Source organism: Melitaea cinxia, chromosome 4 (genome assembly GCF_905220565.1).
Source record: "Melitaea cinxia chromosome 4, ilMelCinx1.1, whole genome shotgun sequence".
Taxonomy (NCBI): domain Eukaryota; kingdom Metazoa; phylum Arthropoda; class Insecta; order Lepidoptera; family Nymphalidae; genus Melitaea; species Melitaea cinxia.
The window spans coordinates 11,137,139-11,209,227 of record NC_059397.1 but is presented as its reverse complement, the minus strand read 5'-3'; the positions used below and the strand labels follow the sequence as shown (position 1 = coordinate 11,209,227).

At 31.1% G+C, this 72,089-nt stretch overlaps 1 protein-coding gene and 1 long non-coding RNA gene across 2 annotated transcripts; one reads left to right on the top strand and one right to left on the bottom strand.

Annotated features, from left to right (window-relative positions):
• Positions 1–19,567: 19,567 nt before the first annotated feature.
• LOC123669885 lies at positions 19,568–30,963 on the bottom strand. The gene is made up of 3 exons (XR_006745819.1): positions 30,868–30,963; positions 19,752–19,757; positions 19,568–19,578 (listed from the first exon to the last, which is right to left on the bottom strand). It is a non-coding gene; the product is annotated as an uncharacterized LOC123669885 (long non-coding RNA).
• Positions 30,964–52,478: 21,515 nt separating this feature from the next.
• On the top strand, positions 52,479–67,796 carry LOC123669884 (carbonic anhydrase-related protein 10). The gene is made up of 9 exons (XM_045603405.1): positions 52,479–52,587; positions 58,995–59,131; positions 59,761–59,952; positions 62,078–62,173; positions 64,433–64,499; positions 64,704–64,858; positions 66,941–67,072; positions 67,147–67,195; positions 67,774–67,796. Exons 1-9 carry the CDS (start codon positions 52,479–52,481, stop codon positions 67,794–67,796), a joined length of 960 nt encoding a protein of 319 aa, XP_045459361.1.
• Positions 67,797–72,089: the final 4,293 nt, after the last annotated feature.

Here is a 72,089-nt window from a genome sequence, read left to right as displayed (position 1 = left end):
CGGGACAAATAGAAAGACAGGCAGAAAAAATAAGGAATGCACAACAATTGTATAAAAGTAGTTCTTCATGAGATTGTGAAATATCACAATGAAACTAGAATAGGTAAAAGAATAACGAAATAGCTAAGCCCACATATTGGCCACCAAGCGTTGTCGGGGGCGCTCCCTATATCCAGTGAAACCAGAACGACGATCTTTTTCCTTTTCAGGTTATATCTTGTGTGCTTCACTAGGTTATGGAAGGCGTCCTCGGTGCTTCGCTGGGGCATTAAAAACAGTAAATAAACCAAAAATAACTTTGTTTTCTTTATCCTGCGTTAATAGAGAAATAGTTAAGCCCACATATTGTATAAAAGCAGAATATAAACTAGTAATGGTTTTGTTTTCTTTACCCTGTTAAATAAAGACATATATATAAGAAAGATAGAGTAGCTTAGGAAGCAAACAGTTTGGGAACTCACCCTGAGTACGAAAGATGATGGATGTGAGAAAGAAATTAGTATGAGGCATGAAAGTACGAGAGGCATAATTGATAGAACTGGAATGAAAGAGTACAACGCAAAACCAGGCTCCAACCATATATATCGGAGGTTTAGTATAATAATAATAAAAAAAACGTGTCTTAGAGAGCACGTTAAACCGTCAGTCCTGGATGTTATCATGTACACCTGATAGCGATCGTTACTCATAGTAGAGAATATACCGCCAACCCGCATTGAATCAGGGTGGTGGATTAAGCTCTTATTCTTCTCCTACATGGGGAAAGAGAGGCCTATGCCCGGAAGTGGGATATTAAGCTGGTTGTCTGGAAGAGATCGCTGTTTAGCGATAAGACCGCCTGTTGTACATTTCTTTTCTTGAATAGTTTAATAAATTGTAAACTTCTTTTAATGTGTACAATAAAGAGTAAATTATTATTATTATTATTAAAGACTGAAGCGTATAAGCTTATTTAAAAAAATTTGCAATCCAGAAGTGGAAATAATGCAAATACTATAAAATTGACACTTTATTGATTTTTTAAATTTTTACTATCCACATAACAGTATTTAACTATATAAACACTCAAATATTATGCAAATTACCACAAATTTATATTCTAAGAATTTAGAAATTTACTGTGTATATCAAACTATATTGGAAATCCCAGACCCTAATAGACCAATACAACGGGAGTGTCGTATAAAGTGATTAAAGTAACATTATACAGGATTTGTTGGTGTTTGAGAGAATTATAACACTATTATCAGTCACCGCAAAACTAACGAAATATATTACTATAAGTTATAGCTTACTTACAAAAGCTTAGTCGCTCCTATTATGTGAATAACGTTTAATAGGTATATAGATAGATATAAGACTTGTAACTTTTAACTAGAATAAAAAATTTATTACAATATAATTTTTACAAATCAGGTAGCGTATCAGTAGGTCAGGTAGGTTGGTCATGTCAGGTAGGTTGTATGAATGAAGAAGAGAACATTTCAGTTGTTTTCTAGAAGAAAACGATGCAGAAATCGTAAAAATTACTCGTGCGTCAATACCTTTTGAAATACGGTAATGGAAATACGAAATAAAACAGAAAGCAAAGTATGATTAGTGTATGCCATACATTCCATTGTCAGGTTTTACGGCCGCCCGCCTCTGCAATATCCATTTCAACTCGAAATATATTTAAATGTTTCGCAGTATTTTTTGTTATTATCTTAACGTAACAACTTATGTTTTGGAAGATTATAAATATGAAGAGTATCCTGAAATATGCTTGTTATCTTAAATGTAACGTTGAGTAATCGTTGCTAAATTACGTCCGAAATTGCTCTAAAGTGGTGATCATAAAAACACTAGTACCACAGTACCAGTAGTTGTAAAATACACCCGCAAATTCAATATAATGTAAATCATAACACACCTATTTGCAAAGAGAGCGTAATTAATTTAATCACTGCAGAATCTAGCATTCTCATCATAAGCCACTAGTACTTTGAAATATTATACATTTTAAAAATATGCTTTCGCAGAATTCATACTTCACATATTCATTCTTCCACACGACTTTTTAAAATAATAATTTGTTTCATATAGCCACACCTACTAACTGATAAATTTAAAAAATCAGTTCCTAAAATCACTTTATTTTATTGATTGTACGTATTGTACGCAATTTTTTCAGACGTAGTCAAAATACTTATAAAATATCTTTTATTCTCATTGTCATTGCAAAAATTTACTATCTCGGTTTATCTCGCTTTTGATTTGCGAGTCTTATTTATCACAAAAGTACCTTTCATTTGATAATAGAACTCTGAAATAAAACATTTCATTTTGTGGCAACTTTTAATTAGCGTGGTAGTAGTTGAAACAAGATGCAGAGTTCTGTAGATAGCATAATGGCCACAAATGCAATCAGACGGGTAATAGGAGATGTCTGGTAGCCTATTCACATTTTATTTTCACCGCGACATGATAACCATGTTAGATTTACAATGTTTCTATTTTTGTATAAAAAATATTTCAACGATTTTAATGCAATAACTGATTAATTATTACCGACTAATTTAACACATACCTTTCGAGGAAAAAATAACTTGAAGAAAAATTGAATATTTTTAAGCCTTAGATAGGCTATATAAATAATAGACTATAATAATAATAATAATGTAATCTTAATTCAGCAGACTCGTACACAGATTTTTAACATATTGATTAATCTACTAAATTTTAGATTAACTAGTTCAATTTAAAATATACACAAGGTACGCGTAAAGCCATTACCGAATACAAACGCACGCTCAAAATAAATCACTCTGGCCAATATTTCAACGAAAAATGAATCTAACGCATCGTAACGGCGCGGCGGGTTTAATAGAAGCCATAAAAAGTATCAGCACAGGTATTACAAGCGAGTGATCAGTTGATGTTATGTGGCTACGAAGTGCCCGGGAGATTAAAAGACCAGCGCAGGCTGCAGTTGTTTGCGGTTGGGCATGGGCTCGTCGTGTCTGAGTGCACATGCACAGCTACAGTAACGCTGCTTCCCTTCGCTATGATTAATGTGGGCCGCATTTACCTACAAAAAAAATGTATCGCGCTGGGGATGGATTGCGCCGTAATTTCAGTTTTCATATCCATTTGTCTATTTTGTATGAGATCAAAGCGCGGAAAGGCTTTTATGGCTATCGTGCGTTGCGTCGGTTATTTACAATGTTTTGTTTTAAAGTGAAATTATTTTTATTGAATTATAGCACTTATTGTTTTTCTTATATCATACGAAACATATATTTACGATATCGAATTAAATTTTACTGTGGATGGATCAAGTTTGGATACTGTTATTAGGTACTGCTTATGATTTTTAAAGTTTCAAGATCCAATGAATTTCAATCATAATTGATTTTAAGGAACTACAAATATTTAATTAGCTGTGAATATTAATGAGCGCGTAAATATTTTAGAGCACAGCCGATCAGGGATTGTTTTATAGCCTCTGTCCTCAAGGCGGCCTGAAGATTTATCGTAGTCGGCGCCAACCACTAACGACGGCCGGCTGCCCAACGGCCGGGTCTGACTGATGCTCCACATTTGTTTCAACTGATTTACTTTCCCATTCGCACACATTTCCCCTTCTTACACAAATATATTGATTTTTTTAATGTATAACAATTGTTTTGTCTAATTTGTATCAATATTGTTTTTAGAGCTCCGTTATTATAAGATACAACTTGTTTTTGGGACCGTTTGTCTGTCATTTTCTTTGGATCTTTTATATTATGGCACTTGATTAATTTAATCTTAATTAATCAATTTCGAAATAAGAAAATATAATTAAATTAAATTAAATTAAATTTTAATGGAATATGTGTTGGGTACACATAAAACATCATCATACATCTTAAAAGTTACGTTAAATTATTCAGGGTGTTATTGTTTGCTAGCGTCGTACGTTGTAACGTTCGATATTGAGGAATTCATTTCAAAAGTCCCTCAACTCACTTAAAGTAATAACCTTATAAAGTTAGCAACTGCAGTCAAACATTCGATACTTTATCTGTTTTGAAACATACCCGTTTATTTATATGTTATTATTAGATTGAAATCCAAAAGTCTGGCTTGTTTACCTCGAAAAGTTTTCATTAGAAACGAGTAAGTTTGCGGCGAATGTGCGAGCGGGAACGTTTGGCACAACGCTGATAACAGAACAAACAACTTGTTACAAACGTGTTTAGTTTTAGTTATTGCTTCGAGTTCGACGCTTTAACTCATTGGTCTAATAGTAAAGTGGGTACAACCGCAGTAATTAAGCATTTGTCCATTTGTCTTCGCCAAACGAATATTATTTACGTGTACATATGTTTACATGAAATCGGATTCGAATACAAAATATTTATTTTCAGTTAGAATAGATTTTCATATCGAACAATGAAAGAGTCAGTTAGAGAGCTATATGAAACCGAAGCTAGCGTAAATGCTCGTTTACATTGTAAATATCCGATAGCCGATAGTAATTGTACTGTCAATTTTTTTTTGGTTCTACGAAACTAATACGACATGATCTACGCAACAGGAATAGACTATTTTTTTTTTCTATTCAAAAAAGCACTCGTCCATAAAGTATTTTAATTAAATTTTAAAATTGCATCGTTTATATTTTACTACATAATAAAAAAACAGTTTTATGGACGACATTTTTATATTGGGGTTAGTCAAAGTGATGCAAGATTAAATTACGTGCGGGCGCGCGGACATCGTCCTGGCCCGAGTAACCATTTTTTTTTTGTTTTTTCCTACATTCGTTTGCTGGATGTCAAACAAATCTGTAAACCGAACGTAAATTGGGAATTTGCGTGGATCGGAATTTGCGTTGACTAAAAGGTATTGGTGTTGTACACATGCTTTACAACTATTAGTCAAAGATCCGACCTAGACGTGATCTTCACCCATCTGTTTAATTGATAAAAATTAAATAATTATCTTCTTTAGTATTTTAAAGGTAAATTCCAAAAAAGTTGGCTGGGAAATTCCTGGCCAGGCTATATTATATTCGGCAACTGCCATTCAAACCAGAGTTTTCGCAGAAAACCCTATGATGTCATTGTATTCGTAACGAAATAGCGCTCATTTTCATAAAAGATTTATTTATTAAACATGTAGGTCTACGTAAGTAGAACAATATATATTAATATAGCTGTTTATACCAGCCAATCCAGTATTTATGCCAGGAAAATAATAGACAACCCAACTTTTGCATTTTCTACAGGCTTCATACTTATCGGTAGGTATTTAATTTAGTCCTTAAACTAGTAGATGCATTTTTAAGCATATATAATGCGATTTTTTTTTCTTATGTACCAAAATATATATTCTTTAAAATTATAATTTTCATCCATTAAGCAGATGGGTAAAGTTCGACTCTAGTTCGGATCTCCTACTATATAATTTAACTTTTACGGCGCGCGTTGTTTCACTGATGGACGATTCAATTTCGTTTTCAGTTTTAAAATTTATTTATAAAATTTTAATAACCAATGAAGTTGTTGTTGTCATTTTTGATTGCTCTGTGCAGTGAAGAAACTTACTCTCAATTACTATTTTTTAGTTAGAGAAAATTTATAGCTGCAAAAATTCTGTTTCTTGTGTGTGAAATACAGTTTTATTTTCTTTCATTGCGTGTAGGTTGAAAAGTGGCACATCAGGCATACTTATATTTTGTCTTTTGTTCGTTACACGGTGTTGGGCAAGGGGCAGGAAGGGGAAGCGGTTTATCTGCGCTCCGGAACACAGGAAGACGTACGCTCCGTCCTGAGCCGCTGAATTCCTTTAGGCTTCACATTCATTCAGAATTCCAATTATAATATGTGTATTCTCGTTTTTGGAAAGTGCACAACAATGCTAGTAATTTCTTGTTTTATAATCAGTTCTGTTTCATTTATTCAAATAATTTAGGTAGTATTCTGTTAGAATAACTAACAAGAGTGATTCGTTGAAAAGGCTAAAACTATACAAAATTGAATTATAATAATATTTGATTAGGACTTTTTACTAATGTACATACCTATTGAATATATCTAATGTTCAAGTTGTCGATAACGATTAGGACATGTTAAGCTTCTACGATTAGGACGAACATAATGAATGAGATGTCGTTGTATACACCTTATTTCCTTATTACTTTATTTCAGTGACAAGTTAAGTAAGAATGTCTAACGGCCATTGAAGTTTTAAACAAAACGAGGGTGCTTTAGACAACACGACTAGTAAATCTTACGAAACGCAACTCTCTCTCTCTCTCTTTCTATTTTCACTAACACATATCTAACTCAACTTCCGTTCGCCTTGCCCTATCACACTTTTTGTAACGCTCTCACCGGCTTACTCACCAAGTCAAGCGTGCGTAAAGACGTTTTACTTCAAAAATATGTGTTCTTTTAGTTATAAGAATTTTCTTCACATATAAATTTCAATATTATTTAGTATCCAGCTCGAGCTCTCTGGCGCCTTCCAAGAATATTACGTTGATAAAATTATTTGTCTCTTGGAACGTTTTATTTTCTTATCAAGGAGCGTACGGTCGGTTCTTCCTGCTTTGCACTACAAAGCGTCTTGTACTGGTCGATTTCAAGAGACCGCTTAGTACGAAATTCGAACGTTACTTTCTTAGACATATTTTGCAAAACCTATTCCGTAAGTAGATAAATATAAAGTATATTTACATAGACATATTTTATTTAAGACGTTTAAATTACTTGCTTTTATTTTTATTGTTAAAAACAATTAAAACACGACTAAACTGCCCTACCATTGTGTTTATAGCTAACGTTCTAAATAAATAAAAAAGCGATTCATATCAAAGAGAATTCTCAGTAAAGCGCATAAACTTGAGCATTCAAAGCTAAATGGCCTTAGTGTTGCATAAAACGGTGTCCTGTTACTACCATGAACTCAAGGTAACTTGCTAATATGCAAAATAAAAATAGACGCCATTATGTATTTATACTGACAAGTGAGCATTAAATGTATTAAAATTGTAAAAGAAACTCTTTTGGGCGAAGTCCAGGGTCAGAGTAAATAAAAGACTTGAAAAATGGCTGAAGCAAACACATCAAGCGCAAGAATTTCATTAAATATAAGATTTATTTAGTATAATTCTACATTCATGGCGGTGTTACGAGTTTGTAAATATGAAAATGTTTATTCTCTTATGCATATCATTCGTTTTATATTCGTGTATGAAAATGTAAAAGTAAATTGTATAAATTAAGTTAACTCTTTTTTTTATTAACGTATATTTACGTGTCTGACAGAGGTTATTATAATAAATTACTTCAAACACATCGTATTTGTGATGTTTAGAAAGAGACAAATAAAGATAGACCAAGTCGTATCACTTCATTAAAAAATGTACAAAAAATGGGTTTCGTATTTCTTTCGCTGATCGCTGAAAAAGTAAAATAGTATATTGCAGCAACTCTTTAAAGGTGCGCGTAAATGTCTACTCGCAAGAAATACGAGAAAAGCTAATGACGCCATTTCCTTTAACCCAACTAACCTAACCGCACTGCAGCTACTCCAAATATAATTTTCAAAGGTGTTCACTAACGATAGGTAACACATAAATTTAAACTGCGATAGTAATAGGCTACTGGTTCTCGAGTTTGATTTAGGGTGCGACCGAGCTGAAAATGTAGACGATAATAATTTAAACCTTCAAAACTTTTTATTAATAATACAGTGCACAGTAAAATAAGATTCAGTGTCGCTTACAAGCTTATACAATATTTTATTTCGCTTTAGTGTTGGATTAAAACAATTCGTTATTTTTTCACTGCTATTAAATTATATTAAAACGTGATAGTAAATAGACATAATATACAAAAACGTAAAGTAAATTTTAATGTTTATATTTATTGGTTAACGTTTTTGTTTCGAAGTTAAATGAGGATATTCAAATTTCGAACAGTCCGACGGAAACCTTTTTGTTTCCGGGACTAAAATATTTTTTAAAATTACATTGAACTTAGTTGTTACTTTTTTTTGTATTTTGCAATGTAAAAAAAAGTTCATAAATTAACAATAATTATCAGTTTCAATAGTAGAGATATAGTAGGATTGTAATTATTCGTAACGATAATTTGAATTAAAAATACCATTGACAAATTTTAGCGAGTTCCAAATAATTTAAAAATTAATGCTTTTAATCAAATGGCTAAAATTAGTTAACGATTCCTGTCTAAACATAATAAAGATACGCGTTTTTCTTAAAAGTATTTTACTTACATTTTTAAAACTGTTTTTTTTTAATAACGACAATTTGATTAAAAATACCAATGACAAATTTTAGCGAGTTCAAAGTAATTTAAAAAATTTCTTTTTATAGTGAATTCTAAGATTAGTTTACAATGCCTGTCTAACATAATTCGCGTTTTTCTCAAAAGTGTTTAACTTAAAAAATTTAAAACCGAAAAAAATTTAACTGACGACCTACGCGATGCTACCTACTTATGCTAACGTTTTTAGTTATTACTCCACATTAGTCAGTCACAACGTACTTTTAATAGTGTATTGCAATCTATACTAATGTTATAAAGCTGAAGAATTTGTTGATTTGTTTGTTTGCTTGAATGCGCTAATCTCAGGAACTACTGAAGTTTCCCACACATACACGATACAAGTCAGGGTTTACTTAGTGTGAAACTATTTAGTAATCTACATCTACAAAACGATATGTATATTTAGATACTACGTGTATCTAAATATACATATAACTATTAAGACATTTTAGAATTAATTGTGTTTGCTAGCAAACGAAAAAACTGACTTCTATTATTTTATTTTCTTAATTATATTCTTCTATAAGTGGACGAAAAAATAACAAACGCACTATGATTTTCGAGGGTTCTCTTGGTATATTTCCTGTCGAACAAAAAAAAATATATCAATATCGGTTCATAAACTACGAAGTTATCCCCAAACATAACATTAAAATATATATATATATATATATATATATATATATATATTAATATAATTTTTATAATCTGAAACTGATTTTTGCCAAAGGGACCGGTTGACGTTGTGATGACCCTCTAAATAACATAGTATGTACAGAAACTTTTTATATGTAAACAAATGTTGAAGGACGTAAGTGATGTGTTAAAAGTAGACAAGTACTCTGTGAAATAAACTCCGCCTCTCAGTTCGGACCAGTACGAATGCTCTCGTCTCAATTGATATAAATAACCTAGAATGGGCATAGTATTAAAAATATATTAAAAAATTATGAACAAAACCTTAAAATAATAATTTATGTTAAGTAAAAACGTAAATGTTTTAGTCTTAGTGAGTAAAGCTGATATTATATTATTCTATTTCGAAAACGGTAAAATAAAAAATAATCTTCGTAAATATATTATTTTATTTATTGAAAAACTAGCGACCCATCCCGGCTTCGCGTGGGTGCAATGCTGATACTAAATATACTACAGAATGTCTTTATTTATAGTGTGGAGCTAGTTTATAGCATGGTTATTAACATAATAACAACAACATTCAAATATGCGTCGTTAGATTACACGTTTTTACAGAATGCGTTGAAGAAATAAAGGTTCACTGCTGTTCCCCGTAGGTAATAGCGTGATAATATGTAGCCTATATGTTGACCCAACTTCTTAATAGTATTCGTGCCAAATTTGAAGTAAATCCATGCAGTACTTTTGAGTTTATCCCGGACATACATACAGACAAACAGACAAAAATTCTAAAAACTATATTTTTGGCTTCGGTATTGATTGAACATCACACCCCAAGTATCCTTTAAAAAAATATTCAATGTACAGTTTTGACTTTCCTACCATTTTATTATATGTATAATAGATGCACAATAGGTAAGGCTATAATAATACAAAAATTTAGTTATTAATCTTGTTATTTATTTTAATGCAGAAATAAACTTTAACGAAACAAAAAAAAAAAAAAAATTAATTGCATTAATTTGATTTTATTACGAACTTTGTAGTGTAAAGCTTTTTTTTTTGTAAGGCACAGAATACTAAATCGATCATGAACAACTCTTAGCATCCCACTTCTGGGCAAAGGACCTTTTTCTGTGCTGGAGAAACAGCTTTATTTGTCACGAGTTTTCTCTTGTGGCTAATACCGACAGCTTTTCTTGCTATACAAATGACTAAAGAGATGATATATCACACAAAAGTAAGTAATTCATAGTCACATCTATAACATACATATATCTATGCAAATTTGGGAAAATTATGTATAGAACGAGTTGGTAGTGTGTGTAAAGTCAAGTAGGAACAAAGGAAACTAACGGGCTTAGAGCCGGACTGCTTAAGAATAGTTTGCTAACATGCTACTTACTTTTGTTTGTAATTTTAACTATCGCTTAAAGACCTAATATATTGGCTGCAGTTAACATGCTCTTTGTAACTGATCGTAACAAATTTTTAATTAAAAAATTATTTTAAATAAAATTTAGACAAATCAGTTCCGTAGTTTTATTATTAATTATATCTGTGTAATTTGGGAAGCCATGTATTGTTGATGGATTAATAAAAACTTATTTATATTAATGTACAACTTTATTAATTAATCCTTATGAGCTAATTACATGTCTCTTGTATAATGCGATATAGGTAATGAATATGTCGGACAACACTTACGCTGCGTTCAGGACAGCGTAAGGCTGCGTTCGCTACATCTTTCCCCTTTTTAAAAAATTTTTTTTTTTATAAACTTATTAACTGTATCCAACTTTTCTTCCCCTTTTACAAAAGAAAATATATATGTATACTTTTTTATTACATAAATGACAAATCTAATTATTTTTTACTACAATACAAGAGAGAAAAAAAAAATATATAAAAAAAAATAAAACAATATTATTATAGCTCCCAATTTCTATTGATCACCATTAATATGTCAATCAATAATGTGATTATTGATTGACATGTTGATTGTATGTGTATTTACACTCAACAAAGATCTAATTAGGTACTTACTTATTACTAATTACAGAAAAGAAAAAACAAAAACTGATTATAATTGACACTGCCCCAAATGTTTTTTTTTTTTTTTTTTTTTTTACTTAATTAAAGTTTTATATGATACATTTCTTTCATGTTACATTTTTTATTATACACAACACAATATGTACTTATATCTAAATTTTTATATGAGGAAACCTTGTAACCATTCACTCGACTTATTCTGAAGCATCACCAAATCATTTTATGCTCTTATATGATATGAAGTTCTACAATAAGTAACACCATTTGTGTCACTTACATTGTAAGACCTAAAATTATTTTTACTCACTATTTTTCCTTGTTGCCATTTTTTTCCATTAACATCTTTTTTGAACCAAACATTTTGTCCTATTAAAAATTCTGATCTATTCCTACTACGTAAATTATAATTTTTAATATTTCTGTTTTGCGTTTTACTCATTTCCAACTCTACATTAGTATTTATTTTAGGTTTTAAATACTGCATTGTCACAGGTAATTTAGTTTTTAAGTTTCTATTCATTAATAATTGTGCTGGAGAAAAATGTGTACCAGATACTGGGCTGCTTCTATATTGTAACAATGCTACTCTATAGTCAATGTTATCATCATAACATTTAAATAATATTTTCTTTGCTATTTGTACAGCACGTTCTGCCATTCCGTTCGACTGGGGATACTGTGGGCTAGAATAAGTGAACTTAAAACCCCATTCCGATGCAAATAGTTTACATTCTCTTGAGTCAAAGGGTATATGGTCCGATACTATTTCTGATGGTACACCAAAATTTGAAAATGAATCTATTAAACTATTAATAATACTACCAGCAGACTTATTCGATAACAATTTTATATCCAACCACTTTGAGTAGTAATCATACAAAACAAAGTAGTTTTTTCTCCTGAAGTCTAATATATCTACTCCTAGTTTAGAAAATGGTAATTTTGGTATGCTATGTGGTAACAATGGCTCTTTTATATTATTATTTTGATATGTTTGGCATATAAAACATTCTCTAACAAAATTTTCCAAGTGACAGTCTATTTTTGGCCAATAATATAATTCTCTTGCTAATTGTTTCATTTTTGTCATACCTATATGACCTTCATGTAACTTTTTGATATATTCTAGTCTTAAGTTTTTGGGTACTATTATTCTGTGATTTAAAAATACTATCCCTTCATCTACCGAGATATCAGTCTTGAATTTATAATAATAATTTAAATAATCTGGTATATTTTTAATTTTTTCTGGCCAACCATTGCTATTGTACTCTATAATTTTTAATAATTCCTCATCCTTACTAGTTTCAGATATCAACTGTTGCTTTTGCTGTTCAGAACATTGTAGATATTGTGAAAGCCCTATGCAATGAATAACTTCATATAAGTATGACTCATCTATATCAGTACTTGGTAAATGTGATCTAGATAAAAGATCTGCTATAAACATCTGCTTTCCTTTTAAATATTTAAATTCGAGATCGTATTTTAATAATTTTAGTTTTAGTCTTTGCAACCTAGGTGAAGGAATATCATGGATGCTTTTTTTTAACAGTGATTCAAGTGGCTTGTGATCATTTAATATAGTAAATTTTTGACCATAAATATAATAATGAAATTTCTTTATTGACCATACGACACTAAGAAGTTCTTTTTCTATTTGTGAAAAATTTTGTTCTGCTGATGTTAAACTTCTAGATATGAAACTAATTGGTTTACCATTTTGTAGTAAACAGCCTCCTAAGCCATCTTTAGAAGCATCACATTGAATAACTATGGGTAATTTACTGTTAAAGCTTTGTAAAACAGGCGCTTTAGTGATAAAATTTTTTATATCTATAAATGATTTTTCATGAATCTCGGTCCATAACCACTCTACTTCTTTTTTTAATAATTCTCTTAACGGGGATATAATATTAGCTAAATTTGGTACAAATTTGCGCAAATAATTGACCATTCCTAAGAAAATTTGTAGCATTTTTTTATTTTCCGGACTTTTAATACTTACTATCGACTTGATTCTGTCTGGGTCTATTTTAATGCCTTCTTCAGAGAACACATGTCCAAAATATTTTACTTCTTTAAGTTTATATTGAAATTTATTTTTATTAAACTTTACATTACATTTTCTAGCACGTTCAAAAACCTGAGCCAAAATGACATCATTTTCTGCTTCTGACTTAGAGGCAATTAACAAATCATCACAATAAACTATCACACCTGGTATGTCGCCAAATGCTTTCTCGCTATAGCGTTGAAAAACTTCCGGTGCTACTGATACTCCGAATGGTAATCTTAAAAACTTATATGTTCCAAAAGGTGTACTAAAAGTGCATAAATCCGATGAGGAATCAGTTAACTTTATATTATAAAAACCATCAGACAAGTCTAAAACTGAGAACACTGACTTATTTGTTAATTTTGTAATAATTTCCTCATATGTGGGTATCAAATAATGTTCTCTTACAAGTACTTTATTAAGGTCTTTAGGATCCAAACATATTCGTAATGACTTATCTTTTTTTTCTATTATTACCAAATTGCTAACAAAGCTTTTAGGATGAGCTACCTTTTTAATGATTTGGTGATCCTCCAGAGTTTTTAGCTTGTCTTCTAAACGAGATCTTAGAGCCTGAGGGACTCGTCGAGGTGGCTTCACCACTGGCACTGTGCCAGTTTGTATATGCAGCTCCAAGGCTTCCTCAAATTGACCCACTCCCTGAAATAAGTCAATATTGTTGCTTATTAATATGTTTTTATGTTTTTCATCAGGTGAAATGATGCTCTTAATATTATTAATATCTTGTAACGTGGTGCAGACAGACATGTTTTTATTTGAGCTTATATTTATTTCCTCATTGGAACAGCTACTATTAATATTATTAAGCATTAGCATTTCTATTAACGAACTTAGGCCCAAAATAGGTTTTACATTTTCTTTTAATATTACAAACTCTGTTTTATATATTTTGTTTTTATTATACACATTTAATACTGTTTTACCTAATGGGTTTAACTGGCTGCCCCCAAAAACTTCTAATTTTATTTTAGTCTCAGACCAATAAGGATTTTCATCATCGACTATGTTTTTCAGATCACACAAGGACAATACATTACACTGAGCCCCTGTGTCACACTTAAACCTAATTTTTTTATTTTCTACGGGTAATATCACTGACCACTCTTTAATTTTATTAATATTTAATGAATGCACTTTAGCTAGTCATAGATCATTCTCATTGTTACCGTTTGACTTATTGTCAACGTCAATAGACTGGACTAATTTCTTTTTAAATTTACACCCCACACTGAAGTGGTTAGGTTTTTTACAGAACGAACATGTTTTGCCATAGGCTGGGCATGACCTAAGGCCATGTTGAGTATTACATTTTAAACATTTATAAACGTTATTTTTATACTTATCTTGGTTAACTGTATTTAACTTGTTGAAATGCATCTTTCGACCACCTGCACCGCCTGGCTTGCTCTGCACCGCATCAACCGCCACGGATGACCTCGACATCAGCTTTACATGTTGCTCCGATAGTTCAGACGACCTGCAGATGTCTACCGCTTTTTCCAGCGTTAAATCTTTTACTTCTAGTAGCCTTTGCTGCAATTTTTTCTCGTGTAATCCAATCACAATTTTATCCCGCAGAATTCTACTTTCCAATTTTTCGTAATTACATTTCCTTATTAACTTGGTAACATCTGAATAAAAACAATCAAATGGCTCGCCAGCTTCTTGAACCCGCATGTTGAATCGAAATGTATCTAAGACCTCATTTTGCTTCGGAATGAAATAGTCATCAAAAGCCACAATAATATCTTCATATTTAGAGGTTTCTGACTTTTTTAAAATATTGAAGTAGAGGTCTTGAGCTTGATATCCGACGCAATTCAATAAAATGGCCGCCTTTCGTGTTTCCGCGAGTCTGTCATAACCTGCCGCTGTTAAAAATATTTTAAAACTCTGCTTGAATCTAATCCATTGTGGACAGAGATTTTCAATCACATCCATCTTTAGTGGTGGCGGTGGTCTATATTCAATGCCCGACATATTAATTTTTTCATGTTCCGCTTCGGCCATTTGTCACCCGATTCCTCGTGTTGCTTATAAAGTATGTCTGTTGCTTATAAATTTTGTTGAACTTTTCTTGCTTCGTGGTTCTTGTACGACTGCGCCATGTATTGTTGATGGATTAATAAAAACTTATTTATATTAATGTACAACTTTATTAATTAATCCTTATGAGCTAATTACATGTCTCTTGTATAATGCGATATAGGTAATGAATATGTCGGACAACACTTACGCTGCGTTCAGGACAGCGTAAGGCTGCGTTCGCTACAGAAACTTATCATATAAGTTTATTAACCGACTTCCAAAAAAGGAGGAGGTTCTCAATTCGACTGTATTTTTTTATGTATGTTACATCAGAACTTTTGACCGGGAGGACCGATTTCAACAAATATTTTTTTAATCGAAAGGTGGTGTGTGTCAATTGGTCCCATTTAAATTTATTTGAGATCTAACAACTACTTTTCGAGTTATATCTAATAATGCGTTTTTACTTGACGCTTTTTTCGTCGACCTACGTTGTATTATACCGCATTACTTTCTACTGGATGTACCGATTTTGATAATTCTTTTTTTGTTGGAAAGGGGATATCCCTAGTTTGGTACCATGATAAAGAAACCACGATCTGATGATGGGATTTTTTTAATGTATGTTCAGGGATAGCTTCGTCGTTGATGAACCGGTTTTGATAATTCTTTTTTTTAAAAGCAGATATCCTTGGTGTGGTACCATGATAAGAAAACCAGGATCTGATGATGGGATCCCAGATAAATCGAGGGAAACTCAAAAATCCGCATAACTTTTTACTGGGTGTACCGATTTTGATAATTTTTAATTCATTCGAAAGCTGATGTTTATCATGTGGTTATACATAAATTTTATCGAAATCTGATAACCACTTTTTGAGTAATCTTTGATAATGCGTAGTTACTTGACTATTTTTTCGTCGATCTACGTTGTATTACTCTTCGATGTAATTGAAGTCGGTTTTTTTTCGTTTGCGAGCAAACATAATTATTATCTATACATATAATAAAATGGTAGGAAAGTCAAAACTGTACATTGAATATTTTTTAAAAGAATACTTGAGGTGTGATCTACAATCGAAACCGAAGCCAAAAATATAGTTTTTAGAATTTTTGTCTGTTTGTCTGTATGTATGTCCGGGATAAACTCAAAAAGTACCGCATGGATTTACTCAAATTTGGCACGAATATTATTAAGAAGTCGGGTCAACATATAGGCTACATATTATCATGCTATCACCTACCGGGAACGAGCAGTGAACCTTTATTTCCTCAACGCATTCTGTAACAACGTGTATTCTAATGACGCATATTTGAATGATGTTGTTTTTATTATGTTAATAACCATGCTATATAAGCTAGCTTCACACTATAAAAATCACTCAATATAAGTAACTAAGCCGATAAACATAATTAAATGAATATAAGTAGACAAGACAATTTTAAAGCAGCGCCATCTATGAGATTTTTCTGCAGATATGAAATGTAAAGAAGAAACGGGTAAAGGAATGTTATTTTAAAAGGTATAATCGTAGGTATTTTTGGTGCTGTATAGCGATCACGCAGACGACGTCGCGGGCAGCAGCTAGTATTTAATAAATTGCTTATATATAGTTGGTTAGACTTCCAAAAAAGGGCGAGGTTCTCTATTCGATTATATTTTTTTATGTATATTACCTCAGAACTTTTGACTCGATGGCTTGATCGATTTCGATGTTGTTTTTTTCAATCGAAAGGAAGTGTGTGTCAAATGGTCCCATTTAAATTTAATTGAGATTTGACAAGCACTTTTTGAGCTATATCTAATAATGCGTATTTACTTGACTAATTTTTTTTGGTCGACCTACGTTGTATGATATCGCATAACTTTTCACCGAGTGTACCGATTTAAATGATTATTACTTTAATCGAAAGCTGATACTTGTCTTTTGGTTACATATAAATTTGATTGAGAGTTGATGACAACTTTTTGACTAATCTTTGATAACACGAATTCACTTGACAATTTCTTCGTCTACATACATTATAATAGTAGTCTACAACAATTATTTTGCGTAGCTAATAAAGCAGAAGTTTAAATGTCACTACAAATTAATTATATTAGTGAATCAAGGAATAATAAGAATGATGAAGCAATACTATTAAAACGTTTGTATTGATCTTGTGCATCTCTTGTTCCTTCTAATTATGCCATTGATTGTCATAAATTAATAATACAAACTCAAATTAAGTTACTAATTATAATTATTGAATAGTAATTGATTATAGCAATAGTAATGTTAATTTCAATTTATTAAGAAATAAAATTAATTATTTACTATAATTGCGAGTTTTTATTCTAGACAAAAACAAAAATGAGCACGAAAATAAATTAAACCACTATGGGATTAAACCGTCTACAATTTTAATTAACTTTTTAGTCAGTGTACGCGATGCTAAGTGGACTGTACTGAAAAGAGGAAGAAAACGATACCTTGGTAAATCGGCGTTTTGCCTGGGAAAATCCCAACCTATTCTTCTAGGAAGTGCTCTCTTTTCCTTCGGAGGTAAAGTGTATAGGTGACGATATTCGACAAAAGTGAAAAAAAAATGTATAATGCGATTTTAGCTCGTAGTACTCAAGACTCGATCATCGCCAGACATAGAAAGAAGAAGAAAAACATTCAAATGTCAAACTCGTTTAAATGCAGAATTACGATATTCCGATATCATGTACATATTACATGTATTGCGATTTAGATATTTTTAGCTATTTTCAAATAGCAAAATAAAATTTATGGTTTCGCTAAAAAACCCATGTAATTTATTAAAACTAATTGCTTATTAGTATAGTCACGTGATCTACATAAATTATCGGATCCATTTGAGATGCTGAAGGGAAAAGTTGAGTTATATGAAAAAAATGTTGGTAATATTGCACCTGCCCGTTAAAGTTGACATGGGACGACTAGTATGTATCATCTTGACAGTATGAGTAAATTTCTGTCGCTTGAATAAATAATCTCGACTCTTTGTCACAAATTTGAATACTAAGGGCGTCTACAATCATTAGACAAACTGCTTTAATTCACACTAGGACATATACCAGGAGGATAAAAAGAGTTCCTGATATTTTAGGTCAAAGCTTGCGTTTCGTCAGAGATCCAAGGAAAAGGTGTTTTTACGGTATGACTAGACAAATATATTTCATAAAGGAAATGTTGTTATTTCTTAAACTTCTATTTCCAATTAAGGATATAAAGAGCTTCTTGACATAGTAAAAATTGTGTTATGGTTAATTTTATATCTCTCAAATGCGGTAAAAATGAGATTGCCTCAAGGCTTACCATAATAGGTACTATAACGCAAATGTGTGAAGACTACTTTACATATTTTTAGATATCATCTTAAACTTCGCGGTATAATAGTAAAGGTTGCGACCCTTCGTGTATAAGTCTCCTTAAGTAGAGCGTTACTAACGTGTAAAAATGTATGGATCACGGTCAAAAAAAATCTTATATTACTTGTTGTATTAGGTTTTAAATTTATATAATGTAAATAATATAAATTTAGGTATGTATAACCGACGTATAAAATATAATGTATAATATTTTATCATCTTATATTGTTTGTTTTTAGGACATCAAGCAACTATCAATGTATTTGAGGTTTGTTGTTGTATTTTAGGTTTGTTTTACATATGATATTACATATCATATGTAAATTATATATCATATCATATATATATCATATGTAAATATTACAACATATTAAAGATTAACTTAAAAAATATACAGGTTGTTATAATTATGTTTACTCTATAATTTTATAAAACGAAAGTATAATTATAATTTATATATAAATATTCTCATCTTTAATCAATATTGTATATTTAGTTTTTTGTCTATGATATTATATATATTTTTTGTAATGTTTACGCGAATGTCACCACCATGGTAACTAGAGTCCTCCCGTGACCATAGTTGCTGTAAAGTATTCGAAACATCGGGCATCTAAAAATTTGTATAAATCACGATAAAGTCCGAAAAGTTGTTTCATATTAAATTTATTTAAATTAAAGTTAGTCTAGACATTTCTAATAATGTTTTGCCTTTCTTCCCTCTCATTTCCCCCCTCTCTCTCTTTACCTAATTTAAGAAATCAAATGTTTGGATCTTTACATACTTGCTATCCTTATTTCATCTGCAATATAACAGTGATTTAAAAATAGAGCTATACAGTATTTTCGAGTTAGGGTACGTATGCTAGTCTGCAACCCTCACATATTAAAAAAATATATTTAAAAATCCATCTTGAGTAACGAATATCTGTTGGTAAACAAAGCATCGTAGCGGTAGATGGAGACGTTTAGGCCTAGACGTCGTAATATATGAGATGGTATCACGCAACTCCGTAATAAGTTTGCCCCACCTTACCTTGATAATAATAATTATAAATCTTACAGACTTACTTTTAACTGTCTACACATTGAGCTATTTATTACTGCAATTATTTAATTTAAAGGTCATATATTTAATCCCTGGTTTTGTTTATTCTTGAAAAAAAAATATATTATTTCATTTTTGCTTTAAAAGTACTTTAGAACCGTTATTACAAACTAAGTACACTTATGCTAGTCTAACGTGAACCTTTCACTGATTCGGAATGAAGATTGAAGACGGTAATAAACTGTAACTAACTGTGGTAATGCTGTTATTCTTTTAAAAAAAGTGTCAATTATTATTAATTTACTACCAGATTACATTATTAGCTACAAATAGAAGAGAGTTTAAAACAAATGTAACGTTTTCATTCACTTTTTTACAGTTTAAGTGATGTTCTTTAGTTAGAAGAAAACCAAAAACCGTCTGTCAGTTCCCGTATGCAACGGAAGTATGTTGCGATGACTCTGCCTCCCTCGGGACTCGCTTTTCCACCGTTTCTCGCTACGATGTTTATATCAGTTTAAGAGGCGACTTCACCGATCGGAACATTTCCGTTGCGACAGCATAAAAGAATTTCGAGGAAACAACGACTGTTTTGAATTCAAGTATCACATATTTGAAAACGCTTTCTGTGCTTAAAGCGGCGGCATGATGTCGTGTCTTTTTATACTATACTTATTTAGTGATATTTTTAAGTAATATAATTAATTAATTAATTACTATATATATATACATTTTACGTTTGTAAAAAATAAAATGTTGTGTAACTCTTGATAATTTGAGTTTTTTTCTGTGTTATCTTATTTTAACTATATTCATTGTTGTCTTATAGCTTTACTCGTTTAACAAATGTACACACATGTGTAACTTTCAGTAAATGTTTATAAAGTCATCAAATTGGATATAATTCGTAAACATTACAAACAACAAGGCTTTGGAATACACAGGCCGAAGACGGGCAGCAGCGTCTTCGGTGCGACAAAGCCAGCCCTGTGGTCACCAACCCGCCTGCCCGGCGTGGTGACTATGGCCAACACACATGAGTTCACATCATTTTTGGCGCAAACTTGTGGAGGCCTATGTCGAGCTGATGACTAAATAAATAAATAGACTATAACAAATAATTGTTGAAACACTGTTAATTGAAATAATTTCTTATTAAAACAATGATAAATTAAAAGAACTTGAGATCCAACTTAAAGTATTAAATAAACAGAAGAAGAAGAAATATACTTTATTGTACATACAAGTTTACATACATAGGCATCTTGAAATAAATAAAACTTACAAAATAATATTATGCACAAAAGCGGTCTTATCACTAGGTAAGCGATTTCTTCCAACAACAGATAATTAAGAAAGCTGAAACTGAGTTAACAATAAAACTTTTTAATGAAACCAGTTCCTTTTTGAGTTTTTACGAGTTGATTTTACGACAAAATTAAGATCTCGGAAAATGTGTCATTGTCTATATAATTTATTAAATATATTTAGTGGGAGTCACAAGTAAAAATATAAGAAAAAAAAATGAAGATTCAAGCACTTAACATTATTATTAATGGGCATGTTACTTACCTACATTCGTTTATACTTACGTGTAGACGTTATTCTGGATTCGTGCGTTCCTTTAGAATGTAGAGAAATGAAATATTGAAAGAAACGCCCTAACAAAGTTCTGGACGCTTACAATAGATACTTTCCGTGTAAAAGAAACACCCATTCACTAAGAACCTTTTTGCAGAGTTGTAAATCTTATAAGAAAAATTGGCGCTTTTGTTTGCTGCGCTTGGATTATTGGAGTTTTTAGTTGAAGTAACGACCCGCTAGAATATATATATATATATAAATAAAATGTTACATATACATAATTTCAATGAAAATGTAATATATTTACCACATTGTTAAAATCCATCTCCGATTAAAACATAAAGAGTACTTGAAATAATATTTGAAGTGTTTGCTTATTAATTTTTAATGATATAACCGAAATACTGCTGAGCACGCCTCTTATCATAAGTGGTCTTCTTAAAAAGGTCTAGGGTGTACAAAGTTCACCTCTTACGATTATACCTCAGTGGACCCCACTTCAAAACCGACGCAAGATAAACGGGATTGCTCTTATTTTAATAGAGGCATTTAGAATACCTCTATTATTATTATTATACTCAACGTAGTTTGATTTAAATATAAGTACGCGCATACGACAGCGCCAAATTGGATATAAAGAAAAAGAAAAAAAAATGGTATAACAGGTACAAAGCTCCTCAGGCCAGATAGTAAATATTGACTACTAAAGATGTCAATTGGAAATTTAACAGTTTACCATTAAAAACAATAACATATTTTTATGCAAACTATCACTCATTTTGTTTTAATGAAACAGATACAGTAAAAATCTTCGCTATATCGTAAGAATATCAGCAATGTAAAGAATTTGAAATTGAATTATTTATGATCGGAGCGCTGAGAACCATTATTGAATCATAAGCAGACGTATTCAATAGAATAAGAACTGTTTTGACACCAGCTATTGACTGCACACCGCGACTTCTGAGCGATGGTTCCGTATTGTGATCTTTTGTTATTTTTCTTTTCTCGTCATTTCATCTTTCAACTTTGAAAGTAAATAAATATATTTTGTTGTTCCCATGCTTACTCTTGTAATTTTTTAATTTATTTAACGTTTTAAAATGTAGCAATATATTCATTATTTATATATTGTAAAGTTTGAAAAAATTAAATTAAAAAATGATCAAACTTGCGAAACGAATCAACGAAAGAATAATTGCATTTGCACGCAAACGAAAAAAGAAAGACTTCAATAACATCCACCAGTAATACAACGTAGGTAGACGAAAAAATAGTGAAGTAAATACGCGTTATCAAAGATTACTCAAAAAGTTGTAATCAGATCTCGATGAAATTTAAAAGTAACCACATGATAAACATCAGCTTTTGATGAAATTAAAAATCATCAAAATCAGTACTCCCAGTAAAAAGTTATGTAGTATAATGCAACGTAGGTCGACGAAAAAATAGTCTAGTTATAACGCATTATTAGATATAACTCAAAAGAACTAGTTAGATCTCAAAAAAATTTAAATGGGACCAACTGACACGTGCCACCTTTCGAATATTTTTTTTTTATCGAAATCGTTCCAGTCAAAAGGTCTGAAGTAACAGACATAAAAAAAAAAAAAACAAAATACAATCGAATTGAGAACCTCTTCCTTTTTTGGAAGTCGGTTTACAAAAACAAAATATAATGAGCAAAAACATATATCGGAACAATCATTTCAATACCAGGATTTTGAGACTAAAGAATCAATCCTGGAGTCACGAGACTTGTAACAAGTACCTCATGGATAGTTGAGGTTCAACAACGCACTTGTAATGTTTCTGATGTTGCAAGCTTCCATAGGATACAGTAACCGCTTACAATTAGGTATACCGTTCACTTGTTTATCACCAAGATATACACTCGCATACCTAGTGAGTCGTACATTAAAAAAAAACCTACGCTAATCCGCAATGGAGCAATGTGTTGAGCAGTAATAGGTTCAGGGAGTGAATCCTTTTAATTTAACCCCATAATATCATTATTGTTTATTACTTTGAGTCAACAAATTTAGTTCCATGATGCGAGATGCATCAACAATGACAGCACGATAATTTAGTAAAATATAATATAAATAATAAAATATAATATTTTAACAAATGTCGGCGATGAATAGTATTAGTGATTAAGTTTTATTAAAACCTTATGTTGTATCTTAAAATGATATATGTATGTACCAACATTGTAATTGTTAAATAAATAAATCAACAATGTATTTTTTTTATATCACTAGTTCGGCAAACAAGCGTACGGCTCACCTGATGGTAAGAGATTACCGTAACTTATAGACACCTGCAACACCAGAAGCATCGCAAGCGCGTTGCCGACCCAATCCCCAATCCCCCCCAGGAGCTCTGGTCACCTCAGCCTACTCATCAACAGGAACACAATACTGCTTGAAAGCAGTATTATTTAGCTGTGATCTTCTGTAAGGTCGAGGTACTTCCCCAGTCGGGCTGATCCAGATTTTGAGCAAGAAATTCCTGCTGTGCCCTACCTCAGTTCAGTTGTATATGAAATTTGTTCTAATGGGTGACCTTCTCACAACAACGGAATCAAGGAATCGGAAAACAAGTTAAGCCGTGGTCCCGGTTGTTATCATAAATACCTGATAACGATTGTTACTCATAGTAGAGAACATACCAGCAAACCCGAAGTGGAGCAGCGTGGTGGATTAAGCTCCAATCCTTCTTCTACACGAAGAAATAGGCCTATGCCGTGGGATATTACAGAGAATGCGTATATGGGTGACCTTCATTTGGTCTATAAAATTAATAGCCAATTTTTAAATTTTCGGGTTTGAAAATTTATAAAAAACTAAATAAATACTTACAGATCATAAAACGCAATTTATTTTATTAACTGAAACAGTTATTCGCATTGGATTTAGTTTATTGTTATAATACTTTTTACCAAAAAAATATTGTCAATACTCACTTTTTATTTATATTGTTATGTAAAAAGTTTTTAGTTTTTAACGGACAAATGAAACGTCATGGTAAAAAGTTATGCCAATACCCGAACTCTTTTCGTTAATCTAATTCGTACCAAGATAAGATCGAAAAGTGAAATATAAAATGCTTTTTTGAACCGAAAACGAGTGGATTAGAATACGAAAGATCAGGCAACCCGTGCGAACTGGCAGGTGTGAACCTCGCATTTTTTATTGCCCGCGGGCTATACTTATACTGCTAGTGAGCTTAACTTTGGATCAGACCTTTAAATAGTAAGATTTTAGATATCGCGTAAGTTTTCAAGACTAATTTTAATAGAGATATAATATTTATACTTTACGATCATGAAATATTATATTTTAATACAGAATAATATAAATATATAAAAAGAAAATATAAAATATATATAAAAGTATACATAAAAAAGTAAAGTAAGCCTTATCTCAGCACGTACACCTTTGCATTAGAAAAACATGTTAATTGTATAATTAAAAAAATTAAAAAAATAAAAAAGATCATAGAGATTATTCTAGATACGCCGATAAGTATTATAAAATAACCCGAAAGTACGAATGAGGTGTAACACTGCACTTTATTTAAACAATAACCGTAACTGTCCAACGAATAGTATTGTATTTACTAACGCAATAAATGAAGAACTAAGGTGTCATCGATTATTCAATTCAATAAACGAACTTATCAAACTTTGTAGTTATATATAAATACTTGAGCTCAATACAGACGTCAATATTGAAAACATTTGCATACCGCATACAAATACATTTCAGTAAATAACCAGTCAGCAGGTCGGTCTATGATCGAACGAACCACAAAATTCAATTACGTGGCAGACAAAATAAAAACGTATCCAGACTAGACCGTATCGTTGATTTGTTTCAACGTTTTTGTATCATGTCATATTCGGACTCGATTTACCTTTGTCATCCCATTGCCTGACTGTCACTGGGTGTAACTTCTTTCAGTGTTTTTTTTTTCATATAATAAAATATAAATAATAATATTCTTATAATAATGGATGTTTAAATATAGTTTGAACTAAAATGGCTGCAAATGGCGCTGTAGGCATTGTTGGTTTTGGTTTACATAGTACGTGACGTAGTGTACCTATATGTATATTTATTTATCTAATAGATATTATATAATATATGTGTTTATTCTCACAAAATATATATGTTTGTTAGTCGGCTGTAACATAAACAAGCATAAAATAGACCACGACTAGCAATAGATAACCGTATGATTATGTTAAAAAATATTGATTTATTCAGTTCCTTCCAGCAAAAAAGAGATCTACAAGATAATTATTGATTTAGGTCGATTGTCCACAGCTTTGAAATAAAACAATCCGTAAGACATTCAATGTTTTTCTATTTTTACAGTGCTGAATACGATTGTGAATATGCTTGTAAACCAGCTCTTTGCTTAAAAATAAGTTTATTTGATTGAATTTATAAGTTCATTCTACGTTTGATTGAGTTGAGGAAATTAAGTCGTTGTCATTACTTTTAGGCGACAGTAACTTTTGCTGTTTGTTAGCAGTTTTACAATAATTGCTAAAATAATATTATTTTATACAAATAGGTACATAACTGTTTGTAAAGTAATGCTTTTACTTTTATATATACTTTATTTAAATTATTTCAAAGAACATAAAAAATTTCAATTATAGGAAGGATATAGAGAACTTATTATAAAATGTAATTTCTAGAAATATCACCCACATTAGAACCGTTATAAAAATGTTTTTGGTTAAAATAAATTTTGTCTGCGCAGACATTTTTAAGTGTGACATATTTTCCATTATGACTATTATAAATACGCGACGGCACTTTCTGAATACAATACGTATAAGACACAGTTATAGTATATTCTGAAGCAGATAAAATGTTCCTACAGCGAAATATGTCAGAAAAATAATAGCGTACGTGAATGTCGCCTGTTCAGATAATTTCTAAGACAAACAGAACAATTGTTTGGCGGATGATGTGACGGACATTGTTTTCCCTAAAGATTGTTGTCTCAATTTTTTTATTACTTTTGACAGCGTCTAGAGATTTTTGTTTTACGATTTCATGTATCTAATATATTAAATTCTCGTGTCGCGGTGTTTATAGTTAAACACCTCCGAAACGGCTCGACCGATTCTCGTGGAATTTTGTGTGCATATTGGGTAGGTCTGAGAATCGAACAACATCTATTTTTCGTCCCCCTAAATGTTAAGGGTAGCCCACCCCTTATTTTTTTTAAATTTTTAGATAAATCATATATTTTTTATTTTATATATATATATATATATATTAAACAATAAGAACTAATAAATGTGTTTAGAAAACATGAATAAAATAAAATAATTGAAAATAAAAGGTCTCATAAAAATATTAATAATACAATAAAGTATAAAATAAGTATTAAAATATGTTTTACTCTATCATAATTTCTAAAAGTATCATAAAGATATTTCATTCTGACTGACAAATAAAAAATATTTTTATTAAAGAATAGAATTATAAAGCCCTCTATAGTGATATCACACAGACGAAACGAGGCGTGAATGAGACAAGTAAGAATTTAATGAATTCAATTTTTAAATTTTTATCACATTCATTTCTGGCATGAAAAGTCAGTCAATCAGTTTTATATGGTTATTTATAAAATTCCTACGCTTTCTTGCATAGGCAAGCGCCGTTATCCTTAATCTTGCGCTGGTACGCGCTGTGTCAACAATCGTGGTTTTACACCGTCTCGCATCATTCACGTTATCGACAACGACATCAAAATATCTATACTCCCGCTCCAGGTCCGCCCATTCGACGATTACATTATAGATCTATAGAAAATTATCAAAGATAAGAAATAAAAATATTGCTTTGTTTTACGGTACACAATCACTATGAATTAAAATATGATTACTTATCGAAATAATACTTATTAAATTTACCCATCAACTCTTCGGTGAGAAACCACCTCAATACAGTAAGCAAGTCAGTTTGTTCAAACTTAGTATCTTTTACAAAAGTTTTCGTCAAAAGTTTACGTCATCACAATATTGTCTATCAAATACCGTCTGGTCGTGGATACATTTAACGTAGCTGCAAATTAATAGCTACTCATTTTGTTGTCTTATGAGTTCTCGCTGAGTCAAAATAATAAACAATATAATAATAATATGAAATTTAATTATATCTGAAACATGTGTAAACTTTGTTGGCTTACGGAAAATTTACTGTTGTGTCAAATGAATTTAAAAATCATTTAATAATTTATGTTTTCCAATAATTACATAGAACATAAAGTGATAAAACAGGACAATAATAATTGTACAGTATTTTTCTTTTGCTTTTTATAACGAAAATAATTCTTATGATATATGTCATATAGTATCGATTATATTATAACAACAAAACGGATTGTACAAAAAATATTTTGATATATCCATCTGTAAGTACACGAAGTACAAAAAGGAATAATTCAGTTGTAACGAGTAAAAAGAAATGAATTAATTCTATTTTACACGAGAGCGCTTTAAAATAAGGAGGCGCCGCGCCACGGTGGGAGAAATACTCCGTGAAATTAACTTCTGGATTCAGTTCACACTGGACACTTCAGGTAGAAAGATAAATGACTGCAGTATCTAATTATACTTACAATAAATATTAGAAAAAGCTTGTACATATATTTTGAGAATAATTACATTGAAATTTATTATAAACCATTTAAACATGCTAGGATATTTGTTTTTAAGGTTTTGGTGTTTGAAATGACTATTAAACATTATTCGTGAAATTGACGAAAACATTTGTGTTGTCTGGGTATTAAATAAATACATAAGAAATAGGCAACAACCTCTCTGTTGCGGTGCGTGTGTTATGTACGCGCCTAAACACCGGCGGTTTTCGGGTTCGATTCCAGCTTGGGACAGATATTTGTAGTTATACAAATATTTGTTTCCCGTTTTGATGTATGTTTTTGCAGGTCTCTCCGCCGTGTCTCGGAGAGCACGTACAGCAGTTGGTCGGTTATTATCATCACTACATAGTATAAAACAAAGTTGCTTTCTTTGTCCCTATATCCTTATGTCCCTATGTCCCTATGTATGCCTAAATCTTTAAAACTACGCAACGGATTTGATGCGGTTTTTTTAATAGATAGAGTGATTGAAGAGGAAGGTTTATATGTACAATAACATCCATTAAATAGTGGAGAAATACTGTTAATATTGAGGTTTCTAATGTGATGTCGTAAATAATTACATTGTTTCTGCTTACTTTGCAAACGCAGACTGATCCCTACGAGATTTATCAAAATAATATACGAAGTATTGTACACATTGAAAAGGTCTACAGAAAACTTCACTATTGTATATGTCTCTATCTCTTATGGATATCCCACAATAACATTTTTTTGTCATTTACTTTTTACGACAAATAATGGCTAATTTTCAAAGCGATTTTAATCAATATAGCATAAATCCTTATCTAATTAAATACCTAAAATACATTGTTGATTTAATATAGATCTATAAGGCCCTTTACAGCAAATGATTTAAATGAATATTTTCGAAGATATTACAGATTTAAAAATTGCGGTACGTAGCGTTTGCGGCGGTTCCGGCCGGCTTTTACTCTAAAGTTAACGCGTGCGGGCCACGGGCAGTAATGAATAAATCAAAACTACTGGATCGGTTTTAATCATTTTTTCAGTGAATGACATAGGCTATAATTATATTTTATACCCGTGCGGGTCGCTAGTAAACACATAATCGAAATGTGTTCTAGGGAATATATCCGCCAACCAGCAGTGAAACAGCCTAGAAAAAGGCTATGCCCAAAAGTTGGATGTTACAGGCTGAATCGTATATATAAAGGATGAATTAATTAACTATTAAAAAACACATCCAAAACAGTACCTACAATGAATCTCCCATTATAAAGACATTTAAGTTAAAGACGGAAGCGATCAGACGTGTCAGATTGTTTGTGACGTTACTCCACGTCGGCTGGCGTTCATAAAAAAGACAATTTCCCTTATTGCCGCAATCTGTTACACATGTTCCCAGCATGGTTATGTCTACAGCAGCTCTCATAAACGACAAAGTAAACCATAATTTATTACGCGAATTTAGGGTCAAACATTGGGCTCGTAAATTCTTTTAGTTGGTATATTATTGCTATCGTCCCGTAATATTGGTGGACTTAGGAGTTGTTAGATGTTTTTGAGTAATGCTTGTTTAATTTACTGAATATGTTTTTGTATAGTGTTATTCTTTTTCTGATTTGGTGATATGTAAAGTTTAGTTACACATTATAAAATCGTGTAACGGTGTTTGTTGTCGTTCCCCTCTGAAACAGCTCAACCGATTTATATGATTTTTAAAGTAAACTTTTACATACGCTTGACTTGTGGAATAATCCGGTGAATGCGTGATGAGAACGTTACGAAAAGTGTGATCGGGCGCGGCGAACGGAACAAAAAGAGGTACAAGCACACTTTTTTTCTCTCTTTCTCCCATAGCCTGTTACGTTTTGTATATCTAAGACACAGAGCAGACCTGTTGTGTAGGCTAATTGCTAATATAAATAATTGCTATAAGGAAGTTGTACTCCAGTCGTCCAGACCATAGTCTAAAGCACGCTCGTTTTTTTTTTTTTTTATTCAGTATAACTTCTTTATGCACGCTTGACTTGGGCATTAAGCTGGTGATTGCGTGACGAAAGCGTTACGAAAAGTGTGATCGGGTGAGGTGAACGGAAGTTGAAGGGGAGATATCAGTTAGTGAGAATAGAAAGAGAGAGAATTACGTTTCGTATATTACTGTAGGAGCTAAAGAATATTTATTTCAGTCGTGTGGTCTAAACCACACTCGTTTTTTATATATATTTGGTAGGTACATAAGAGAATAGGTCAAACATTTAACAGTTAAGGTAAAACTATAAGGAATAGTTCTTATCAGACAGAAACTAGCCTTAGCCTATCAAACGTAAGGATACTGAAACTGAAATCGATGCTTGATGTGGAAAAAATAAATAAACTTTATAATTGTTTAAATGAATCACAATATAGTTACTGTTCACTTTACCAGTTAAAACCGAAATAGAGCAATTGACAAGTCTCGTCTATTTACCAGCTGAATTTGGTATCGTGATTAGCAGTTATTGACAACACTATCTACTGTAATAGTCTAGCCAGTTCTTAGGAATTTTTAGTGGGTGATTTTTTTTTTTCATTTTATTCCAGTTGCAATTTGCAGTGCAATTTGAATTAAATTGTCTTTTCACTTACATCAAGGTTGCCGCTAACTCAGACTGTGCTCGCAATAGATCTTTCTTCACGATCACTTATACTTTTTTATGCTCATCTTCGGTCTCTGACTGTCAATGCAGTTTATTCTGTACTTAAGAAATTCAGAATAGTAATGTAGAAATAAAAAAAAAAACCCGACAAGTGTGAGTCGGACTCGCGGACTAAGAGTTCCGTACAAACAAAATTATTATAAATATTTTTATTACATGATGTAACTAAAAATTTATACTTTTCTCAATTTGTCCTTTATCTGTGCTATAAGCCGTTGTTCCACACCAAATTTTAAAATTTTGAGTTAACGGAAAGTACCTACCCTGTAGGTTTTGATTCCCTTGCGATTGTCGAAAATTTGCAGCATAAACGGCTGTATCTTTTGATTTCGATGATTTAGAATTTTGATTTTTTCCCAGCTCCAAAGGACAGTAGACCTAAGTATTTGACATGATTTTCAGCTTAATACCTCCACGTGTTCCTGAGAAAAAGGGTCTTGACAGACAGACGGACAATAAAGTGATCCTATAAGGGTTCCGTTTTTCCTTTTGAGGTACGGGACCCTAAAAAGGTAGGTACTGTGTTTTTTTTTAAGTAGCTTCCCTATACTCAGAATTAATTCTTTCAAGCGCTGTTTCCAGCGCGATAATATGGTTGTGGTAGAACTCGTATTCGTAAATATTGCGATGTTTTATGTTTTCTTCATTGTAAAGAAAATCATATCAAATGTTGTTGTTATTATGAAAATTAAACGGCGTGAAATGAAACGAGTCTTTTAGTTTTACTTTGTATATTTTTAACCGATTTCAAAGAAAATGTTCTCAATTCATTTTGGGTTTTATTTTATGAGCGTTACCTCAACACGTTTTACTGAGTTCCGATTTTGATGATTCTTATGATGATTAAAAAACTTTTAAATCGAAAAATGGAGCTTGTCATTTGGTCCAATTTAAAGGAGTTTGGGATTAATGGGCAAAAATGTAATGATTAGAGATATGGTTAAAAAAATTCTCATATTTTTTTATTTTAAAAAATAATAATATAAAGTATAAAAAATTAGCTCAATGCTGAATCTGGAAGCAGAGAAAAATGAGAAATATAGTTTTCATTAAATTGATTGAGTATCGATTCAACTATAATCGATTAAAGAATACAAAATGAAAAGGTTTGCACTAGTTAATTAACTCAAAGTGTTTAGATGCACAATTGAAGTTGTAAACAATAAAGTGCATTTAAATAAAGTAACTTACATTAATAGCGAAAATATTAATTAACGGTCACAGCCATGGATTGTACCTGTTGCGCTGGCGGTTGCGGGTTCGATCCCCGCACATGACAAACATTTGTATTGGCCATACAGGTGTTTGCCGTGGTCTGGGTATTTGTGCAGTCCTTGTGGGTCTCCCCACCGTGCCTCGGAGAGCACGTTAAGCTGTCGATCCCGGTTGTTATCATGTACACCTGATAGCGATCGTTACCCATAGTAGGGAATATATCCGCCAACCCGCATTGGAGCAGCGGGGTGGATTAAGCTCTGATCCTTCTCCTACATGGGGAAAGAGGCCTTTGCCCAGTAGTGGGATATTACAGGCTGAAGCGTAAAACCAAAATGATTATCGATTTCATATTGATTTAAAATAAATCATATTTTTAATGACAGCTTTGACAGCTGACTGACATTGATACTAACCGTTTATTTCTGCACAGGCCACCGTGCCATCTCCTCAATGACATTTTAATAATAATAGAAGAAGAATAAAGGTAATTTTTTCGGTGTAATTTTTTTTCTCTGATAGTGTACAATAAAGATTTACAATAAGTATTTGTATTGTATTGTATTGTAAATATAATAAACATTAGTGCTGTAAGAACTGAGCGAGCGGATTATTTTAATAGACATTGTAACATAACCTCACTTTTACAGAACGTCTATAAACTCCTCTCTCAGATAGCCAAAATATAGAGAATTTTTGAGCGAAGGATCAATAACCCTAAATGCATTAATTGATACCATTTTCATTTCATTACATTTTGGCCCAAGAATATATGAAATCGTATCCATCTCCTAAAACTGAAGAGTAGTTCTGAGTTATACTCAATGATGCGTTTTGACTATTGTTTCGAATACCTACAGGCTACATTGTACTTATTAGTCAAAATAGATTGAATTATCTCTTTTTGGAACGAAGTTCTTTATGGGGGTTGTGGAGTAGTAACCTAACCGGCAGAAAACGTCCGTAACGTTAAATAAAAGCATAAGATTCCTTTGTATACTCATGATGATATGATGTATGATGGCTATACAGTATCTAATGTACAGTCCAGTGATGACTGTTACGAGGCAACGTCGCTATGAACGCTTGGCCGCCACAAGCCAGTTATCCCTGTGGTAACTTTTCTGGCACCTCTTGCTAAAAACTCTTTATACTAAAGGATCAATAGGCCGTGCTTTCGCAGTCCCTATGCGTACTGAACATCTGGATCAAGCCAGCTTTTGCCCTTTTGCTCCACGCGAGGTTTCTGTCCTCGCTGAGCTGGCCTTAGGACACATTATTATTGAAGTTTTCTATTATTATTATATTATTAGATAATTATAATATATGTTTAAAAATCATTGTAAATAAATTAAAGGTGTTAAGATAATATTGTAAAATGTTTTTTTTTATCGATAAAAAGATCATAATTAAAAAATGTATACCCGAATAATTATTTTGTTTATACCTCTAATAGAACTTGAAATTAATATTTTATCATAAGAAACTTCCGTTCCTATCTGGTGTCCCACGACACCACACGGTATTTTTCATTTGCAAGCAAATACACTTTTACGTCTTCGTATCACGCTAAAATATTCTTATTCTTAACGTTTGATATTCCGTGGTAGAAAACAATTGAATTTAAATTTTATTATGTGTACATATGATATTAAATACAATTAATGTATACGCATATTTATTATTTTAGTAATAACGAGTATCGCATAGAGAAACTTTGTTGAACGCGAGATGACTCTAACGAGTAACGACCGACCCACGACATGAGAAATGTAAGTATCTCTCTGAAAAATACTATCTAAACTTTTGAAAGTCTGAAACATAGCTCTTCTTTTATTCATGCTCTGACATGTGGCGTTTTCTTCGTTGTGTACAGGCTTTCTTTCGTAACAAAATAAACAACGCTTTGCTTTGAGGTCCTTTGAAAGTGCTTCCATGAAACATGTTAACATTTTTCAAAGAGTTCTTATACTGCTTCTTCTTCTTTATGTTATTGGAATTTATTTATATTGATTCAGAACTCGCTTTATATTATATTTATCAATAGTGAATAATCAATATTTTTATATCAATTTAAAATATAAAGGAGTTTATCTCCACACATCTTAGAATATTTTAAGATCATCCCCACCACTACAATTTGTGTAGGCCGTACCCTTTTGTCACTAAAAACTATATCCATCTCTGTCAGACGTGGAAAAATTCAAGCATTTTCCAGCACTTCGTATCATGTTCAATTTTTAGCTAATACTCCAACTGAGGCCTTAGGCGTAACGTCTTAAAGCCTAGTTTGCCAAAACAGTAATATGACTTACAATCTTTTGATTTACAACGCAGTAAAGCGTTATCTTGAGCAACCTATAAACGTTATAAGAAATATTAATGACAAACAAATTTGGTTGTTAAGTGTATTATGTCATGGAAGAGTTTCGATTGAGGGAAAAGTTTGATATGACGTTTTAAATGGTAGCTTTATCAGTAGAAAACTTGAAAGGTAGGCCAGCGGGATTATGTTGACTATGGTTTCCAGTGAAACGTGCTTTCAGGCCTCAGTCGCGCCGCGCACGTTCTACTGCATAGACAGGATTTAAGGCCTGTTTTTCGGGAAATGGCGGGAACTTTACGAGAATGTTAAAACTTTTAACTAAAATAAAAGTACTGTTATAGAAGTCAAAAATATTTTTGAGTTTTCGAGAAGAGTTTTGTTGCTTTTCTAGATATTTTATAAACTCGTAACAGTGATTTTTAATTTATGAAAAATGACTTAAGAACTCTGTTCTTTTTAAAATAGGTACGTACTTATTTTTGCTTACGTTTACAATGTACATTTTGTTAATGTATACAGTACTCTATTTTATAATTTATACACGAAAAATGAGTATTTCGTGATTTAAAATAAGTTTATATAACTATAATATAATATTAAGTTTTGTGGAATTACTTATTTGAAATTTTCATTTTCATTAAAAAAATAGGACATCGTTTTCAAATATTTAGGAAATGAAAAGTAATCAAATATTTAAGATTATATTATTGTGCTTTATTTTCTTTAATATGATCAAAGTCTTGTAATAATTACAACTTATTAACTTATTAAAATTAACTGATTAAAATTGTGTTTTTGGTTTGATTTTAAACAATTCTTTATGGTATTTTTTGTTGTGAATATAAATTATTATTTACGAAAATAACAAACATGAGGGTATAAAAAAGCAACTAGTTTAAAAGCTTAATAAACAAAAGTACATGCATTGCAGTACATTGCATCGTCAGTTTTATTTTTAGGTATACCTTTTTCACACATATATATATATAGTAATTATTTTATATAAAAGTCAGCTTTTAGTAAATAATTAAATGATATTAACAATCACATGTATCTGACAACTAAACCTATATCCGTTTGTTACACTCGCAATAATCTAAAATTTATCAAACGCTACCATAATTTTAAACAGACAGATGCCAAATCCCCGTGGAAATAATATTCGGCCAAATGAAAATTCCAGCCGATGCATTTGGTATCGTGAACGCCGCTCAGAGGATTTAATTCCCTAGACTGTTACGAATCGGCGCATGTTTTTTCATTAAAACGCATTCAATACAACGACGACGTGGCTTTGAAAAAGCAAACCTTTTCAAAAAATATTTTCCTGACATTCCACTGCGCTCTGCTTCCATTCTATTCACGGCTTTTAGCATAATGTTATTGATATTTTTTTGTATGACTACTGTTTATTTAATTGTAATGAAGATCCGTTCATATTTATTGTTTTCATGAGATATAACTTTAAAACGACCATGACAATATTACAAGATGTGACAATACCTTTTATTTAGCTCGAAATGTTTGCACATAAGCATGTTGTTCGTTCACTGCGTGTGAGTTTAAATTTGGTTTAATTATGGACATGAACTTTTTAATTTAATTATTTAATCAAAACGTGTCAAGCTATAAATGGAAGGAAAAAATATATCATTATATTTTCACGAAATGCTGAAATACAAATTACGTCACTAATAATCTCATATTTAAAATCAACTGACATCAAGCAATTGACCTAAAAGCACAGCAGAATAAAAAAAAGTATGTCTGAGCAATCAAAAAGTCAAGGACACGTGTGATGCCTTACACTATAAAAGTTGACACAAATCTCCGTTATAAAGACCATGAGTCACGCGAATTTATCATAGATTTAATTTTTATTCACCGCAATATGTACAATCAAAAAATTTCGTATAATAAAGTCATACTGCAATTTTGTGTTATAAATGTCCGATATTAACATACACATTACATGCAAAATTCAATAGATTTGAATTCATACTATCTTGCATCCAATTACGCGTAATTACGAATAAATGCGACAGCCACGATAAACTTTTATGTGCACATAGAACTGAGCAATGAATACGGTTTTCATTGAAACCTGGCCGTCGACCACCGCTTTTGCCTCTATACAATCATTCAAAAACAATACACTGAGTTATTAATTTAGTTAACATACATATCGTGTTTATTAATGAATTAGAAACTAGTAACGCTTAAATTTTAGGCCTTATTATATTCTCTACGTCATACAAAATACGCTTCAGCCTTTGATATCCCACTGCTGTGCATAGGCCTCTTTCCCCGTGTAGGAGAAAGATCGCAGCTTAATCCACCATTCTGCTCCAATGCGGGTTGGTGGATATATCCCTACTATGAGTAACGATCGCTATCACGTGTAGGTTACATGATAACATAAATACAGTTTTATTAATCAAACCACGAAGTGTGCAATCACTTAAAATGTATACTATGTTTTTCTGTAATACCCAGTTTATCGTGATAGTTTGCAGTTAATTGCCTTCTATAGGATAGTAGGATTTACGCTGTAGGGTAAGGTCTGGAAATAAACTCACCGGTGATCGAGCCTGCGTAACAACGAGTGCTACTCATAATTGCTGCGCGGACGCATTGTCAAATATCATCATAGTTTTATACAACTAGGTCGGCAAACAATCGTACGGTCCATTAAGCGGTTACCGTAGTCTATAGATGCCTTCAATACGAGAAGCATCTCAAGCGCGTTGCCCATCCTACCCTGACTCGCCCCAAGAACTCTGGCCATCTTACTACCCACAGGAACACTGCTTGTGAGCAGTATTATTTATCTAAGATCTTGTGTAAGGTTGAGGTACTTCCCGAGTCGGGCTGAACTAGGTTTCTTGCAGGGTATTTCCTTATGTGACCTCACCTCATTAATAAGAATAGAAAATGCTCTTAAGGGTGCAGGACCGGGGGCAAAGGTACCATAAAATATGCATCTAACTTCAAAGTATTATTATCAAGTTAAATAAACTGTAATAAAAGTAATTTTATATCACATTTGGCGTTTGTACAACACAAAACTGGTAATTTTATGTATATGCACAGAGAGACTAAAAAAAATTACCAGTACTTAAAAAATTTTAATGTAATAATAATGTAACAATGTCTGGCGCAAACTCGGGGAGGCCTATGTCCAGCAGTGAACCGCAATAGGCTGAACTGATTGACTGACTGACTGACTTAAAAAATATAATTTACCAACAAACATTGAAAAGTATAGGTAAAAATAGAGGTGGAGAAAAACGCTACAATTTTTTTTTTTGACGTTATAGGCCTTAAATTAATCAGCACAACTGTAAGCTCGATACTATACCATTTCAAATAATAAATGAATATCGTTCAAAGACTTTACGAAGTTAAAAAAATGCAGTGTATATACAAATAATTCCGCAGACCAAAATGACAAAATATATTTACGCTTTACAGGTACATGGCACCTCTTAAAAAAATTATATGCAAAAAATTTGTGAAGGAACGACGATATATTCTATTTGCTAAATCAAATTAATCTTTGGAAACAAATGATAAAATAGTAAAATCTTGTTTCAGATTAGCTTTATTATAACTAATACGTGAGCGCGTAGCTAAGTGTAAAGGTTTTATTTAAAGTGTTTGGTCTGCAACAATATTTCAACTGTATGAAATCCAACAAAATTAAACTTCCACAACAACAATTACGTACAAGACAATATTATTTCTATAATAATGTAATAAGAATAATTAGAATCTTAGCCGTGCGTTTCATTTCGGTCGTTTTGACACCCTCGGCTCCCATTAGTAAATCGTGAAGCAGGGTTAATGACCGGTTCGCGTGATACCACACAACTTCACGCTTATTTATACGATGAAGCGAACCAACGTAGGACCTTATATCCAAGTGTTACAACACCGCTACCTATCAAATTTCCATTATCAGCAAGTTTCAAGCGGTTACTTATGTAGACACAAATCTCTGCTTTTAGAAAATTATTATGACTTTTGAAGTAGTCATTTGTTACGAATTCTTTACAAATCTACCTTATCGTTGTTTGTTTTACATTTTTTTGGCAAGTTTTACATAATTATTGTTAGTACATCATAAACTCTATACTTATTCTTAATATTAATATTAATAATATATTAAAAGTTAATAAATAAAAACCGATACTTCTAAAATAATATGTCTTATATCACTGGCTGATTGATCGCTACCAAGCATGATTCATAAACTCCACAATTAATTCAACTTTAGTCAGTAAAGTCATTTTATTGAGTAGACTCACAAAGTAAGGACTTTTAAAAATTTTACTTCTAAGAGAATGAAACAGAATATAAAATGGAGATTTATATGGAGGTCCATCGTTTTTAAAATTAGAAAAATCGAATTTTATTTTTAGGCTAGTGACTAAATTAAAACAAGAGCATACTCAAACTTCTCTGAAAATGTTACCCTTTAAATATTCACGGAAAAAAATATATAAAAGTGCATCATTTTTGAAGTTCCTTATTCTACAAACGCTAAAATACATATCTATGTAATAAATAAGTAATATATAAAATTTGTAAATGAATAGTGGCTACCCTGAACATGAAATCAAGAAGAAGTCAATTTTCTCATAAAACTATCCAAAGAAGAATGCCCTGGTATCGCAGGCATCAAAGCCAAGCTTATAACTGGCTATTTAAGCGAGATATTTAACCCTTACCAATTTCACAGCGCCAAAATTATGCAACAACACTAGAGTAATAGTAATGGCACACATTTTAATATCATTAAGGCTACAATTATCACTTGATGTACGAAAGAAGGCGGTATAATACCACGATTGTTTTTTACACCATCAGATCAATAGAAACAGTCAGCCCAGTTGTCTTTATCCTCATGACGATTAACAAAAGCCTTGAAATAGACGAATAGACCTAAAGGTAAATAAATTTTCCCATGAACAATTCTTACCAAATTCGATTTAATTAATCCGATTATGACTCCTCTCAAAATATAAAAGTTATTTTTATTAATTCATTTCATTCATTTCTTTATTCATGTTATTTATTTACTATATTAGTAAATAAAATTATAGGGATATACATACAATCTGAACAATCAACTACATTTAGTTTTTGATATTCAAGAAGAAGAAAGAAGAAGAGAATAAAATAGTAAAATGAACTATTTAAAGTGAAAATAATTGCGTTTGCTCGCAAAACGAAAAAAAAACCGACATCAATCACATGGACAACCCAGGTAGACAAAAAACTATTCAAGTAATGACGCAGTTTACAAATAACTTAAAAAGTACTCATCAGATCTCGATTAAATTTAAACGGAACTACGTGACACCTTTCGATTAAAAAAAAAACGATCGAAATCGGTCCATCCCGTAAAAGCTTATTACGCATAAAAAATCTAGTCTAATTGAAAAGCTCTTCCTCTTTTGATGTAGGTTAAAAAGTATTCAATTTGGTAAGTAATTATAACAGAAAATTCATTGTAACCAATATAACTGTTCATTATATTATATAAATATCACGTTTTATAAGTAGTCTGTCGCTTCACTTACGGAGTCTGTTAAAAATATTTTTTTAAAACTGATGAATGAAATCTCTTCAGTCAAGCGTAGCGCAGATTACTTAAAGTTTCTCTGTTGTTTGCTTTATTTAACCAATACTTATACATCTGGTTTCCGTTAAATTGAACAACATTTAATAAGTTTCAATATTAACTCTATTACCCTCTTGCTGTATTATGAAATTTAGTGGCATAACATCTTGAATACCAAACCTTGAATACCAAACGAATAAATGCCGTTGTACGGACAAACCCTAAGGCATTTCGTGGGACCATAGCGTTTAAATAAATTAAATAAACAAACTAAATATGTCTTACAGCATTGAAACCTTGCTAATCATAATAGTATTTTTTGAAAAGAGCCTAAATAAAGCATTCATACATAAAATGAATATTTTTTCCTACCATTAGAGTGAGAAAATAAGTTGACGTCCTGCCTGACGGTACCGTATACCGTTACAACAGCCTTCTCGACTGGTTGTGTTTTTTAAGCTGGTTTTTTAATTTGGGTATCTTTAAATCAAGAGTGAATAGGCATCTTCTAGGCAAGCGCGCACCACCTTAGGCTGCATCTTCACTTGCCATCAGGTGAGATCGCAGTCAAGCGCTAGTCTATATATTAAAAAAAAAGCTGTTAAATTATATATATCAATCTCATTATTTTTTGAATTTTCTTAAATTTTTTGCCTTATTTTCATTACAGCCTATACAGCCCACTGCTGAACATAGGCTTCCACGAGTTTACGCCAAAAATAACGTAAACTCATGTGTTTTGCACATAGTCACCACGCTGGGCAGGCGGGTTGGTGATCGCAGGGCTGGCTTTGTCGCACCGAAGACGCTGCTGCCCGTCTTCGGCCTGTGTATTTCAAAGCCAGCAGTTGGATGGTTATCCCGCCACCGGTCGGCTTTTTAAGTTCCAAGGTGGTAGCGGAACTGTGTTATCCCTTAGTCGCCTCCTACGACACCCACGGGAAGAGAGGGGGTGGCTATATTCTTTAGTACCGTAGCCACACAGTACATTTTACATACCTTTTTAACCGACTTCCAAAAAAAGGTTCTCAATTCGACTGTATTTTTTTTTTATGTATGTTACATCAGAACTTTTGATCGTGTGGACCGATTTCGACAAACTTTATTTTAATCGAAAGGTGGTGTGTGCCAATTGGTCCCATTTAAATTTATTTGAGATCTAACAACTACTTTTCGAGTTATATCTAATAATGCGTTTTTACTTGACGCTTTTTTCGTCGACCTACGTTGTATTATACCGCATAACTTTCTACTGGATGTACCGATTTTGATAATTCTTTTTTGTTGGAAAGGAGATATCTCAAATTTAGTACCATGATAAGGAAACCAGGATCTGATGATGAAATCTCAGAGAAATCGAGGGAAATTCTTGAAAATCCGCAATAACTTTTTACTGGGTGTACCGATTTTGATAATTCTTTTTTTGTTGGAAAGAAGATATCCCTAGTTTAGTACCATAATAAGGAAACCAGGATCTGATGATGGGATCCCAGAGAAATCGAGGAAACTTCTTGAAAATCCGCAATAACTTTTTACTGGGTGTACCGATTTTGATAATTTTTAATTTAATCGATAGCTGATATTTGTCATGTGGTCACATATAAATTTTATTGAGATCTGATAACTACTTTTTGAGTAATCTTTGATAACGCGTAGTTACTTGACTATTTTTGCGTCGATCTACGTTGTATTACTCGTCGATGTAATTGAAGTCGGTTTTTTTTTCGTTTGCGAGCAAACACAATTATTTACATACCTATTGTGTACATTGCCTTATTTAAACTCCACTTATACTGAATATTATAAAAATCATATCCCTTTCCTTTCTTTACCCTTTTTTAGGTTTGTTAGTATGGAACAGACAGACGCAATTATACTCGCATCTATCATAAATACGAATAATAAATAAAACAACGTGTCTTTACTAAATTTGATTTACGTATTACATTCAATATAAATACGCGCAAAACTAATTTATTTGTAAATAAAATAACAAATTATAAACAGGTTGTTCTGGTAATAAAAATTGAAACATAAAAAATGCACAATCATATATTAATCCCATAAAGCAACTCTTCGAATCGTAACGTAACGCATTCGAATCGCGCCTGCATTAATTTATAAAGGTTATGAAGGATTTATGAACGCTGCACCAATTTTGCAGGCAGACGAACGCGAGTGCAAAAATATTTCTATTTATTGAATAAATACGGTAAAGTATGTGATATTACACTAAACGTACGGTTGCGTATCCAATTAATTTTAATATAAATAATTTCCTTAATCTTCCGATAATTATTTCGTACGGGTAATTTTTTGATCCATTTTAATTTTTCATTTCAGTGAAATTTTATAATAATTAAAAGTGAGTTCATTGGTTTTTTTTTGTTTTTTAATTCTTTGTATCATTTTAATTAAATATATTATACTAAAGTCCATTGAAAATTTATCAGTTGAGAAAATATAGCCGCGGTAAAAATAGTAAAATTGCTTTTGTATAAAAATTGCATTTTATTATAGAACTGTGACATATAGGCATATGACTACAATCTTACTTTAAATTCTTATGGCATTTACTACTCTAAAATAATAACATTCTAGTCTTGATAAAAGAATATTAATTTAGAATAATTTTGTTGTTTCAGGTAAAAGTATGAAATGGAGCGAAAATCAAACTTTCAAGAGGTTTTCAATGATACATTTATATTTATTTTAAAAATTTGACAATGAAAAAATTAAAAGAGGAACATGTTGTTATGATGAGATCATAGATAATTTTAAATGCCGGAGTCGAAAGATATGAGACAATGAACAACCTTCTGGGAGCGGCAATAGCGTCGGCCTTACTTCAAATATTTTTCTCCTACTCAGGTAAGAAAATATTATTAAATAAGGAAATCAAAAATTACTCTATTCAAGTAGGCTTCAAAGCACCTTTGTATTGTCGTTTAATAAATTAAAAATTACTTTTGTTTTTAATTAGTAATAGTTTAGGTGAAGCTACTACCCATTCAGAATCTATATTCTGCAGAGAAGAATCGTCAATTATATCGGAATTTAATCTTTTAAAAATAATATAATAGAATATATAGTCTAAAAAAATATTCGTTAACTTTATCTATGTCATTATTCACATATCTATTATATAATAGGTACGTACGATTTAAAGAGTATTAGTATTTCAAAGTATTAAAAACACGAGTGTTCTAAGACATAGTTATATTGATACGAATAATATACATATAAACAAACAAATAATGAGGGTAACATAAAAAATTAAAAATAAGCGGGACCATTCTATATCTATAGATGTATTTGTATTTTTCAAATGTACACACGTAATTGCATTACATACGTCATTTCCATGGATTTTAAATGCAAATAAATAACATTCACGTTGTTTTGATATCTCACTCAGAAAAATAATATATTTAATTTTGCATTATGGCGTACTAAATAGGCAATTTTTTTCCTTTTAAAAAATATTAATTCTATCTTGAAGTTAATAACTTATCATAGTAGGTTTTTCATTGAGTATTATTAGGTAATCAAGGAACGTAAGAATGGACAGACGTGCATCTGTACTTGTCATAAACTTGACCATTATAAAGTAGGATCTACAGCCGTATTAACCATCTACGTTTTATCGAGCTAAAAATAAAAATAAATATTATTGATGTGTGGTAAAAAAGAAAAATAGAATGTTCCGAAAAGTTTAACTACTAATTAAAGATCACACTTTTGACTTTTAAGTGTTTGTTACACATTTTTTATTTAAGCGTCAGAACACTAAAATAGCACACGACTATACATATTTTTGTTATTTATTCCATATACGATTTACTCGGACAACTTCCGTCGTATCGCCTAGTAGAAAATAAAAACTAACCGTGTGGTGTCATGAGACACCAGATAGGAACGAAGTTGCTTATTATAAAATAGGTATTAATTTCAAATTCTATTCGAGGTATAGAGATAATAATTTTCTGGTATACATTTTTATTGTGATTTTTTTATCGATAATAATCAAAAAACCTACTTTACAAAATTATTTTAACACCTTTATTTTATTTACAATGGTTTATAAAATTATATAATAATTTTATCGAATGATATAATTATAGCGAATATCAATAATAATAACAGTCATCACGTAGACTATAGATTAGACACTGTATATCCATCATACATAGACTATCAATAAAAATCTAACGCTTTTTCTTAACGTTACGGACGTTTGTTGCCGGCTAGGGTACCCCTCCGCGACACCCCATAAGGAATTTACTAACAAAATAAGTAAACATTGTGTGTACTCGCAAACGAAAAAAACCGACTTCATTTATATCGACAAGTAATATAACGTAAGTAGACAAAAAAATAGTCAAGTCAACCCGCTATCAAAGATATCTCTAAAAGTCCTTATCAGATCTCGATCAAATTTAAATGAAACCATATTACAAACGCCACAACCTTTGGGTCAAAAGTTCGGAGGTAACATACATTAAAAAAAATACAGTCGAAATTATAACCTTTTTGAAGTGGGTTAAAAATGTATAAATAAATACAATACTCACAAATACTCGTACATTTATACATCAGGTTGATACAAATATACACTCAAACATACACTGAAACAAAGCCATAAAAGAAGATAATATTTTTAAACGACGCCAAAGATTGTGCACGTCTCGCATCAATAGGTTGAGAGTTCCATAAACGATTCACGGTAAAAGATTTATATAGAATGATGACGAACGGGAATGAATTTTTAAAGGTAGATTCAGTTCCACCCAAAGATTGTGATTATACCAAAAGCCTTAAGACTGGAAACGTTCCATTAAATGTGTAGCTGACGAACTGAAAAGAATACAGTAGAGGATTAATGAAGTATAATAACTATCTTATATATTCGTGTCGCGTCGCGTTGCTGCATTTATCGCTCACGTAGGACAACGACTCATGTTTATGTTATACGAGTACTCCTGCAAAAAAATCGAAATGAACGCCAGTTGAAGTTTTGCTTTATACAAACAAAGCGTGTGTTCATATTTTTGAAGACTAAGAACTGAATCTTTAGATTTAAAATATAAACGTCTGATTCTTGGTTAGTCTAGTCTTTTCGTCATAGTGATAGTTAGTCTCAACGCGTCTTGTAGACGCTCATATATGTTTAGTTGCTTCTTGCATTGCACATCATCGAGTACTAAGGTTAATTGTACCGTCATAAGTTTCGCAAAAGCGTGTAGATAAGTATGCAAACACTTTATTACTTACTTACCTGTGGAAAAACATTCAGTTCCTTAAGTTATAAACGTACTACTAAAAGTTTTATCAATATGTTTTGTACTGTATTGTAGGCTGTCAAAATAGAACTAATTTACTTTACTATTATTACCCACGTATTTTAGCATAACAAATTCATTTATTTTGTTGAATATTACTTTTATGTACATGAAAAAAAAATATGAACGCATGAAGTATTACACAAAATATAGTCATATATATAGGCCCTATTACCTCCTTACAATAAATAATAATTCGTTTTTATTATTGCATTCAAGAGTAATACCGATGTATTACCGAAAAAATAAAAAACTTTTCAAAAATATGATAGAAAAACTAACAACAGTATGTGTAAACAATGTTGATTGTTATGAATTATTCTTGAAATAATAAAATTCAATGTAGCCCTGGGCGGTGCAGGTCAATAATGTTCGGTGCCTGAGATATCGGTCGGTGTAAGGATATACTACACTATTACGACAATCTAAGCGGCGACAAAAATATATATTTAATTATATATATACAAATTGATTTTTAATAATGCTAAAACTAATTTTTACTAATGTTTCCTTTAGCATTTACGTAGTATTATTAATTTCGTCGCTCTCAGTTATATGGACCATGAAATTATTGCTGTAACGAAATGACATGTAAATTTAAAATTACCAAGCCCTTTTATATACTCAAATAGTTACATCAACCAAAAAAAAAGTTAAAAAAAAAACTTAAATTTAAATCAATCCAGAAAGGAAGATTTAATAAATGGTCTCAAAAAATTTTGTTACACACGATACACGTCGTAATTTGGTTTTGGTACGTAATAGGTTTAGTTTTATATTGCAAGCGTTTTAATTTTTTATATAATTAGGTATATATTTTAAAGACATTTTTGTCGCAATGGTGTTTGTCGCACTTTCGTCTGTCGCAGTAGTGCTGCATTAGCTCGAGGTCGGCGAGCTGTGAAGAAGACAAGCGTGAGGGTAGAACGGAAGCAGCTGTGTCGTTCGCGTGCTATTTACCAATTTATCACTAAGCTGATTATATATAGGCTCGTTCCTGTGACATGTTTTATGACCTTGTTTGAGCTTCTTTAACTTCACACTTTATTTGTTTTTATTAAAATCTCGTGAAAAGCTTTAAAATTGTATGTGTAATGTCTCTTTAACGATTTCAAATAATTTTGTAGTTTCATATATACAAGGTATGTTTCCATTTATTTTTTTAGGAACTAATCATATATCATACCATAAATAATTGCAAAACTTAGTATGTTTTCTTAATAATATGTTGTTGATGCGAAATTTCTGTTTAATTTTTTTTTACGTAAACCTTTTATTTTAACGCTTATAAAATACATACATTTGAGATTTATTTTAAATATTGTACACAGATGGAAACAGACATAATACGACATAGTAAACGTCATTCACACATATAAAAACCCAAAATTTTAAGAAGTGTGGGCTTATTTCTAAAAAAATCTAACAACGGCGAGCAGCTGGCGAATTAGAGAAAAGCCTGAATGAATGCTCGTGCAACGTACATAAACACGAAAAATAAATTGCATAAAAGTAAACAGGAGTCACAAAAGGCGCACCGCAAATTGTGTTTTCACTGGTAGGTCGGGACCAGGGCGCAGGTGCCTGGCCTTAAGCTCAGGCGGACCGACGCCAAATCCGCATACGACTTTAATTTAACTTTGCTCCACTGAATATTGTTCTTACGCTAAAATTTATAATAATTTTCAGTTATTAAAACACTAACTTCATGACCTAAATTTCCATTTCAATTTTAAATTGGTTCGGTTCGGTTTCTAAAAAGAAGTACTGGATTTTTCTTTTCAAATTTTCAATAGTATGTGGCTATATTTAAACAAAATATGCGATTTAATATCTGTTCCAAATACAGAATTTAAATCTCTTTTCCAATATATACCTAAAACTAATATTTTGGTTTCAAATAATAAAATGGTCATTAGTAATATGTATAATTTCAAATGTTCTATAATCTTTTCCATTGTTTTTGTTACTTGGTGAATTGACTTATGTTTTTTATTCACTTCGCCATTTTAGAATTCCGTATCAAAAGGGTGTCAATATGACCAAGACCCCGGTCTTAGGTCATTATCTCTGTCTGTCTTATCTCTGTCTCTATATTTATCCTTTTGCCTGTAACATAGCTGTACTCTTCGAATTGCAATTGGTAAGGTATATTTCTTACTTCAAATGTTCACAAAGTACGTCTCACTTTAAAAACTTAACTTTTTTCCTCACTTAAGAAAAGTATTTCATCAGTCATCATCATTCATCATTACAGCCTATACAGTCCACTGCTGGACATAGGCCTCCACAAGTTTACGCCAAAAATAACGTGAACTCATGTTTCATCAGTGATTCTTCATAATGTCCGCTTATCAAATTATAGACCTATATGGACTCGATTTGAAAAAGTGTAATTTTTCTAAGACACGGTAATCAGACTACACTATACACACCAGATCAGCTATTTATATTTCCCGATTACATTATTTACCCTAAGTAAGATCCACAATATAGCACTTTTTTTTAAAAGTTAATTATCAGTTTCCTCTGGCCAATCTTACGCAGACATATATAATCTTTATATTGACGGTCGGTAAATTTTTTGTTCAATCTCAAATCGACTCACGTATAAATACTATTTTGTCATTTTGTAAAGTGATAATTATTATACATTATCACATCATCATCACATCAGCCTATCGCAGTCCACTACTGGACAGAGGCCTCCACAAGTTCGAGCCAAAAATGGCGTGAACTCGTGTGTTTTGCCCATAGACACCACGCTGGGCAAGCGGTTTAGTGACCGCAAGGCTAGCTTTATTGCACCGAAGACGCTGCTGCCCGTCTTCGGTCTGTGTAGTTCAAAGCCATTTCAAAAAATTTATTATACATATTTAGTGCGAAATATTCGCACGGGTATAACTAGTAATTAATTAAATTTGTAACACTTGACATATTACAACGGAAGTCACGTAAACCAACTGCAAATTATGTGCTTCGAATAATATATCGAAATCTGAAGTATAATAATTTCAAAATAATCTCTGTATAAAGATTTAAAATGGAATTCTAAGTTTGAGTTTAAGTGTATAATAAATAATAATGATATATAATACTAACTGTATGGCATACAAAAAAAAATGTACACTACAAATAATTTTAGCGATAGCAGTTGTCGAATGCAGTCAAAATATCACAATCGAATTTCTCACGCAGTGTAGTTCAGTTTATATTTTGAGACCACCATCTTACTTCCAAACAGAATGTTTTAAATTTAATTCACTTCTTATGTTAGCTCTTTTGTTCTTATTATATTTATGAAGTATGTTATAAAATAAGAAGTTTTTAAAATGCATTGATAACGTTAATACAAGTATCCTAAATAAGAATATATATAAAATATTTTAAATGTCAATGACAACAATATAAAAAAAATACTGAATATTAATTATAGTAATATAATGTTATTTTAATAAAATAAATACTAAAATTAATGCTATTACGGCACGAATTCGACTAGGAAGAATGTTTAGTTTTTGTCGATGTTGAATGTGAAGTGAGTTTCTTTGATATGATGTTATTAATAAAATAGTCGAGAATAAACACAAAAAAATAAATAATAAAAATGAATATAAATATACAAATATGAAAATATATATAATAATATATATATATACACACCTAACTAGGTTTGTTTCTAGGAATGATAAATATCCAACTGGGTCTGTTAAAAAAATTATACAAATTTTAAATAAAGCATATAAAATGCATTAACGATGGAAAATATGGTAAAATGAGTGATAACTTTCAGTACTCGGTCTCACCTACGCAGAGAAGGATAAGAACTAGAAATTACATGCTAAACATTTTTGGACATAATTATAATTAATCAAAAAGAAATGACAATGACGTTCACGATTTTTGTTATATTATGAAATATTGTAAGCTGTGTGTTTACCTAAAATAAAGAAAAAAATAAAAACGAGTGAGCCTAAGACCACTCAACTAAAGTAAAACTTACTACTTACTATAATCAGTAACTTATATCTCCGTCTCAATTTCCGTTCGCCTCGCCCGATCACACTTTTCGTAACGCTCTCGCCACGCATTCATTATCTTACTCCCCAACTCAAGCATGCCTAAAGAAGTCTTACTTCAATAAAAAAATAAAAAGTATGTATGTATTTCACTTTAATTAATTACTTTCATTTAAAACAAAATTATCGTTACAATATTTTTATAAAATAAGCAATACTATTTTCTAGCAAAAGGTATCCTTTGATTACAAAACATTAGGTTAAATTATGTAACGTACAACGTCCCAAGATTATAATATTCGATAAAATGTGTTTCGTCCGTAAGAGAAAATCCTATTAAGGTGATCGTCGTTACAGATATTGGAAGCACAAATGCAATAGCGCGGAATTTGCATGGACAGGTCAACCGCGATACGGTTTGAATATGAAATACTATGTCAATTCGGACAAGCAAAAATATTGTTTGGTAAAAGGGACAACGTAAAATTCGTTACTATTTTCAAAAGAGATCCAAATAAATTTTTATAAGGTCTGATAAATGTAGTATTTTTGACGAGCGATTATATTAAATCGTCTCATATTACATTAACTTATTTATGACCGTAAAGTTTCGTTTATGACATATTGATATAACATATCTACTGTATTAAAATAATTTGCGTTAAAGGATTCCTTGCAATGCAGACTTGAACGACATGAATCCACCGCAGAATGCACTCGCCATGCATAGAGCATCCAATGCACTGTGAAATAGCCTATTTTCCAAGTGATTTTATTTATTTCATTCGTCAATGAAATTTTCCCTACCATTGCGATTTGCTGTTTTATAAAGTCTCCTTTAACTCAAGATACTACAAACTTAAACCTTTTTAGTAAAATCACTTTAATATGCAACCCATAGCACAAAAAGCGAATGCAGAACTAAATTAAATTACTTTTAATTCTCGAATGCTCACGAACTTACACTATGAATTTAAAATGCACGAATAAGTACGTTCGATGTGTCCCCGAACTATTCTTGTTTCCGTATTGCAAAGATTTCTAGTTCGAACATTTTTGCATACAGTTTAGGGTCTACATTAGATTGTGTTTTGTTGGTGAGATATATCATATGCCCCACTCAAAACGGAAACTGATTCATTTCCGATGCATGGTTGAAGCTCTTTGTGGGATTCGTCGGCTGCGAATTGCTCACGTTTTCAACATTTGATTGCGACATCAATGCTATTGAAATATTGTCGCTCGTTGCTTGATCGTTTTTCGTGCTTACGTCTTGTATTCTATTCCATTCTTTTATATATAAAGTATACGGTATATTGTCATTTTTCGAACAAAATCTAATTCTTTCATAGAAAATAATTTCGTATTCTCTTAGGTAGAGCCAGCGCTCTGTCTTCCAGACTCGGTCGAGAGTTAAGACTACAAAACAGACGCTGACTGGCATCTCCCAGGCGGGCACTTCCCTCCGTCACGTAGCAATCGCGTCTGCAAAATGCAACAATGCATAAGAATTCAATCTTATGTTTGTTTCAGAGCATTTGCAGTGCTAAACGAGTCAAAATGCGGAATAATTTAAAAGTGTTTCTTTTAAGTCTAAACAAATATCCAGAGAACGAATTAAATACAACCGCATAGTAAATTAAATGAAATATGCACGTTTCAATGAATATATAAATTTTAACTGCAGTCTGTTTATATTAAGCGCAGATGTCGTCTATTCTAATTGAAGTAAATTCAAGTAATTCATAGATTTGCTTCAGCGTACTGGCTGTCCCAGGTGTTGTTTTCAGCGGTAAAGTTACTTTAAGCCGCTGTGAGCTGTATTCACTGGGCTCGTAGGCTCGTAAGCTTAGTTAATGTTATCCATGCTCCTGTGTAACGAAGCAATAAAAAAGTCATTAGATATCATTACAGACCCTATTGAACTAACGGTGACGTCAACACTACAATGAAAAGGTTAAAGTAATTTACGAAATCGTTCCAATCACAAACTTTAATTCGTTGTGAAAGCAGTTACTCGAAACATATTATTAACTGAAATAAACGTGAGCGTATTCCATGAGGCAAAAGTTTGTTGAGTAGCATTAAAAGATTAAAAGTCGACAGTTCGCTCAAGCTGTATCGAATCGAAACTGGAAACGATCTCTCGAGTCGACTGCGACATATATTTGCAATGCAGGCGGCGCGTCCGTGGCGAACTTCGCCTGGCGAATGCAAAAATTTAAATTAAAAGCATAAATCAGGCGTGTATCGAGTAAGTTCGAGATTGGTATACATTTCAACTGTACGCTTTGAGATATGTACTGCGATGGATACCGTTTATATATTTGGAAAACTTGCTACTCCAGCTATTACTTTGTTTAGCTAGAGGTTGATGCATTGCGACATAAACTGTTATCAAATTAAGCATTAATTACAGCTTTGTTAAAACAATAATTATCCACCATCTCGTAAGTGAGAATATCTTGTTACAAGAAAAGCTACTTCTCAGATAATTACGGCATAAGAATTTCATTTTACGTATTTTTGAATTAATTGCTTCGAAATATTATGAGTATCATAATTCTATAATCTTAATTAAGAGAACTTCAGAACACTCAAATTAGAAATTTTAATCTCCTGAAAATCCGTCTCTCGTGAGTTGGTGGAGTCCGTGAAGTTGAAATATTTACGTTTTTAAGGTAAAAATTATTCGTGTTTTAATATTATCTCTGCTTTGAAGTGGTGAGTCGCGGAAAGTTGGCACAATCATAATAAAATTAAGTAAATTTACGAGTAGGTAGTACGTACTTAAGAATTATACTTATTTAGTTTATTATTATGACTTTAAACAAGTAGCACGAATTTCAAATAAATAAAACAGAGTAAATATTTTTTCACATTGTTTGTTTGTGAAAAGACGGCGTAATAATCGACATTATAATGATTTGTGAACCATTGAAGTCTTCAACATCGCCCTTTCAATAGAAACGTTTTGTTTCAAATAAAAACCGCTTTTCCGCTTCAGTGGCTTATTTATTTCATTTCATTACAATGAAATGACGAAAAAGAATAAATGTACAGGCTTTACAAAGTCATCGAGACTCCGTCATATAGCGTAGACGTATATTTAAAAGGAGAAATCTTTTTATTTTTTATTCTTCGTTGTTGATTTTATCTGAAATTAAAAATTGAACTAAAATAAAAATCTGTGTGTGCTTATTATAGAAAAACATCGGCAGCATTTTCATGGATTTTTGTCTGTAGTAAACCTTGTAATTATGTCATATTTTTTTTAAACGTCAATTACTCGTATATTTCTAAAACTCGATCAAATTGAGAACAACAAATATTATGTAACACCAGTCTTATTAAATATAAAATATGCTTCAATAAATTTGTGACTTTATTAAACTTTTTAACATCTTTAAGTTGGAAAATGTAAATTGTATTAGGACAAAGGTTACAAGAAATGTTAAGAGCAATGTTCATAATGAGAGTGCAGTTAATTAGACTTGGTTTGATTGTAGCCGTGAGCGGCGTCAGCTGGGAGGAATGGTGGACCTACGACGGCATTTCAGGTGAGTGGCGCATTTTCATATTACATTACATTGTAAATATATAATAATACTCTCACATATAAGATCGAAAAATTATAAACGTTTACAAATTATTTGGCATAAAGGAAAACTATATAATTTATACAATGTCACATTCATTGTTACAGCAGAGAGTTAAAATGGAAATAAAAGTAAACGCTTAGCTATTCCATTGAATAAATCACTCATCTAGTTTGGTGGGAAAACTATTATTGTATTTAAAACATAAATCATAACGTCTTTTAAACATCACCGTGATATTAAATTAATACGGTCCTCTCTTACTGGATAGTGGCAGCCTTTTTTACAAAAATACATAGACAGCTGGTGACGAGGTTTCGTGATCTTTAAGAGATCTAACAGATAACAAATCTGACAATACTGTAAAATAATATTTTGTGATTTTTGACAATTCAATATTTGTTAAATATTTATGTGTCATTATGCAAAATATATGTGTCCCGGTCGACTAATTATGAAGTTATGTAATCGTGAAAATATGATTCAAAGTTGTCTGAGCGTCATCTTGCTGTACCCACTGTTCAATATTGAGCTCAATCATTCGACTAATTGACATTTCAACTATTGTTTTTTTTTTGTAACAAAAGGCTTGGTTTTCCAAATAGGCACTATTTTAACTAAATGTATCTGGCATACATATGCAATAATGACACAATTATAAAGTCCCTATATTCTATCAGATTAGGTCTAATTTCATTATTACCCTACTAGACACAGAAAAGTATTCAAAATATTAACATCAAAATCCCTAATATAAGACCATTTATTATTTATTACTTTAACAACCTAAGCTCGTAACAGAGTGATTAAGTACACACCAAATAACTCTAATTGTACCGGCCAGTCGTTGTTGCAAATCAGAATACATTAACAATATGTTCGAACTAATAAATATTACATTACTAACCGAATAAAAACTGCGTGTAAGTCCACTGCTGGTTGAGAACACCCATCATAAAGGGACAGTGTGAAAATTAAAATTTCCTATAATAATTAATGTTTCCTAAAACTAATACTATTAACTTTTGTTCAACTCCTATGTCCTGTCACTAATGCTAAATATAAAACTAAAATAACAGAATCAAGTTACAATTCAACACAAACACAGAACTAATAATTCCAAAAAAAATAATAATAACCATGCAGAGAAAATCACGATGTAATTCTGTTTCTAAATATATAAATTATTCGCCAGGAGTATCACCTAGAGAGTTTGAATTAATAACACAGAAACTTGCAACAGAGCAACAATATGAGCTCGACAACAGATAGACTTCTATATTTATCATCGCTATACTACATACATTTATGAGAAATTAAACAATCTATTCTATTATAATGTACAATACTGTAACTGCTTGTATTTTCCTACTTTTAGACAAATTCTCCTTTAGTGTTTAGTTTTTGTAAACTAGGTAATCTAAGTCTCTTCTTGTTCTGTATAAATGCTTCACTGTGATTGAAGGATAAACATATCTCCGTATTTCTACCGAGATATACAAGCATCTTTACAATATTTTCGTGATTACGAAATACAAGACATTTTTAACTGTAGCTCTTAAAAATTAGCACTCCGATTAGCAATCTGCAGTTTCGAGTTAGTACTGCATTCTCTCGATTACGAGTAAAATATGTATTCTTGCTTTTTTTGTCTATTGAGCCATCTCAGTGCTTAAATCCGCGTTAAATGACTTCTGAATTCAACAACCATTTACAAATTTACTATAGAATTCGTACCAATATTTTTGGCACCGAAGAAAATACACATTCTTACGTCCACATTTCATTCATTTAAGACGATTAACTTTCGGTCGAAAAATTTAAGGTACGGAATTTATGGTCCATTTCACGTATGTTGATTTTGGGTAATGTGGTCTCACACTGAAAATCTCAATCGAACGACCTACCCCAAACCCGCAAATATTTCGTTTGTGAACCGTATCAATTTCTCTGCGCCGATAACATTTTTGCCAGTTTACGTGACATGAAATTTATACGGGCGATTTATCTTGCATTCATATTGCGTTACTCGCAAAATTGTGAGGTGTGTTATCATATCATTCTGCTACAGATATTTCGTATTATAGCCTTACTTGAATTTTATCATGCGAATTTTTCTGTAAAATTTTTAAACCCAGTATCCGTACCTTTTGGTCTGCTTGCCAATTGTTAGTGTTTAAAATATTTAACACGTACACTAGCATTGTACGGTAAGTTGTAGCTCCCATATTCCACTTAAATGGAATTAGTTATTCGTCTCGTTGGAAATACAAGCTTTATCATGAAAATTATATTATTTATTTAACTCGTATTCTTACATGAGATACTTTGAATGTATAGTATAGTTTACTTGCTAAATATTTTTATATATATTTAATTCGAGACTTGGGTTTCTATTTAATTAACATATTATAATAATACAGTAGATATCGTTTGTCAGATCTTATAATAAAAAAAACCTACTTGATTATTTTTTTTTTTTTAATTATTTAGGTGTTAGAAAGCCGTTTTAGGAAGTTATTCGGAAATTAATTAATAAATTAATTTCTCATTATAAGTCGTAAAAGAAAGTATAATTATAAATATCGATGGTTTTTGATGTTTTGTAAACAAAACCAAGTTAACCGGTTTAATAAATAATATTACTAGATATTATATTATATATAATTGACCTAACCAAATAGTTGCTAGAAGTGATACGGTAATACTACAAGCTCTTAATAGATGCGTTCTAGAGTAATCCATCGAGTCTAAACCAGAATAATACGACCTTCGCAATACAACTAAAAGAGAAAAGGTCAATTTGCGGGAAGAATTCATACACGAAGAGTTTCGTATCAATATGGTTATTAAATCATCCTAAAAACGTCGAAAATATGATTGTATGTACCACGCTCTTAAATACTCAATATTCCTAGTTAGGGATACATAAATGTTTATAAAATAAAAGTTAAAGTTTTAGGCGTAGGTATATCAGATGTATCTTAGATGAACAGACGGATAACAGTGTGTAAGGTGAGTACGGTATGGTAAGTCAGATTACTGAACTCTTAACAAAAACCATTTTGTAAAGAGGGCCTACCCCTTCGGTTCATTGTCTAAAAATATGTAGTCCATACGCCATAACATATGCCTTATAAACACTTTAATTCTTTAGATAAATGCTTAATACGAGAAACGAAATATTTATTTATATAGGAAAGAAATTAAATTTTTTAGTTGTTAGAAAATTTTCGTTAGTAATTACAATAAATACAGTTATCAAGAATTACGGTAAGCATAGAACTTCATAGCGAAATAATAGCCTTAAATGTCATCACCAGTAAAAATGCCAGAGATGTCCAAACTAGTTCATCATAATATAAAAGAAATATATAAAAACATCTTGATTAGCAGGTAAAGTCTTAAATCGATGTTGCGTGCGCACAGGCCCCATCTCTTCTAATATTTGCTTGGCCCATTAGTAATCGTGCTTACGATACTTTGCCTCACTCCTTTTTTGATAACATTTGCTATGGCAATTACCGCGATATATATATATATATATATATATATATATATATATATATATATATATATATTCTTTCATATATATATATATATATATATTTATATATATATATATATATTCTTTATTGGTAAAATAACTTGTAATATGGCAAAATAAGTCGATGTATGTCTCGTATTGATTTCATAATATTTAGGATTGGTCAATAGTTTTTGTTTTATTCTTTGAGTCTCAGTACAATATTTTATAAGCTTCAACTTTCTTCAGTTAATAGAATGTATATTGACAACATTATTTTAAATCATACCCGAAATCTTAAAAGGTCTTAGGGTATTTAAAGTTACAGATATATTTACTCACCCAAATTATTCTAATAATATTTTTTAAATATAAAGAATTATACAAACATGTAATATTTACGTAAATCGTTGTAATTAGTTTTTAAAAATAGGTTAGGAAGGTAGTAAGCAGATTGCGGCCACATTTCCTCTAATATTGTAGTGAGAACACTGTCGCTGACGTAATTACAGTTTTTATCCACAGCTACGTGAACGTTGCCAAAAACTGTGGCATAGGGGTTAAAGGTTATAAGTAAAGTTGCCTCAACTACTGCGTGGGATAAAGCAGTGTTATATCAATTAATCAATTATAGTAAATTAATACTTTAGTAAATATTTTTAGTAATAATAGAATCAATAAGGATTAAGCTTTTCTTAAAACAACACTAAAACTGAAGAATAAAATTGGTAATGATTTTTAAATATACCTATTTTCGAAGGTCTAGCAAATCAAGAATAACATTTTATATAAATTTATTATTTGTTATATTTTGAACCTTTATACAGTTTCTATTATCATGTATTACTTAAAAAACACTTTATAAAACTTATAAGATACAAAAAACAAAATTAAAAACCCATTTTTTTTTCAAAATCCAATCAACGTAGCATAGAAAAGTAATGGAATTCTTTGGCTCCTTTTTATCTTTCATTAAAGCAACGCCAAAAAATCACACTCAACACGAGCCATAAAGTAGGCGTGACCGCAACCACTGCGCTGGCTTACTCGTGCAATTTTCAAGGTCATAAATAATAAAAACGTGAACGCTATCCAAAGCACTTTGGCCACTTTCGTGCAGTTTTCTCCATATTGAAATACCGAATATAAACGTTAACTTGATTTTTATGGTCCTCGTTGAATAAAGCAATTATGAAATTTATTAATTTTTCCATAATGTTACTATTTTGGATAATAATATGAAACTATAAGAAAATTCACCAAATTCATGACGAACAACCTGGTTACCGAGATTTATCATGGTACACGCTTTAGGTGTTGGTATGTGTTCTAGTTTACATTTCCTACTTTAGGCATCGTACCAGTCACAACATCCGTAATTAGGTATATATTTTTTCACGCAGTTGTCCATCTCAGAGATGGCATCTCTTTCTTGCCGTTTGTATAACAAATTTACTCACATTCGTATGCGCCACTATCGAAACCTTAATAACTTTTATAATATTTATTATTGCATTATATTTTGTTGGCCTCTAATGCAACATATATCATCTGTAGAAACCTGTTAAGATGTCCTCCTTAAAACATCTACTTACTGATTTTATATCATACTACCCCGCAAACGTTGTTTTGCCTTATATTTTATTAACCTTCTCAATCCCAACCCCCACCCCTTATAACTTAAGGGACCGAAAAATAGATTTTGGCCGATTCTCAGACCTACCTGATATGCACACAAAATTTCATGAGAATCGGCCTAGCCATTTCGGAGAAGTTTAACTACAAACACCACGACACAAGAATTTTATATGTTAGATGTTAGATAAGAATAATTGTCACTTACCCCATAACAAACGTATTATTTATAGATACATTTAATTGCTTGCGGTGTCCAATGCGAATGTGCCTTTATGAGCCTTTGTCGGTATAATAATTAAGTGAACATTTTGGTTTCAACTGATTACAACGACCTGCGTATGCATGAAACACGCCGGATACACAGAATATGTCATGTCGAACACCAACAATTTGATGACATACCTATTTTATAATAATTACTACCTTTGAATTTGTGTTGATATTAAACAATTTAATATTCAAATTATATGCGACAATAAGGTAGATGTTATAAAATCAAAAACTTTATATAGAATCTAATTTGTATCTTAGTTATGGTGTTTTTTTTTCTCATTTAAAATAATCTAGCCGTTATTTAATAAGCATTTCGTTTTAGGCTTATTTTACATTGGCAATGTATGCCGACGGAACTTTGTTACTAAGAATCTGTTATCTACGTATGCATATCTATCCTTCTATCTCAGAGTTATTTCTTTATTATTTTAACATATAGACACCATTTTTTTTAAGAATATTATTATAACTGCGATATCTTAATAAATATTTACCAACAAATGGTCTGTGATTAAAATTAAATAAATTATAAAATTTAAAATTACTTTTAATAATATTAAAATTAAATTATTTAAGATTACTGTTAAACCGAAATTTCCGACAACAATTATACGGTAGTGCGGAATCTTTTGGAATGAATCTGGCTTAAATTTGGCCGTTTTGTATTTGACATATGTAATAATAAATTGTCATAATAATTAATAATTTGGACAAAACACTATACTTAGTAAGTAATATTTACTAAGCCGAAAAAAAACTCTTTTAAGTAAATAATGATTTTATAGTTAAAAAACCAGACAATTTTTATTTCCCTTATTTTTTTTCCTAAGGCAATTAATAATTCTCCTCATCAAAATTGACAATACTCGCAGATCAGACGAGCGTCTACAATTAACAAATTTTATATTAATAAATTTCTTAAATCCCACAGGACCGGCGTTTTGGGGTCTCATCAACCCCGAGTGGTCGCTATGCAACAAAGGTCGCAGGCAGTCTCCGGTCAACCTCGAACCAGAAAAGCTGCTCTTCGATCCCAATCTTCGATTTTTGCATATAGATAAACATAGAGTGAGATTTTTTTATCTTCCTTAGACAACCTTAGCTACGATAACCTTGAAATATTGTACATATTTAAAACCTTAACCTTTAAATGAACATTACTCATTTGTATTCATAACTCTAACTTTATGATTCAAGAAGCTCGCCTATAAATTTGTCATTATTAATGTACAATAAAAATAAAAAACTTTTCTGATAAAATAAATATTGATGATATACCATATAACTGTACTTTTTTATAATGTCTGGCTATGTAATGCTCAGTTTTACGGCCAGACTTATGAGACTGAATTTTATGTAGTTTTTACAATGAATATTTTGAAAATCAAGTTTTAAGTCAAAAAACATCCACGTAACATCACATACTTCTTATATTTGTATAAGTTTATACAGCAATCCTCTTGCTAACGAACAAAAAATCTTGATTACTACAAAAGACTGAAAGCAGAAACTTACAAATAGAATGTCTGCGAAGGTCAATTATGAGTTGTGCAAAAGTTTTTTAGTTTTTGGCCCTTCACAAACAATATTTACCTGTTGACTGTAAATGCTTATTTTTTAATAAAACATCTTGTGTTACAATAGTATACACACGTAAATATCATATGCCTAATAATCATAAATAAATTCCTCAACAGATAAACGGCTTAATAAGTAACACGGGTCATTCAGTCATCTTCACCGTGGAGAATGAAACTCGTCACCACATCAACATCACCGGCGGGCCACTTTCCTATAAATATCAATTTCACGAAATCCACATCCACTACGGGCTACACGACCAGTTCGGTTCAGAACATGCAATCAATGGATACTCATTTCCTGCAGAGGTTTGTTTTAATGTGAAATATTAAAAAATATTAAGTTAATAGTTAAACATATGTTTAATGGTTACCACTTTTTCTATTACAGTAAGTAAACGTCAATATATAAGAAATCACTTTCGGTGATAATTATCACTAAAGTGATCACCTTACTTAGTTTTCTTTCTTTTGCAAAGAATTTAAATAAAAGTTAAATATATAAATGTTCACACGTACATGTAATTTAATTTATGATGTTAAAAAAATACGAACAATTGAACTTAAATTTTACCCTCTTCCAGCTACGTCAATAGAAACATTGTTAAAAAGAATGAAATTAATTGCAGTATGAGTTTTTTTTTCATATTTTTACTTCTTCTTTAATTAAATATCGATTTAAGTATGTGTCAAAATTTTCAATTGATCTGGCAAATGATTACGCAAATGTTTTTAAAAGTCAAATTGTATTTTAAATTTTAATAAGTATATTCGTACAAAGAGTGAAAACGTTAACGGTGATTATATAATTATAATTTAATTATATTATACTAGAAGAAGTACATAAGTATATATAAATAAATAAAATGTGTGTTTAAAGATCACCTAATGTCACTCAACAATTTGTCAGTTTTAATCCTTATAACGAATATTATTATTGAAAAAAAAATTATTACTGATATATTCATGAAATTATTTTAAGAACGTTTAGACACTTTGTAATCACCGCTACTTGGATAATAAGTATGGAATTTTTTACATGCAAAGTTCGTTACTTTTTGAATTTCATTAAGAAAAGTGCACACATTTAAATATAATACGTATAGAGTTACTGTTAAATCTATAGGTTTATTGTATTTGTTCTGACTCAGTCCAATAAAATTAAACGCAGGCTGGTCGAACACGATATCCCCTTCGATATAATTAGTCTATATCTATGGCGATATTGCAGTCACGTCCAAGTTTCAGCAAGCAAACAGGGGGAAGATGCGCTCTAATTGATTGCAGAACACGTATGCAAACATAACCTATAATAAATATGCCTCTAAATTATGTTCTACGCTAACACACGATGGACTCACGCAACTCACTATACAAACGTATTAAGTTTATATAATTTCTTAATAACCTATTTTGTAATGACAGGTTAATTTCACATAGTTTTACCAGTTTTAGCTTGCTCTCAGTAACGATTAAGGTGGTGCGTGCTACGACGGGCTAGTAAAATAAACATTGTATTAAGGCCTCACATGTTCACTACTCATAAACAACCTAAGCTATCAAAATAAAACAACGTTTCATTATGCACGTCTCAGCTAATTTATTTGAAAAAACGTTCCAAGGATTAACTGGATAATATGGAAGAATTTTTGTATAAAGTTAACAAAGAAGTCGTAACAGATGTTTTCACACATAGGCCGTGCGTTACCCTCGAGGCATCCAAATCCCTAATGTAATCCCGAAGAACGACTACGAGTCAATTCAAGCGTGCCTGCCTCCTGTTTATTTATGTGACAAATTCTTACACAGCCACGTTAAATCCAAAATCATGTGCTCATTCTTGAAAGGATATATTTTGTATACTTTTTATCTCTGATCCTTTTTTATTTAAGAAATTACTTATTGAACCTGTTTTATATACAGAGTGTTCGATTCCAAAGTGCGTTCCTTCAAATGGAGGGTTCTGTAGGTGTAATATAAAGCGTTATGCGTGAACAAAATATTCCTAACTTATTTTTAAATACTAATTACAAAAAAAAGAACTGCGTATTTTTTTTTTCTCGTAGAATACTATTCATTGTAAATTATAGGCTAGCTTACTCGCTCATTGAACGGTTATGCAGAAGTAATACCTTGCCAGAGTAGCTCGTACATCAAGACAAAGTGAAATTTCCACGTGAAATACATTCCACGTTAACGTATGATCTTTAAAACCTACAGAACCCACGATTTGAAGGAACATACTTAGAAGTCGACCACTGTATATTTTACGCGGTACACTACTAAAATTTTATCAAACAATTTTACTACGAAAAAACGCAATGGGCTTGTGTGTGTATAATATTATGAAACATATACATACATTCTAAGTTTTATATCGTAAACAAGGATATTTTCGTACAGTTAGTAAAAATTATATTTACATTTGTTCCAGATTCAAATATTTGGTTTCAATTCACAACTTTATTCGAACTTCTCGGAAGCTCTACATAAAGCTCAAGGAATTGTTTCTATATCTCTTCTATTGCAGGTGAGCATCTTTACATCTACATGCACTAAAAGTATATCAGTTACAAACATATAACTATATTAATTTATAGCTATACCTTTTCATTTGTGTATTTATTTCTTTACATTTAACTTTATAATATAACAACTAACCGTTATTTTTTCCGTATGTAGTTTCTCAACGGTTTCTTAAAAAGTAATGGATACACACTACTCCATTCATCGTGAGTGACATTTTTGACTCGTTTTAGGTATTATTGAAAGTAAATTTCGCAAGAGTAATATATAAAAAATTATTAATAATAATTTATCGATTATCTATAAACAGTGAAATGTGGTTTAACGCTGTTATCGGTGAGCTGTTATCAACGAGGCCGCACCTACCCACGGCTTCCACCCAAACTAGGGTAGTTAATTAAGTAAATTGGTATTTTCTGCGCGGCATTGGATTAGCCGCTGGAGCTATTAGTTCAAATTAAGAACTGTCTAAACTATGATACAAAAATATGGATCGTTTTACGACACTGTTTACTTCGATACTTATAATAAGTTAATATTCTTATGACAAATTAATCAAATGTTTTTATGTCATATACGTTAAATATTTTTCGTATCTCCTGTGTTCTTTATATTATACTAACATGTTTATAATTTTACTATTTAAAATTTACTATTTCTTTTTATTCTGAAATATCTCCATTTCGAAGAAAAAGTTGATCCATATTTTTAAAATGTATCAAGCATTTAAATTTGTCATTCTGATAATTATTAAAATATTGGATTTTGTGTCGATATTACTCCTATTGTTTATTCGCTTAGTAACGGAACAGTACCTATAAAGATGGTTACGCCATCTATCGAATGGTTATACTTATTAATTTGCGATTAGTCAGTCACTATCTTTGTTATCTGTTTTGCAGGCTAGTTAAACAATAAAAACTGTTATTATTTAAATGTTCTTATTCTGATTATTATTTGTTGATGTACTGTTCTAATTTTCTGATTAGTCAATCGCCATCTTTGTCATGTATTGGCGGGATTGTTGTCCTATAATAAATATGATAATTTGTAAGTGAAGAAGCAGATATTATTAAATTATCGTGCAGCTAGCGTTGCTGCTCGATAAGTAGCGTGTGATTAGTCATATCGTATTCAATGTAGTTATAAGTATATGTGAATGAATAACTATAGATTTGAAGTGAGAAATAAATGTTTCGTTGAGTGTTCTCAGTCGTGTTCTACACGCGTTTTATTCTTTACTAACGGCAAATATAAGAACTTTCATAGCGCTCAAATTAGGAATGACTGAAATGCAATGCGTATATTTGCCACACAAACTTGGAAACAATTTGTGTGTAGTCTCAAGGTGCGAATCTAAATTGTGACATTAGTACCTACCGTATACTCTAACATTAAGTATGTTGGACTTACCTTTAATGTATAATGCTGTCGAACGATTTCATTATTTGTTTTATATTATTTTATTTAAATAATCTTAACTTACTGATAAATATATTTTTTCAATAAGAAAATGTAAGCAATATTAAAGCATTAAAATCCTAATTCAAACTTGTAATAAGTACTCACTAGTAAAAAATATTTAAATATAATTATATACTTCAATAATAAATATACACAGCGTTATATTTATAATATAACTTATTCCACATAGAATAAAGCAGCAAGACGTACGCTGTAATTCTAGCCCTTGTAAACTAGGCACCTAGCCGTTTTTAATTAAAGGCCTAGCAGAATATACAGCTATTACTGAGACACGCTTGCGTGAATCTAGATCAATTAGAAGCGTGAATTTTATGCTGTTTGCTAGACAGTTTTCTGATAGCAAAGAATCTATCCGAATGTTTACGATTATTTAATGAGGGGTGACTGTTGTCCCAGGGAGTTGGCGAGCACGTTCATATCCCCAAGCTTGCACGCTATATGAAACATGCAAAAGCAAGCGATTTTCACTCTGATATCCAATGAGATAGCTATGTACCCTGCTCTAAACTTGTTTAACTAATAATGGAATCTACTTCGGTTTATTTACAAGACAAATTCATGATACTTTGTTTGTTTTCTCCAAGTTCAACATTAACACTAAGAGCGATCATTGCGTTTGCTTTAATGTAATTAGTTCAATCCAATATCATATTCAATATGCAATTAATAATGTAAATTGTATATATCAGTAATCATTTCTTATCTAAATTATCTGTAAATTAAGCTATAACATATTATTGATCCTTATTTGAAGTTTAATATACCATTATTTTTACAGCTTGGAGATTTATCTAATCCAGAATTAAGAATATTGACTGAAGAATTAGAAAACATAAAATATGGAGGTATATTAAAAGTTATAAATGTCATTTATATTACTACTGTGCTTATTTTAATATTTAATACAATAATATAATATAACATTCAGTACATATTTGTATAATATAAATTAAACATTTTATTTTGTAGAGGCAACTTTCGAAACATAATATTTTTGTAAGACGTTGAAACTAAGGCTGGAATGTAACTCAACAATAATATATCTTTAGGGGCCGAGATGCCAGTCAACCGTCTGTCTGTCCGAGGTCTGTTGCCGGACACGGACTATTATATGACATACGAGGGCTCTACGACTGCGCCCGCCTGCTACGAGACTGTTACGTGGATCATTATTAACAAACCTATTTACATCACTAAGCAGCAGGTTAGTTGCTTCTCAAGTTATTAGAGATATACCAATCGAGTAGTGTTCAATAAATCCATGCTATTTTGTATTTTACATTGAATTTGACAATGCCCAATTGCTTGAGTTTAAATATTAGAATAAAAATATATACCAAAACATAATAGTCATATAAAAAAGCTCTTGAAATTAGTTTTGTGTTTCATCTTTAGTGAACTAACGACTAACCTATCATATTTATTATATTGACACAAATTAAGTTATTTTCATAATTGCATAACAAAATGCAATGACTAAGTTTCTATGATACCTTACAAAGACACTCAATTTTCCGTCTCCCAAAAGAATAAATTTATTATAATTTATAAGGTCACGGCAATTATTTTTATAACGCCCGTATGATTTTGTACTAGTACATAGTCGAACCCCTATACTTGAAGCGGTAAAATTTTAGCATACGGTTGCTACGTTTATTCGCGCCGGTACTTGTTAATCAAACTGAAAATCTATTCAGTGCTCATATTTGCATACATCTGGTATAACGGTAATAATATTCATAAGCAAACACCTGACTGCAGTTCATGCTTAATTTAAAATTAAGAATAGCATATACGCCATAATTAGCTTACTAACATTTGCGACACGTCTATATATTCGTAATGTGTTATAACAGTGAAATATTACAAACTAAACAAAGAATACATTTTCATTTCGGTAAAATTTCTATTTCATGACTTTTAAAATAAACGCAGAGACCTCCAAATAAAAATAAATTATATTCTCATCTATTTTAAATTGTACCCACATACCTATATCATTCATCATCATTATAGTAATATTACCTTCTAAATTATTTTTCTTCGTCATTTAGGTGATAGTAACACAGACTTGCGAAATTTCTAGTACTACACAACCAACGACAGCAGAACCTAAGCAACACTATCCTATTCTAATAAAATGTTATAAAATAATGAATATAATAATTATTATGTAATGTTAATAGACACTTCTAAATACTAGTTGGTAAAGGTTTTGAAATGAGTACTTTTAAATTAGGGGCAGCTTAATGAAAATATTTAATCAGATAAAGTATGAGTAGACATACATAGCCACCCACTGACACATCTAGCATGTGCCGCGTCCGTGAACCGGCCCACAGTCGAGTCAGTTGAGGCCAGCGTAATAACATTTTCATTTGTGCTCACGCTACAATAAACAACTCACGTCCCTCGCCTTTAGACAAAGACTCCGCCGTGAATTATGTACGTGTTAAAAGTAAACTGAAACTGCCGCGCTGTATGGCTGTTATTATAAATCATTGTTTATGTTTTCCGTTTGTTGCTGGGGAAATTAGGTAACAGTTGAAACTATGAAACCTTGCGGTTGATTCGCGAAATATCTTGGGTTTATAATTTTATTACTTTTCAATTTCAAAATAGTAGAAATTTAAAGCCGTGTGTATCCAGAAATACAGTCCGGTGCAGCTTGTGAATTTCAAACTCAAAACATGAATTGAAATTTATTTTTATTGTAATAAAGTAATAATAGAGTTATGAAGAATTTATCGTTGAAGTCATTTCAGCAGTACAATTCTTAGCTTTTAGGCGCTGTCTATAATCACAATCAAACGGTTTAATACGGCGTAAACAGCGATGAGAATGATAGCAGCTCGCGTGCACCGGGCCCGTTAATCCCGCCGCGTCTGATATACCAACACTACTACGTATAAAAGAAGTTTCAATTTACCTGAAATCGTTTTATTTCTGAAATACAAATGAGTTTTAAAACAATAACGCCCGTATTCTGAACAACTTTAGATGTACTATGTATATATATTTGCGAATGTATATTGATTAACTTATATAATCTATTGAAATTTCTCGTAAAGGTATTAATTTTATTTCACTTCTGTCATTATTTCATTAACTTAAAAATGGAAACTATGTTACACTGAGTTAGTTTACAAAACAGAAATTTATACTTCCATGAACAAATCATTAACATATAACACAAACAGAGCCATGGAAAGCGCTTTAGTAAATTTGAAAAGTTAGCCAGTGTTCCACTAACTATGTGGTTAATTAAATTTATTTGTAACTTTAGCTGCACGCCCTAAGGCGATTGATGCAAGGCGACGCGAGGCACCCAAAGGCTCCTCTAGGGAACAACTTCCGACCTCCGCAACCGCTACACCACAGGGCAGTACGGACAAATATCGACTTTGATTTAAGCAAGGTACGAAACACTTATTTCAATTATGTAATATGCATAAATTTTTGTTTGAGTATACTTATATTATTCTTTTTCAGTATCCCGGTAAGACTTGTCCTAGTATGCATCGAGATATGCATTACAAAGGTATGTTTCCACATTTTTGTATCTAATATAATAATACTTTATAATAATTGAGTTTGATGTTATAAAAACATCAAACTCAATTATTATAAAGTACTAATTGTGCCTCGAGGTTTTTCGCCCGTTTATTCGAGGAAAAAATAGCCATTTGCATTCCTTGATAAATGAGCTATCCAACACAAAAATAATTTTTCAATTCGTACCAGCAGCTTAAACAAACAAACATACTTTTCAGCTTTATAATATTAGTATAGATAAATTTCTGTCCTTTTGATTGTTAGTTCATTCGTTTAAATATAGATAAATGTATACAATATAATTAAATATACACTTCCATGTATAAAAATTGTTATTTAACATTTTCATTTAAAAGACATTTTTTTTTATAAATAGATGTACACACACATGCTAATTTAAAACTTGTGTCATTGCACATTTGTGCGATAGACAACATGCTGCATATGTGTGTACGTATAAATTCAAAATACTATTACAGCAGAACTCAAATCAATATATAGGTACCTCAATATTCAAGCGAGTCTACGAAATACGTCGTATTAATTTTCCTATTTCCATTTCAGCAAAAAGTTGGACACAGTATTGAAGAAATATTCTGCAATCGTAGACATATATAGTAGCAATTTGTGTAGACATGTTGTATGAAAATATTATTGATAAGTCGTTGTATATACATTTTGTACAGTCTTGTTAAAGTATATCGCTTATGAAAAGAGCTGAAATGTGTATTTTACGTAGGTTATTGTATTATAAATTATACTGCTTAAGTGACATTATTATATATTAGATAAAATTATTATAGAAATTTTATAGGCTGGCGTGTATTACTGTTGGTTTTTTATCATTGTAATTTAGATCAGATATTTTCGGATAGATTATTCAGAACATGCCTCTCGCTCTATCCATAGTACTCTAGTACCTTAAAAAGTTAGTCTAGTGATAAAAATCAAAACGATGTTAACTGTTTTGTATCTTTCATGAGTATATAATATGATAGAATGCTAACAATAATCATTTGTTTGTGAGATTTTGCATCTCTTTTTTTATTAAAACGTATATAAACTTCATCAGTTATTTCTGTAGGTAGAAATACTATATAATCGTATAAAATATATACGTAAACAAAATATACATATTTTAAAATCGAAATTAAGTCATATCATTCTTATATATAAAAATTTAAATGAGTTTGAAATTTATTGACGAATTTTATGAATTTAGACTTATATAGTGCTGCAAAGCACCTATAGCTTTAATAATTTAGATTATATATGTATGTATATGTGTAAGTAATTGGCATAGCTACGAAAATGTAATGAATTAAAATTGGCTTTTGTGAAAAAAAACATAGATATTGTCGTATTATTTGATTAAACGATACTTCTTGACGCATTTATTTATTGGCCTTTAATTCGAAGCCTCCCTTAGAGTAAGTAAGCGTCGGTAAATTATGCAGCATTGGAAGGCCATTCAAGTCCCATTTGTAAGTATTTTGAAGAGTCAAAGTCTGCAATCGGCAGTTAAAATATACCTTTACGTTTTTCTAACGCAATGGAGTGGAAGCGTTTGTTTTAGTGTTTCCTTCATTCCTGTGTTTGAATAAAAAGCTCATTTGAATTCTATGAGAATCGAAATTGGCTCTCCTTTTCGCTGTAGTAACTTAATTTAATCGAGTTCCATCCTTCCATCACAACGTCCTTTAGATTGCATGCACGAAAATTAGTTCCTCACAGAGATAATATTCCGACATAAAAGATCAAATTTGAAAACACACGAATGACGATTGTTTATTTTGTGATAACGTTACGAGTTAGACATATTTGGTAAGCCAGACCTCCCTTGCGAATTCCTCGATTTTACAACTATAATTTCAGTGTTATGGGTCATAACATTTCTTTCGTTTTTATATAAAGAATTATTAAAATCAATTCTTACAGACTCTGGAGTTATTATTTTTATAAAGACCAAAAATCGTCTTATATTCGTTATAATAAATACGGATAAATGAGTAAATTATAATCACAAAATATATTAACAATTAAAAAATCAAATAGTGCTATATCAATAATTATTTGTTACTAGCGACCCGCCCCGGCTTCGCACGGGTGCAATGCTGATACTAAATATACTACAGAATGTCTTTATTTATAGTATGAAGCTAGCTTATAGCATGGTTATTAACATAATAATAACATTCAAATATGCGTCGTTAGATTACACGTTGTTACAGAATGCGTTGAAGAAATAAAGGGTCACTGCTCGCTCCCCGTAGGTGATAGCGTAATAAAATGTAGCTGATATGTTGACCCGACTTCTTAATAATATTCGTGTCAAATTTGAAATAAATCCATGCAGTACTTTTTGAATTTATCTCGGACATATATACAGACAAACAGACAAAAATTCTAAAAACTATATTTTTGGCTTCGGTATCGATTGTAGATCACACCCCTAGTATTATTTTAAAAAAATATTCAATGTAAAGTTTTGACTTTCCTACCATTTTATTATATGTATAGAATAATGATATGAAGAATGCTTAAGAAATGAACAATTCTTTTACAATTTTGCATTGTTTTATTATTAATCCTTTACAGTTCAGGATTATCGTCTCTGGAATGTTTATAATAACTGAGTATAAAATGCCCTCAATCATAACAGACATTTAAAAAAACTTTGCATCGAAATTATCAGTTTTAATTATATTAGCTTGTTTTATTAAATTTTAATTTATTAAGCTGTTTTTTATTTATATTAAATGGTTGATTAGTTGTGTGTGCGCAAGTCTATATATATATATATATATATATATATATATATATATATGAACGTAAGTATGTATTTCCTTTCTTTTTTTTTTTTTTTTTCTATAGGTCCATATTTTCACATTTATTTATTATTATTTTTGGATTAAATTTTTTTACACTGTGCACCTTCCCACTTCTCTATCTCCGCTTTCCCACAACCGCTGCCCCAAAGGTTGCCTGAATAAGGCCGCCTCTTTTAACTCGATTAAACTCTAACTTTTTTTATATTGTAACGTATTGACGTGCAACGTAAATCTAAATAAACAAATAGATATAAGATGTAATAAGGAATCAAAAAGACACGTACACGAAACATAACAGGATCGACACGTAATGAAAAATAGAAACTTATTTTATGCTGATACTTATTATAAATAGATTTAGTTATATTTTTAATTAGTTTTTACTGTAAATAGGATTTTATAACTAAAAAATAGCGTTTATCTTACCATAAAACTAAAACATTAAGTTTTAGTGAAACAGTTTTTTCCTGGTATTTTCAAAATCTTCTCAATTTTTATATCGTACAATAGACAAAACTTGAGACTTTGAGCAATAAATAAGTCAATTCAGTGCAAGAAGTCAATAATTAGTACTAGTGCTAGACAAGCAGTATAAATATTTCATAGAAATTTCAATACTCGTTTATTTGGTAAAAATTATTGTTTACACAGTAAAGATACTTAAATGTAATTTTTTTGTAACTAATTCCTATTGCGTATAATTTTTAAAATACTATTAAAAAGAATAACAGACAAAATACAAGCAGTATTTTTAAAAGCTGAAAAGGATTCAAAATACACTAACGTCTAAATTAAGTACCTTAAAAGTTAAAATAATACAGGAGTACAAATAAGTTTGCGCCGTTTTGAGAGAGAAGGTGCCACACAGGGTTTATAATATGATTTCCAGATGATAACCAGCTTTCATAACTATAACAAGTTAAATATCTGTTTTGGTGTAGTTATATTTTTATAATATATTTTAAAACTAAAAATCTCTTACATCAACTTTTACCTGGATGCATTGTAATTAAAATCATGTTTTTATTACATATTAATAACAAAAAAATGGGTTATTGATAAATTTTTAAATTATTGTATTAGAATAAGTTAGTAAATATACAAAATAGTTAACGTTTATGTCAATCATTTTCTGATAAAACCGCTGAAAATTCAGACTTAGACAGACAGTTTGAATATTTTAAAGTTTTGTTTTTCGTTTGTGTGAAAAATATTGAATAACTTAAAAATTTAAATAAGCTACCATGATTTTAATGCAACTCACTAACTCAATTTTTTTATATAAAATGTTATTTATATATGAGCGTTATGCGTTCACTATATTAATATAATTACATATTTTAATAAGACAAAGTTATATTATAACCCAAACACGATCGCAATGAACAACTAATTAAGACATATAAGTCGGTTTTCCGATGGAACGTGGAGCCGCGTTATTGGAAAAGTTTCCATTCGATCTACCTTAATAGACTTACACAAATTGAGTTCATTAAAAATAATATTGTCTAGACTAATCAACGCTCGGTATTTAAAATGCTGCCAGAGATAAGTAGCTGCATCTATAATAAGATGCTTTAAAGGGAATTTATATTATATAGGTGTGCAGTTCAATACTGTCTTCTTCGAACAACATGTATTTTTTTTTTAGATAAACTTACTGACTTCATGTTATTCACTTGTTTATTAAAAATATATGGTCTTTTTAGAGAACTTTAGTAGAAATAGAAACAATTATTATAGGTTCTATAATTTTACAAATCAATTACTTAACAAGGCCATGTCAGTGACCGATCGGAAGCATACAACATCGAACTGACAGAAGGGAATACTCCCTTCTCTCAGTTATAATTTATTTGGACAAATCTCAATATTGACGGTACTTACCGTGTTTGACTGAAATAAATTATCATCAAATAAAATGTATTTTTATGAAAACTAATTCACGTATCACAGAATCATAAGAGCGAGGGTGTTTACAAAGCCAGCTAAACACTTGACGAGTGGGGTGCGTCGAGTGCTCACTCGAAGACGAGTGTAAGCTTGCAC

What these genes read in the sequence shown, in the direction of transcription:
- LOC123669884 (XM_045603405.1), top strand. Translation starts at nt 52,479, where the DNA reads ATGTTAAGAGCAATGTTCATAATGAGAGTGCAGTTAATTAGACTTGGT. An exon ending in GATACTCATTTCCTGCAGAG is followed by an intron (nt 59,953 to 62,077) that starts GTTTGTTTTAAT and finishes CATTTGTTCCAG; the next exon opens with ATTCAAATATTTGGTTTCAA. An exon ending in TCGAGATATGCATTACAAAG is followed by an intron (nt 67,196 to 67,773) that starts GTATGTTTCCAC and finishes TTTCCATTTCAG; the next exon opens with CAAAAAGTTGGACACAGTAT.